This window comes from Solanum lycopersicum, chromosome 12 (assembly GCF_036512215.1).
Source record: "Solanum lycopersicum chromosome 12, SLM_r2.1".
Classification (NCBI taxonomy): domain Eukaryota; kingdom Viridiplantae; phylum Streptophyta; class Magnoliopsida; order Solanales; family Solanaceae; genus Solanum; species Solanum lycopersicum.
The window spans coordinates 10,501,704-10,573,792 of NC_090811.1; the positions used below are offsets into that span (position 1 = coordinate 10,501,704).

The following is a 72,089-nucleotide window of genomic DNA, read 5'->3' on the forward strand; positions in this document are numbered from 1 at the left end:
TCATGAGTCTACTTGGGAGGTTGAACTACATCAGTAGGTTTATTGCTCAACTCACAACCACATGTGAGCCCATTTTCAAACTTTTGAAGAAGGATGCTTCTGTCAAATGGACAGAAGATTGTAAACGAGCTTTTGAAAAAAATCAAGGAGTATTTGTCCAACCCTCCCGTGTTGGTACCGCCTGAACCTGACAGGCCTCTCTTTCTATATCTTTCAGTAACAGATAATTCCTTTGGGTGTATTCTCGGTCAACATGATGCTACAGGAAGGAAGGAGCAGGCTATCTACTACTCGAGCAAGAAATTCACTAGTTATGAGGTCAATTACACCCTTTTGGAAAGGACGTGTTGCGCCCTAACTTGGGTAGCTCAAAAGTTAAGGAATTACTTATTGTCCTACACAACTTACCTCATATCAAGGATGAATCCTTTAAAGTACATATTTCAGAAGCCAATGCCAACTGGCAGACTCTCGAAATGGAAAATTTTGCTCACTGAATTTGACATTATATATGTCACTCGCGCTGCAATGAAAGCCCAAGCTTTGGCAGACCACTTGGCAGAGAACCCAGTCAATGGTGATTACGAACCATTGGACACATATTTTCCAGATGAAGAGATTAACTCAATTGAGGAAGTAGGTTCAAATGGAAATCAAGCCTGGCAATTGTACTTTGATGGAGCAACCAACACAAAAGGCACAGGGATTGGGGCAATTTTAATATCGCCCACAGGGCAACATTACCCTGCAATAGCTCAACTTCGCTTCTTTTGTACAAATAACACGACTGAATATGAAGCTTGCATCATGGGTCTAAATATGGCAATAGATTTGGGTGTGCAAGAATTAATTGTGTTGGGAGATTCTGATTTGCTTATCCGACAAGCTCAAGGCGAATGGAAAACTCGATACCTCAAGCTTTTTCCATATAGACAATGTGTGAAAGATCTTAGCAAAAGGTTCAGGTACATCGAGTTTAGATACATTCCCAGGTTTCATAATGATTTGGCCGATGCCTTGGCTACTTTGGCCTCAATGCTTCCCTATCCTGGAAACACATACATCACCCCATTAGAGATTCAAGTTCGGGACGAACATGGCTATTGTAATACAGTGGAAGCAGAACTTGATGGTGAGCCATGGTACTCAGACATCAAGAATTTTTTTAAGACAGGGAGATGCCCCGAACATGCCAACAAAAGCCAAAAAAGATTTATTAGACGTCTGGCTAATGGTTTCTTTTTGAGCGGGGATGTTTTGTATAAACGAACTCCGTATTTGAATTCATTGAGACGTTTGGATGCTGAAGAAGCCGAGAAAATTATTAATGAAGTGCACGTTGGGATATGTGGACCACACATGAATGAATATGTCCTTGCAAAAAAGATACTCCGGGCGGGGTATTATTGGCTTACCATGGAAAAAGATTGCTTTCACTTTGTGAAAAAATGTCATCAATGTCAAGTCCATGGAGATCTCATTCATTCACCTCATTCAGAGTTGCACCCCATGGCTGCTCCTTGGCCCTTTGTTGCATGGGGAACGGATGTAATCGGACCAATCGAGCCAAAAGCCTCTAATGGACATCGATTCATTTTGGTTGCAATTGATTACTTCACCAAATGGGTGGAGGCGATAACTTTCAAAGCAGTCACTAAGAAGGCGGTCGTGGATTTTGTTCATTCAAACATTATTTGTCGATTTGGTATCCCAAGAGCTATCATCACAGATAATGCTGCAAACCTCAATAGTAATCTGATGAAGGAGGTATGCGAGCAGTTCAAAATTGTGCACCACAATTCTACTCCATACCAACCAAAAGCCAACGGAGCTGTAGAGGTAGCCAACAAGAATATCAAAAAGATTCTCAGAAGGATGGTTCAAGGAACTAGACAATGGCATGAGAAACTGCCTTTTGCACTATTAGGATATCGCACAACAGTGCGTACCTCGATTGGTGCAACTCCTTATTTGCTAGTATATGGAACTGAGGCTGTGATTCCAGCACAAGTTGAAATTCTATCTCTTCAAATTATTGTTGAGGCTGAAATTGAAGATACCGAATGGGTCAAAACCCGACTAGAGCAACTCGCATTAATAGATGAGAAACGATTGACAGTTGTCTGTTTCAGTCAACTTTATCAGCAAAGGATGGTTTGTGCATACAACAAAAAGGTGCACCCAAGACACTTTGAAGTAGTTCAACTGGTCTTAAAGCGCGTTCTCCCGCACCAAGAAGAAGCCAAGGGAAAGTTTGCCCAAAATTGGCAAGGTCCAGATCTTATCAAGGAAGTATTGTCCAAAGGAGCCCTGCACCTTACTGATGTGGAAGGAAAAACCATGGGCATAATTGTTAATGTAGATTCAGTCAAAAGATACTACATCTAATGCATTCTAAGGTTCTGCGACAAGTTTGGGGTTGAAAGAACAGAGGAAAAAAAAAGAATCTCTCATTGAAAATTCTGAACTACGTTTGACCTGATTCCGAAAGGATACGTAGTCAACCCTTTAGGGGTTCAGTCATATAAAAAAAACAGTTATCCAGTATTTACAGAAAACAGGGGCATTATTTTAGTTTTTTTATGAAGAATAATGTCAGATTGTAATTCTGTTTATTTTGGCAACCGACTTTTTCGACAAATCTGAAAATGATATTAATCATCAAAGGCAACATCGAGAAAAAAAAACTTATGAGTGAAAACCCTTGGGGGTACCATAAGTAAGTAAGTGTCAAAAAAAAGAGAGAGAGAGAGAGAGTCTTATCGGTGAAAACCTTCACAGGCATCATAAGATGGAAAAAATAATAATAAAATCTTCTAGGTGAAAATCCTACGGTCACCTTAAGATAAAGGGAGAGAACATCATGAATGAAATCTGCAAAGATGATCATTTCTGGACACCTCTGCATAAAGGGTATATAGATCAATTGACGATGACTCAGATTTTGAGAACTAAAAAGAAAAAACTCAAACGAATCAGGGGGAAGTCCAAGTGCATGTCATGGTTCAATCAAAGTCGACATATGCCTCCAGATAAGTTCTCTTTCTCATTTTTAAAAGAATATCCTTCATTAAGTTTATAGTCTTTTTGATCCAATCTTTCCTACACTTAAGTTGATATTTTTATTTATTTATTTATTTTTCTCTTCTCTTTTGATATAATCTCTTGACAAAATAAAGTAACGAGTGCAAAGCTTACTACGGTTTCCCAAAAGTAAAACTGAGTATTTGAGTTGACAAGCCATTGACCAAGGATTAAAAACACCTCAGATCTTCACTGAAAATTCGTAAAGGTCATCATTCTTTGGGACATCACTCACAACATGATATTTGGTAGTACCAAAAGATCAAGGCCCCTAGTTAACAAAGAGGAAATTTTAAAGGTTGCTTAACCAAGGAGTTGTAGTAGAGTTGGAGAAATTGATCGTGAGTATGGTCAAGTCGCTGGAGAAACAAGGCCACAAACCAACCACCATTTTAAACTAACAATTTTCTCTTTCATTTGCTCAACACAAAAAGAAAAAATGCAGGGTAACAAGTCAAAAAGGAAACATCACAAAAAGAAAGATCTCCAAAGTCTTCAAATGTTTGGTGTTTCATCTCATTCTACTCGCATTTTGCCTATCAATGCGAGAATTTCGTGCAATACGCACCAATCTGAATTTCGTGCAACAAGCACACGTCCTTTATTCATGGGCAATACGCACCATCTTTTGTTCATGTGCAATACGCACCTGTCTGGATTTCTTGCAATACACACCAATCTGAATTCCGTGCAACAAGCACACTTCCTTTATTCATGGACAATACGCACCATCCTTTGTTCATGTGCAATACGCACCTGTCTGAATTTCGTGCAATATGCACCAATCTCAATTTCGTGCAACAAGCACACATCCTTTATTCATGGGCAATACGCACCATTCTTTGTTCATCTACAATACGCACCAGTCTGAATTCCGTACAATACACATCAATCCGAATTTATGTGCAGTGCGCACCAGTCCTTATTCACATGCAATACACACATCCTTTATTCATGGGCAGTACGCACCATATTCATGTCTGGAGCAATACGCACCAACATTCATAGGTTATACACACCCTATTCACATTTTGGGGATACATCCAATCCTAGGACAATGCGTCTTATTTGGAACTCTCAGGGCAACACGCTTCACTTAACATATTCATTCTAGGGTTATACTTCCTAGTTCAAGATTCTCATATGTTTTCTTCTTTTCTAAAGGAAACATATTCTTCATGGGTTCTTCATTTTGTGATCTTGAGTTTTTGAGTTTCAATAACCCACTCAAGTTAAAACATGCACTTAAGAATGATCCACCAGCCGCCAAGATAGCATGAAGACCGATCTCAAAGATAATGCACAGAGCACGTGAAAGATCTAGACAAGATCCCAAGAAGATACATCAATTGGGGATCTTGTAGCATTTATAATGTAGAGAGACACAGTTCTCTAACTTTTTTCTTTGTAACTATAGGCAGTAGATGATGACAAGCAATATGAAGCAATCTTTTGGCCGTCTTTTATGATAGTTTCGACTATCAAAGTTTCTCGAACTACACTGATCTGATTTCCTTTTAATCAAGGATATGTAGGCAACCTCTGAAGCAAGGTTCGGTCATCTTTTTCAAAATGGCTTCATCAGAGTTTGAAACAGTAAAAAACTACCCACTTCGTTCACTTTCTTTGCTTGAAAACTCTTCATGTTTCCAAGCAAAGAGGGGCATGCTATGAACACCTAATTTTTGACATGTCTATTTTACTCCTATAATATTTTTAGTAAGAATTTTTTTTTAATTTGAATTTTTGGTATTTGTCTTTATTATTTTATTGTTTCAAATGACCCAATTTTGTTTAAATTGGGCCGATTTAAATCAATTCTGATGGCCCAATTGATCTTGACCCGGTCCATAGAAATGGTCAAAATTGAATCTCAACCATTCATGATATTTTGATTCAAGGGCTATTATTGGACCCAAACGAAAATACGAAACTCCAAAAATAGCATTTTTTTAATTATTTTAGATTATTTTTTTTCCTTTCTTCTTCCCCTTACTACCATGCCGTCGGCCGGCCACCACTATCACCACCACCGCCCGGTGGCCACCACTTTTTTGGCCGAAATTTTTTTAAAAAATTTATTATCTTTTCCTTTCACCCTCCTCTACCTAAATGTACAAACCTTTCATCCATATCTATAGCCAAACTCCGTAGATCTAAGGAAAACCAAATGTGAATTTTTACTTTTTTCCTTAGATTTATAAAGTTTCGGTCATTCCCATCCCAAACCCTTTACATAAATGTGTAGAGCTCTTCAAGGGCTATCATTTGATATAAATTTTAAGTTCAAAATTCGTCAAAAAAATTTCCGGCAAAGTTTTTCCGGCGATCTTCATTTACCCGGAAGTTATGTCAATCTTTTCCCCTTCTCAATCTTTATCCAATTTTATCATTATCTTTTTTCGTTTGACCATATAAGTCGTTTGATATCGGATTTGTTTTATTAATGTTCTTTAAGTTTATCATGTTGATGATTTGCTTGAAGTATTATTATTATTTTTTTTTATTTCATTTTTTATGTTTATTATTTATTTATTTATTTTACTTTTTTCTGCATTATTTTGTTGTGTTTGATCTTTAAAATTGTTTAGATTTCTAGATTTTGTGTTAGTGGGCCAATTTGTTTGGCTCTTGATGAAATGAGTCAATATTTGGGCCTATTTTAGATTTTGTCAGATGGTCCATCAGCTATTATTCAAACAATGAATAAAAGAAATGGGTCATCTAAATGACATTTGGGCCTATTAATTTCTGATGACCCATATAACTATATTCAATTAATGAATAAAGTAAATGGGTCATCTAAAAAGGCAAATGAATTATTCAATTAATCTGATTTTCCTTAAAACAAAACTTTAAAAAAAAAAAGAATTTCATTGGCCATCTTGGGTGGCACCTTGGGAAAACAAAGAGTTTAATGCATGCATTGACTCTTAAATTTTCAAGAAAGGTGGGATGTTAATGTGGATCACCTATTTAAACCCCCTTCTTTTTTCCAAAAGGAAAGAAAGAGGAGGAAGTAGAAGAAAAAGAAGATATAGAAAGAAAATTGCAAAAAAAAAACAACTTAAAAAAAAATTTCTTCTTAAAAAGAAAAAAAAAAGTCTTGGGAATTCAATTGAATTTGGTTCTATATTTGCTTGTTATCAACTCTAGGTATTTCTTTTTTTTACATTTCAATGTAATCATGAATTAATCTTTACGTTATTTTTATGTTTTTTTTTTTGAAAAACTATTGATATTTTTTGCTAAGCTTATTATGATTTTCGTATGATTATGTTTATCCTTATGTTACTTAGTTTGTGTATTTTTATTAGTTTCTTATTATATAGTGTTTCTCATATGATTGTGTTTATTATGATGTACATATATGTTATTAACCATATCTAGTTTAAATTTTAGCTTTAGTAATTAAACAAAAGGTAAATAAATAAAATAAAACAATCGCAATTTTTTTTTAGGTTTTTGGTAACTTTCTTCTTTGAAGAATGAACTTAAGAAAAAGTAAAAATAAGAGAATGTAAAACTAGTCATTTTTGCAATAAAAGAAAAATATAAATCTGGTTATTTCTGCAAAAAATGTAAATCTGGTTATTTCTGCAAAGAAAATAAAATCTGGTTATTTCTGCAAAAAATGTAAATCTGGCTATTTCTGCAAAAAAATGTAAATCTGGTTATTTTTGCAAAGAAAATAAAATCTGGTTATTTTTGCAAAAATGAAAATATGGTTCTGCAAAAAAAATCTGGTTATTTCTGCAAAAAAAAAATGAAATAAATGTAAATATCTTTATTTATTTATTTCTTTTAAAAAAAAATTTTAAAAAAATCTCTTAAATAAACATTTGAATTGATTATTAAAAGTAAAAATACAAATTTGAATAACTTGACTTAATAATCCAACAATTAGAAAATTTGTTATTTTGCAATAATCTATCAAATAAGTCAAGGTAATCATTTTATATAAAAAAAAACAATTTTTTTACCAAATTGGTTATTTCTTAAATTTTTATCAGTATATATATATAATAAATAAATAAATTAAAACTAGTATATCATTAGTTTAAAAGAGTGTTTAATTATAATTTTGTAAGAGTTTTTTTTTCTTCTTTTGTTGTCATTGTCTAGTAGTAATTTTTTTTTCTTTTGGTAAAACCATAAATATAAATGCTAGAAATTTTTTAATAATAATAAATAAATAAATACTAATCATTTCTTGGTTTATATGTTGCGCCATTTCTTTTATTCATTCTTATTATTATTTTTTTAATAAAATTGAGTAATTAATTATTGTATTTTTTTAAAAAAAAAACTTCAAATACCATCATGTGTTCGGTTGCGATCGTTGGTGTGTATTTTTTTTTTTTAAAAAAAGAAGGGTCTTGTGTGCGGTTACGCTCTTAGGCGAATCAGTTTTTTTTGTTTTTTTTTTTAAAAAAAAGTAATTAATACACTTTTCCCCTTTTATCCAAATTAAATAAATAAACTATTTTAGCCAAATATAAGTTAATAAAGTGACCGTGCTAGAACCACGGGACTCGGGGGGTGCGTCATACCTTCCCTCCGGTCAATAGAATTCCTTACCCAATCTCTGTTTTTCGTAGACTAAAACAAAAAAAATTATTTTAAATTAAGAACTAACTAGTGACTTGGAACACCTAAAAAACTCAATTTCAAGTGGCTACTCTAAAAAAAAAAAAATTTAAAAAACCGTCATATCCTCAACAATTGTAATAAATAAATAAATAAATAAAAGAGGTGTGACAACCGTTTGGAAGGGAGGTTTTCTCTCATTTTTCAGCATCGAATTTTTCCCTCCTCTTGCATACATTTCTTACAAAACAAAATCGATCGGTCGTGTCTGTGTGTGTGATTCGTTGCTGTCATTTTGAGTTCATTGAAATTATTGAAGTTTGAGGTACCACTACTTCTTTAATGGTTAATCCGTTTTATGTTGGGAGGAATTAATCTGTAACCTTGGATATTTGAGAGGATTAAATTTCTTAATGATACAAAGTGTGTTCTATGGACTCAGATAGTTCTTTTTGTTCTTCTTTTCATCTTTTTTTGGTTTGCTAATCTGAAGACAAGAGATAACAAGCTTAAGAAATTTAAATATTGATGGTATTTTCTGTGGTAAGAAAATTACTTCTATTTTCTGTGTTCTTTTTAATGGAAAGAAGAAGAAAAAGAAATTTATTTTATCATATGATAAAAGAGATTTGAGATGAGTTACTACTATTTAACATGTTTGAGTATATTTTCTATAGTAAGTTTTTCTTGGATGGGTAAGATTAATCTTATTTTCTTCCCAAGTGCATTCAAGCATAAATGCTAAGATGAGCACTTTAATGAACATATTTAAAATGTGGGGAGTTATTTACTTGTGATAAAGACAAAATTAAACCTACTATTTAATTTAAATTTGAAAGTACAAGATATGAAATTTCATGACATTCTTGTATTATGTTAGATTCACGAAATTCTTGGAGTATAATGGATATTATGGTCGTTGAGTCTCTTTTTACTAGTATATGACTAGTATAAAGTCACAAAATTATATTACTCTTTCAAAATAATTGTATTCTTTGATAAAAAGATGTCAATTAAAATATTAAGATTTTTTCATGAAAAGATATGTCTATTTGTATAGACATGAATATTGGTGTGAAGTGACTTGTTATGTTTGTGTTGTAAAATAAACGTTTGGGTCATTTTGCCTTATTGGACCTAAGAGACTATGTTCGTGGGTAATTCTATGACAAATTGAATGTTATGGAAAGGTCCTTCTGCAAAGGACATATGGCAAGATATTGACTCTAAAACAATGTCTCTATTTGACAATGTTATAACAAGTAAAGAACAAAATATTTGTAGAAAAATGTTACCTCACGGAAGATCTGTTCAAACCAAGTATTTCTGTTTGTTCTTACTTGCTTGAATCAAATTGTTCGTGACATGAAAATTTGAGACATGTTAATAAAAAAACTGATCAACTTAGAAGTTGTCTAACTTCTAGTGCAATAAATCAAAATGTCAACTATGTTTCACCGAAAGGAATTTTAATCTCTTATAATTGATTTAAAACTGACATTTGTGATATGAAGTTAACACCATCTCGTGGTGAAAAAAAATATTTCATAGATTTTATTGACAATTGCATTATATACTGTTATGTCTATTTGCTCATTGATAAGGATGAAACAATAGAAACATATAGGCAATATAAAACTGAAGTTGAAAATCAGTTGGATAATAAGATTGTCATGATTGAAAGTGAAAGATGTGGAGGATATGAATATTCTTTTGCATAAGTATATGTGAAAAATTAAATCATCCATTAAATTACTATTCGTACTTACCTCAATCTAATGAAATTGTTGACAAAGAAAAAAACCTGAATTTTGAAGGAAATGTTATAAGTTCAGGTTTACCTCAAAATTTATGAGCGCTGGGGGGGGGGGGCTATCATTATAGTAAAAGTGAACAACTAAAAAAATTGTATTTTCAGTAAGAGAGAAACAAAAGGTTTTATTAGTTAATAAAAGGAGCAACAAATAGAAAATTGTTGTTTGTTAAGAAAGGGAGCAACAAAAATTTTTGTTTATTCAGATTTTGTTGTAATATGACAAAAATTTTCTTGTTGTAATATGATATATTTTTATGGGAAAAGGGTCAAATATGCCCCTAAACTATTTGAAAAAGTTTAGATATACCCTCTATTTAAAGTTTGGTCCATTTATACCCTCGCCATCCAACTTTTGGTCTACATATGCCCTTTTGGGCGTTAGTTGGCCAACTCGGAATATCCAACTCATTTTACTTTTATTTAAATGCCAAATGGATATTCCACGTCATTTTTATGTATTATCCCTTGACATTTATATTCAAGGGAAAAGGGTCAAATATGCCCCTAAACTATTTGAAAGGTCTAGATATACCCCCGTTTAAAGTTTGGTCCATTTATACCCTCGCGTCCAACTTTTGGTCTATATATGCTCTTATGGGTGTTAGTTGGACAACTCAAAATATCCAACTCAATTTACTTTTCTTTAAATGCCAAATGGGATTTCACATCATTTATATATATTATTACTTGACATTTATATTAAAAGAGAAAGGGGTCACTTATGCCCTAACTATCCGACCCAATTTTAAAACACATATACGATCGTCTTTTAAATGGTTCAATTATGCCCCTAATCCGACTCATATATGTGTGAATTATTTTGTTATTTACATCATCATCGCCTGCTGCAGCTTGCAGTTGTGTCTGTAACGTTGTTGCGGTGAATTCCTCTACTCTAGCCCTTGCCTGCCAGATTTGCGCCTCCAGCTCTGCGTTGCACCTAAACGCTTTTCAAACCTTGACTTCCTTTTCCTTTAGTTGTCGTGCCATTGATTCCTCGGCAGTTCCAATCAGAGCACGATAGTGTTCGCCATTTAAATGGTTCAATTATGCCCTAATCCTACCCATATAGGGTATTTAAAAAAAAGGGTCAGGTTGTATAGATTACTTAAAAGACGGGTCATATATGTGTTTTAAAATTAGGTCGGATAGTTAGGGGCATAAAAGACCCCTTTCTCTTTTAATATAAATGTCAAGTAATAATATATAAAAATGATGTGGAAAATCCATTTGACATTTAAAGAAAAGTAAAATGAGTTGGATATCTCGAATTGAACAACTAACATCCATAAGGGCATATGTAGACCAAAAGTTTGGACGCGAGGGTATAAATTGGTCAAACTTTAAACGGGGGTATATCTAGACCTTTTGAATAGTTTAGGGGCATATTTGACCATTTTCCCTTGAATATAAATGTCAAGTGATAATAATAATAATAATGACGTGGAAAATCCATTTGGCATTTAAATAAAAGAAAAATGACTTGGATATTCCGAGTTGGCCAACTAACGCTCTAAAGGGCATATGTAGACCAAAAGTTGGACGGCAAGGGTATAAATGGACCAATCTTTAAACGGAGGGTATATCTAAACCTTTTCAAATAGTTTAGGGGCATATTTGACCCTTCTCCCTATTTTTATTAAAGACGACCAAAAATAAAAATGTAATTTCATTCTAACAAATATTTATTCAAAAATATATAATTTTAGAAACATCTTTCTATGTATAAAGTGAATGATGATCAAAAGTAAAAATGTAATTTCATGCAAGCAAAAATCTAAGAATGATAACAAGAAAATTAAATAGTTCTTAAACCATCTTTAGTTATTATTATTAGTATTACCTCATTTTTGTTATTTCTTCATTTTTGAGTTATTGTGATATCTATTTATCATATGAAATAAATAAATAATGATTACGCTTACCTCTTAATAATTATATATCAAGTATAATATTAGGTGGAATAAATCAAAATTAAAATTAACATTTATATGTATATTTAAAATTTGTATATTGAATCTTTTTAATTTTGTGATCTTAAATATGCTATAAAAAAATTAAAATACAAAATTTATTTTCTTTTTTGAAATAAAATAAAAAATAAATACATATAAAACAAAAAAGGAGGGAGTCATATAATAAAAATGAATATATATATATATATATATATATATATATATATATATATATATATATATATATATATATATATAAATTAAGATATTGAAAGGATAACACTTGATAGTTCCACAAAATTAGGCTCTGACACTAAACTGTTGGTTTTAATTCCTGTTTTGAAATTTAATTTAAATATTTCAGTTTTTTATTTTTATTTTTTAATTGGAATTATGTTTTTATTTTTATTTTAGCAATATGTTTGTAATTAAAAAAATCGAAATTTTATGGTGGTTAGTATAAGTTCACACATATTTTGAAATTTAATTATTATTATTATTATTATTATTACTATTATTATTATTAGTAAGAATAGTGTCTAATTAAAAAGATTTTAAAATTTAGTGAATTATTAGCCACTTTTCCATCGGCAATACAACAAAAGATAAGTTAATAAATTCTTTAGAATTCCATATTGGTAAGTAATTAAGTACGTATATATGGGAGGTATATTTTAATCTTTAAGAAAACAATTTTCTACTTCCGCTTCAACTTTTTTAAAAGCAATTTGTCAAACACTACAATTACTTTTCACAAAAATTAAAATTAATTAATTTTAACCTCCCAACAGCAATGCCAAGAGGCTCTAATCACTGTATTAAAATGAAATTTACATATTTATAAACTATATAAAAAATAATATAAGTTACAATAATTAATAATTTTAAATATTAAAAAAATTTATAAAAAAAAATAATCAAAACTACATTTATTTTAGTATCGAAATACAAAAATATCATATAGATTAAGATGAAAAAAGTACATGTATAAATTTTTTAATATTGTCTACCAAACGACTCATAAATATATATTGTTGTATATGATATGACAATGTAGGGGGTTATGTGTGAATTGTGAAGAGAAGAAATAAAGAAAAAGAAAAGAAAAAAAGCTTGGAAGAATTCGAAAACCCTAAACCCTGCAGCCTCTCTATATGATACCCAAAGTTTAATTTCTCCTCCATTTTACAGATCGCACAAACTCCAAATTGGATAAAAAATGGCTTCTTTGTGTGCATCAAGATCAGCCATTTTCAAACCGAAGAAGCTCCTCACAATTTCGGCTACACCATTATGCCTAAGATCAACAATCTTCTTCTACAACACCGAATCTCTCAACAATCATGAACGAATTCCAAAAGGTAACAGTCCTAAACCCCAAGAAAAACTAGAAGATCTCATTTGCAGAATGATGTCTACTCGTGCCTGGACTACACGTTTACAGAATTCCATTAGAAATATTGTTCCTTCATTTGATCATGAACTTGTTTACAATGTGTTACATAGTGCGAAAAATTCTGAACATGCGTTGCAGTTCTTTAGGTGGGTTGAAAGATCTGGTCTTTTTAGGCATGATAGAGAAACCCATTTTAAAATTATTCAAATTCTTGGTAGAGCTGAAAAGCTTAATCATGCTAGGTGTATACTTCTTGACATGCCGAATAAGGGTGTTGATTGGGATGAGGATTTGTGGGTTTTGATGATTGATAGTTATGGTAAAGCTGGGATTGTTCAAGAGAGTGTTAAGTTGTTTCAGAAAATGGAAGAGTTAGGTGTTGAAAGGACTGTTAAATCGTATAATGCTTTGTTTAATGTGATAACTCGTCGAGGACGATATATGATGGCCAAGAGGTACTTTAATAGGATGGTTAATCAGGGCATTGAACCTACTGGACATACGTATAATCTTTTGATTTGGGGATTCTTTTTATCGTCAAAGGTGGATACTGCAATTAGGTTTTTTGAGGATATGAAGGGTAAGGGGATTATGCCCGATGTAGTAACTTATAATACTATGATTAATGGGTATAACTGCGTGAAGAAAATAGAAGAAGCAGAGAAGTACTTTGTGGAAATGAAAGCAAGAAATATAGAGCCGAATGTCATCAGTTATACAACACTTATTAAAGGATATAGTGCGGTTGAGCGAATAGATGATGCATTGAAATTGTTTGAAGAGATGAAGAGTTTTGGTATTAAACCAAATGCTATTACTTATTCGACCTTGTTACCAGGGCTTTGTGATGCTCAGAAAATGTCTGAAGCTGGAACGATTTTGAAAGAGATGGAAGAGAGGTATATTGCACCCAAGGATAACTCTATCTTCATAAGGTTAATCTCTGGACAGTGTGAGGCAGGTGATTTAGATGCTGCAGCTGATGTTCTGAAAACTATGATTAGGTTAAGTGTTCCCACAGAGGCTGGACATTATGGTGTACTAATCGAGAATTTCTGCAAGGCTGGTATCTATGATCGAGCTGTCAAATTTCTGGATAAGCTTATTGAGAAAGAAATCGTCCTGCGACCGCAGAGTAGTTCGTCTATGGAAACAAGTGCATATAACCTGATTATTGATTACCTATGCAATAATGGCCAGACAGGCAAGGCTGAAACTCTTTTTAGACAGTTGATGAAAACTGGGATTCAAGATCCTATTGCCTTTAACAATCTTGTCTGTGGGCACTCAAGAGAAGGGGTTCCTGATTCAGCCTTTGAACTGTTGAAGATTATGGGCAGAAGAAAGGTTCTTTCTGACAGTATTGCTCACAAATCACTTGTTGAGAGCTATCTGAAGAAAGGGGAGCCTGCTGATGCTAAAGCTGCTTTGGACAATATGCTTGAACATGGACATGACCCGGACTCATTGTTGTATAGATCAGTGATGGAGAGCCTGATGGGTGATGGAAGGGTTCAAACAGCAAGTCGAGTGATGAAAATCATGTTGGAGAAGGGAGTGAAAGAACACATGGATTTGATTTCTACCATCTTGGAAGCCCTCCTCATGAGGGGCCATGTTGAGGAGGCCTTCGGAAGAATTGAATTGTTGTTGCACAACAGTCTTTCACCTGATCTCGATGGTCTCTTATCAGTTTTATGTGAGAAAGGAAAAACTACTGCAGCTCTGAAGCTGTTAGATTTCATTTTAGAGCGAAATTGTAACATAGACTTTTCAAGTTATGATAAGGTGCTGGATTCTCTCTTAGCTGCTGGGAAGACACTTAATGCCTATTCTATTTTGTGCAAGATGATGGAAAATGGAGGAGTGAAAGATCACAAGAGTTGTGAAGAGTTAATTAAGAGCCTCAATGATGAGGGAAACACAAAGCAAGCAGATATTCTTAGAAGAATGATACTCGGAAAGGAAACAACACTTGACAGCAAGAAAGGGAAGAAAAAGACACCCATTGCTACCTGATTCCTGTAATTTTACTGGTTACAGGTTAGAATTTCCGAATCACATTTATGAAAGATGATGACAGGAATTTTGTTTTTGAAGCAGAATAATATGAGAAGCCTATTGTCATTTTCCTTTTTCAAGCTTTTGCATTTTGAAGTCAGATATTATATCTTTATGTAGGAATTTTATCTTTTAGATATGCTAATGCTTATAACCATAAGTTATCTGGAAAGTACATAGGGAATGTGGTTTGAGGTCTAACGACATCTACAATTGGATGAGTGTTTAACTTTTCATGAGTGGCCTTTGTTCGATTTATTCTTTTATCTCTAGCTTTAGTGAATAACATAAAAAAATTTTGGTTGTGCTATCTTCCAATATTTATACTAAATGAGGTGTTTGTATCATTTTCAATTATACGGAAGTTGATGTTATGGTGAAAGAACAATATTTTTGCATTACCCCTGTTTTTGTCCAGTGAGCTGCTGTGCTCGAGAGAAATTGTAAAGATCTAGTTATTTTTGCTTTTCCGTGTCAGTGAAAAAAGGATTTGAGTGGATTTCATATACAGTTGGTATACATTTATGCCATTCTTTTGAATGACTAGTCCATCCACACTATACATCTAGATAATGACTTCTGTTGTACAAAAAATAAAAGATAGAATTATGCCCTGTTACCAATTTCACTTCATGCATTTAAGCTTCCATTAGCTTCCTTTCCATCATTATTAATGGTGCTTTCCTATGTTTAAAGTCCATGCCCTTTGTTTATTTATTCCCTTTCTTTCTTATATATGATGATTTTCCTTGTATTTTCAATCACTATTCTCTTGCCATCCCTGTTGAACATCAATTTCTTTGCTCTTATTGTATACTTACTTTTTATCTTGTGGCATTTTAAATCTGATTCATCCTATTGTCTCCTTCCATGTCTAATGATGGTAAGTATCTATGTTTAATAAGATTGCGCTAAGATGCTTTGCTAAATAGAAAAGAAGAGGACAAAGAAAAGATTCAGCAAAAGTAAAAAGACATCCTGTTGATGGTTTAATCTCTTTTTACTGGCTAACTGCATATACCTGTTAGATAGCAGCAAATGAACTGAACCTGAATGGACAACCCTGCAGCACGGTTTGTTTATGAAACGAGCCAAGTTATTTATTTGACATATGTGCCATTTTTTGTTCTGAAGTTTGTTCACATTTAGGTTATCTATTGCGCCACTCTACTTAGCTCAAACTAAAGGCTCCAAAATTGTTTGCTGTTGTTGCAGATTTGACACCTAGATGATCATGGGCAGGTTCTCTCTATAGCTAAAAGAAAAACACTCTGGCCCTGTCATTTAGCTTCAGGAACTAGGGCTTGTGGGTGTCTTTTTTTTTTGCGCTTGTCTACTCAAAAAAATTTCCAGAACATTGTGTTTACTGTAATTTTCATCCTTTATTTCATTCCAGTTAGTTATGCTAACGTTGGAACAATCCTGGATGGTCCAAGGGAGAACTTTATGAATGCTGACAGGTGATACGCTTTCACTCATCGATAGTCCAGGTGGATTATGCAAAAATATATTATCAATGGTTATGTGTGGCTTAGTTAAATGTGTCACACTGGCTTGTATAACGTGTTCGAAGTATGATAGAATGCTTGGATCCACCTGAAAGAGTATCGATGCGACTCTTCATTTATTTATAACTGATATGCAAAAAAGCAGAAAACATAGTGTGAACACTTGTTTTTGTTTCATCCAAAAATAAATCATTCTGTAACTGCTTTTACCTAGCAATGGCACTTTAAAGGTGGAGACTGTTATCTCATACTTGGGTGGATGAGAGAATTCCCATTGTCTTGATGTGATTTATAGCTTGATTGGCCAAGGTTCAGAAATTAGTTTATTTTGAGAAGTGCTTTTCAAAAGAATACTTTTGGTGAGAAGTAGTTTGTGTTTGACTAATAAATTTAAAAAGCATTTTTCATCAGCAATTCTTGTTTGTCAAGTACTTCAAAGTACCTGTAAATTTAAGACTATCTGTTGAAACAAACAAACGTTAAGTAGTTGCAATTGAGTAGCTCTGATGTTGAAAACAATTTAGTTGTCAAAAGTTGTAATAATTCTAGTTTGAGCTTTAAAAAGGATTCCTGGACCTTGCAAATTTGTTTTGACATCACTACAATTAAGTTTTTTGTGGAGCTACTCTTTGTTTCATGGGTTTTATTGTAAGACATCTTAAACTACAACAATGAGGATAGAATGTATAGAAACCTCATCACTACTTCATAGAAGTAGAAAGACTATCTTAAAAAGACCTTCGGCTCAAAGTGCAACAAATTCAAGTACAAAGAAAGTGTTGAAAAAGTATGGCAAATAACAAAAGAACATACAACTCCCATTTAACGTCAAGCCTTCAATCAACCTACTTTTCAAACATATAACTCCTCAAGACACTCCCCATCCAAATTGGCAACCATATTACCCTCACAAAAGGAACACCTCGTTTTGTGGCACCACTAGTATCATCTCCCGCACCTCTACTAATTGTTCCACATGCACCTTTACATGTACCACCCTTTCTACATCTGCAAAAAGTTTAACAAGAGTTTTTCCTAGATAAACAATTCCCAAATCCTTTGATGTTGACATGAATGATGAGGCTACAACAAATAGATGGTGGCGTGAACCCTAACATGGGGTATGGAGTGGCAATGTAGCACCTAGGGATAGGGTACTATCTAGAGGCTTGGTCAGAGCCAAGGTTATAGATGGAAAGGGTGCGGAGATAGAGGTGACCAAAATCGAATTTTGAGAGTACCATTACAGTCAATCTTCCAAAATTCAAAGGTAGTAGTGATTTGATTAGTTCCTTGAGTGGAAGTTACAAAGTCAGAGGATCTTCTTCACCAATAACATCTTAGTTGCTTTGAAGGTAAAACAAATCCCTTACTCAATTTGACTGCTATGACTTGCATACTTGGCAAGAGCTGGTAGAGATTATGATCATGCATGGAGTCGAGGTAGTGAAACCTAACTATTATCAGGATGTTCTTAAGAAGTTGTACCTGCTTCAGCACGACACCAAAAAAATTGAGGAGTACCATTGAAAACTTGAGGATGAAAACCAAGATGAAGAGCATTTGAGCTATACGGTGATAAGATTAGTAGCCAACTTGACACATGAAATCTCCAACACTATCGGGGCATGGAAGAAGCTTTTGATGATGCTTCTAAGGTTGATGAAGTCTTGAAAGCAAAGGGAGATTATTACCCAAGCTAGACTAGATTATAAAGCAAAATAGCACGATAAAGCTAAAAGAGGTAATCATTCAAAACCTAAGTTTCCTTATCCTATTAATATTCAATGTTATAAATATCAAGATAGAGAACACATTGCAAGTGAATGTCCCAATAGGAGGTCAAGTGTTGCACTACGTGATAAGTATCATTCTGATGATAAGGAGGAGTGTGATGTGGAGAGTGAGGAACATGACCCTAAGATTTAGTATGATGGAGAATCCATGTAGGGTGATTAAAAAAAGTTGGAGGCAAATGAGAATGTTGCTTGTCGCATGAGAAGGGGAGAGAATGTGAGTATTTCTTGCATTGTGAAGCGAATCATGTGGGGCACTTTCTAAAGAGAAACTTGATGAAAGAGAGAATATATTCCATGCTTGATGCAAGATCATAGAAAGGTATGTTCCTTGATCATTGATAATGAAAGTTGTACAAATATGGTGAGAAATGTGGGAACAAAAGCTTGGTAACAACTAATGTGGTAGTCACACTTGTTGAAATTAATAGCCACAAATGTAAAAGTTGACAATCACGAATGTGAAAGTTGACCGCCACATTTCTAGAAGTTGGTAGTCAAAGTTTGGTAGCAATGATTTATGAAAATTGGCTGCCACATTTATGTCACTAATGATGTAATCAAGAGATTCAAAGTTCTATAAATAGAGTAGAAATTGAACACATGAAGATACACCAAAATAGAGAAGCAATAGAGAGTAATCCACAAGCTATTTCTTAATCTGTGAGAAACTAGTGTGGTAGTAATATTATAGTGATTTGTAAGAAATAAAAGAGTGGTGAGTAGTAGTCTTTTGACACTCAACCAAGTTTTCATCAATATTATTATATTACTTATTCATGTATCATATTTATCCTATTTTAATATTTGGTGTCATTGTTACTCTCTTCCTATTGCTATTTAGTGTGGACATTATCATTTTGTCTAGCAACATTATATTAGAGATATGGTAAATAATAGTCTTTCATCCTTTCGATACCCCCGCCTCACAAGAGAAAATTATGAAAATTGTTGTTTACGCCAAAGAGATAGAGTTGATGATTTTGGAGGATTTTTGGGATCCCAAGAGAGCCCGATTGTCTGGTCAATTTTCTAGTGCCTTATTTGGAGGCAGAGCTTCACATAGAGGTAGTATCTCTTATTAGCGTCGTGGGATGGTTCATGCTATTATGCTAGCATGTGAGAGTGCGCAGTCACCTAAGATCTTGTGGTTCCGACCGAGGTGGCCATGGTAGTTCGTCTGGTTTGCAGTAACAGTTATCTATGCCGAGGTCTTTTTTTTTAACTTGTGGGGATCCGAGTCATCTGATGTAACAATTTCCTCTTCAGATTATTTCAAAACCCCAATGTTCTTCTTCAGCTACTCCAGCTAGAGATTTAGTGCCTCCAGTTAGGGCTTGAGGCAGAGGTCAGACCGGTAGAGGTGGCAAGACTATGGTAGAGGTATTCTAGCTACGTATGGTGGAGGTACAAGTTCTACTCATACTGCAGGCGGACGTGAGGCCCAATGATATTCTTTTCCATGAAGGCCTAAGGCCGATACTTCTGATGTTTGTGATGATAGGTATCATCCCAGTTTGCTATCAACCGATTATAGGTATCATCCCAGTTTACTATCAACCTGGGTATGTTTTGTTTGATATGAGGTCTACTTCTCATATATATCTACTTATTTTGCTGCTAGGTTTGATATGATGTCTGATTGCATGCATATGCTTATTCATGTTTCTACACCAGTGGCAGTGGGTGAAACCTAAGTGGTGGATCCAGTGTATCAATCTTGTCTTATTTCTTTGGTCGGGTATGATACTTGGGTAAAGTTGATCTTTTTTGGTAATGGTAGACTTTGATATTATTTTGGGTATGAATTTGCTCTTTCTGCATCATGGTAATCTTGATAGTTATGCTAAGATTGTGACTTTAGGGATGCATAGTGTTTAGAGAATTGAGTGGACATGTGTTAGTGGTTCTTACCCTTGTAAAATTTATCTCCTTCATTCGAGCTTAGTGATTGGTTGATAGAGGTTGTTTGTCCTATTTGTCTTTTATTCGGGATACTAGTGTTGAGCCACCTTCCATATATTTTGTGCCCGTGATTCGAGAGTTTCCAGATATGTTTCCCACTAACATTCTAGTTTTTTTTTTAAAAAAAATAGTATATTTATTTTGTTATTGACTTAAAGTCATGCGCCAAATCCATCTCTATTCCTCCTTATTCTATGACTCCAGCCAAGTTGAAGGAATTAAAGGATCAACTACATAATTTATTGAGTAAAAGGTTTATTCGCCATAGTGTCTCTTTATTAGGTGCTTCTGTGTTTTTGTGAGGAATAAATATGGATTAATGAGGATGTGTATTGATTATCAACGATTGAACAAAGTGACCATGTAGAAAAAGTATCATATTCCTCGTATTGATGACTTGTTTAATCATCTTTAGGGTACATCTCTATTTATAAAGATTGATTTGACTTCTGGCTATCACGAGCTAAAGATTAGGACATCAGATATCCCTAAGACAACATTCAGGCACTATGAGTTTCTTGTGATGTCTTTCAATTTGACTAACGGCCCTGCAACATTCATGGAGTTGATGAAGGCAGTATTCTGACCTTATCTGGATTCCTTTGTGATAGTGTTCATTGACAACATCTTGGTCTGACGAGCATGAGGATAACTTTCAAAAGCTCCTTGTTGACTTCGACTCATATTTTTACTTTACCTGAGAAGGGTGTAGAGTTTACTATTTATTACGAACTTTCTGGAGTAGGGTCAAATGGTGTTCTGATGCAGAAAAGAAAGGTAATCGCATATGTTTCTAGGATATTGAAGACCTATGAGAAGAAATACCCTACTCATAATTTGGAGTTGGTTGTCGTATTATTTGTGCTTAAGCTTTGGAGACATTATATGTATGGGGTTCATTATGAGTTCTTCATGGACCAACAAAGTCTTGTGTATATCTTCATTCAACAGGATCTGAACTTGAGGTAGCACAAATAGCTTGAGCTATTGAAGGACTACGATATCACTATCTTGTATCATTCAAGTAAGGCTAATGTGGTGGCTGGCGCTTTGAGTAGGAAGACTTCTAGCATGGGAATTCTTCCCACTATTAGTGTGAAGGAGAGACTATTGGCTAAAGATTCTTAGAGATTATCCAATAGTCTATTCCAATTACATTTCTAAGGAGGCAGGTGGTTTGATTGCTTTTATTCTTAGTTGAGCAGATTCGTAAGCGTCTATTTGATGATGAGAAGTTATGTCTCATTCAAAACAAGGTGATGAGAGGGGAAGACAAGGAGGTTGTACTTGATTTTGATGGTTTCTTGAGGATTGGGGAAAGATCTGCATGCCTAAGGTGAGCGAGTTGATTAGACTGATTCTTGAAGAGGCCCACTATTCCAAATAAATAATTCATCTAGGTGCAATGAAGATGAATAATGATCTGAGCCACCACTATTAGTGATATGGGATGAAGAGAGATATTGTATATTTGTTTTGAAGTGTTTGATTGCCAATAACTCTAGTGTGAGCACCATCAACCTGGAGGTATATCTCAGAGGAGGCTTATTCCTATTTGGAAGTGGAAACATATCACTATAGACTTTGTTATGGGACTACCTGCCACTGTGGGCGGTTATTACTTCATTTGGGTGGTTGTTGATAGGTTGATCAGGTCCACCCATTTCATTCCAGTTCGAGTGTCCGCAGTTAGCCGAGCTTTATGTCAGTCGAATTATGCGATTGCATGGGCTCAATTTTTATTATCTCTAATCGAGGTTCGTTGTTCACTTCCCATTTCTAGAAGGAATTGCAACATGGTTTGGGTTCTCGGCTAGATATGAGTGCAACTTTTCATCCTTAGACATATGGTCAGTCCGAGCAGATGTTTCAAGTGTTGGCGGACATGCTTCGAGCTTGTGTAATTGATTTTGGTGCTAGATGGGATCGATATTTTCCCTTAGCAGAGTTTTCCTACAACAACAATTACCACTCGATGGCCTCATTTAAGGCCTTGTATGGCAGATGTTGTAGAACTTTGAATGAATGGTTCGATTCAGCTGAGATGTATTCATTGGATACAGACTTTCTTAGAGATGCTATGGAGCAGCTTCATGTGATCTAGGGTAGACTTTTAACATCCTAGAGTAGATAAAAGAATTATATGGATCGGAGAGTTCAAGCCTTAGTTTCATAGGAGGTGATCATGCTTGGCTCCAAGTATCACCTATGAAGGGTGTTATAGGGTTTGAAAAAATGGCAAGCTTAGCCCTAAATTCATCGAACCTAATGATATTTTGAGTTGTGTGGGAAAGGTGGCCTATAAGTTAGCCCTCAGTCTAGCTTGTCAGTTGTGCACCCCATTTTTCATGTCTCCATGCTTCAGAAGTATGTGCCAGATAAGTCCCGTGTAGTTCCTCTTGATTTAGTTGAGTTGGGTCCAAACTTATCTTTTATGGAGGAGCCTATAGCCATTTTGGATAGGCAAGTTTGGAACCATAGGCCTAAAGAGATTGCTTTAGTGAAGATTCAGTGAAAGATTATTCAATCCGTGAGACGACTTGGGAGACAGAGTCAAATATGCATGTCAGATACCCTTAAATTTCTTAAGCTTTAGGTACTTTCTTTTGTTTTAGGTTTGAGGAAAACCGTAATTTTTAGTGGTGAATAATATAATTACTCGGTCGGTTTTTTTTTTGAAAAGTTTTATGAATTGACCCATTTGTCCTTCCCAAACTGCTGAAGCCCAGGTCTGGCACTATGGTGGCGCCTTGCCCCAAAAGCCCCAGCAAAAATACGTGATTTTTAGTGGTGATTAATTATTCGGACAGTCTTTTTTGAAAAGTTTTATGAATTGACCCATTTGCCCTTCCCAAACTGCTGAAGCCCAGGTCTAGCATTATGGTGGCGCGTTGCTCCAAAAGCCCCAACAAAAAATCCTAAATTTTACAACTTCAAATCCAAGAACAACAATTATTTTTCAAACCCTATAAATAAAACATTATGCCTCTTTTGAAGGTGGCCATCATACTTTTTAGCATAAGAGGCAAGGAATAGAATTCACCATTAGGGTTCTTTTTCTTCTTTTCTTAGACATTAGTAGTTAAAGACCCTTGCTTTGGACTATGACTACGAACGATTGTTAAACATTGATTTCTTTGGATTAAGTTGGTTATTTTTATAAAGTATTCTTGTATTCTTGGTTTGATGTTTTGATGCTAGGCCACTATTAGAACAAATACGTTGTTTACTTTTGAACTCGAAAGAAGAATAGAGAGATAGAACATGGACACAAGGAGCATGATCTTTTCTTGTATATCACTTGAATTGATTTGTGTTTAGGATTGGCACCCACAAAATACCATGCTTGCTTATGAAACCGGATGAAACATAAATGTTCAACTATTGATTATGTCTGTCCTACTCAACGATGTAGTTACACACTCAACTGGAGTAGATAATTAGAGATAGAAAGATTGTAATGATAAAATTAACCTTGTAAATCAATAGTTTGATGACCATCTGAAATACGAAAAAGATTTGTGAAGAATGAATTCCTAAATTAAGCTACGCCTTGAAGTTGCCCCCATCATTGTAAGATAATTGTATTATTCAATTCTTATATTGTTAGTTTACAAATATAAATCAAACTATTCTAGCACCCTTGAATAAATAATTATAGTAGTATAATTTAGTAAGATAGTTAATTGTCAAGTCATTTAAGTTTGATAATCCGGCTATAAAAGAGCCGCTATATTACTTGTGCAACCACGTACACTTGCTTGTGCAATTGAAAGCAACAATCCACAACCATTTGGTCGTCACATAGGATCCTTTTCAAACCTAAAATGTTGTCCTCGACAAATTCAACCTTCTCAAGTGTCAAATGGTAAAATTGTTCACATACTGTAAAGGCTGATAAAACAAGCATCAATAGAACGAGTAGCTGAAGACAGATATCATATATAAGAGAAAAAAGAATAAAGATGAACAATCAAAATGTTTCATATCACCTTCAAATTCAGAAGTCAATATGGCTTAAGTCATATTTTACTTGTAATTCATTGTTCATTTCTCGGAAAATAGCAATATCAATCATGTTCAAGCAAAGCTTATTGAAGAACTATCATTGATAAAGAATAAAAGAAGCAAAAAAAATAAAAAGGAAAAAAGACGAAAGTGCTGAAAATCATTGTACCACAAAGATATGATTTTCTTTGTTCACAACAAAGTTATCAAAGACTGGTCTATGTACTGGTTTAACTGTACCCTATTCGTTTTTTGGGGAAAAAAACCTTGCAACTAAGCTAAAACACATGAAGAACATGTACTATTATGAGATAGAACTTGATCTGAAGCTGCAGAGTTGCAATGGAGGCCATCTCTGTATTATGCAACTTAATTCAGCCATCCATGTTCACACACGTTTACACTAAGAGCAGGCATTTTCCTCAAGCCTAAGAATTTTAGACTACAAAGGGTAAGAATATCCTCGTAGATACTTTGAATCCACACCTGATTCACGTACCAGCGCCAGACGTCCTGTTCGTGCTACCTGGTAGAGTAATCAGGTCAGGAAGCTCAGCCTCGAAAAACACAACCATAATGGAAATTGCAAAGGAAAATTAAACTTTTCGTTTGAACTCATGAACATAGAGCTTTTGGAAAATATACAGAACATGGTGGTACAATATGCGCTGTTTTAGCCACTACATGAACTTAGTCATACCTGCTCATGTGGTAGGCTAAATAAGGAATACAGTATCCTCTTCCTTTTGGGTTGTGAACTGAAATCTACTCATTAGTATAACATTAAACTCAAATTACTGCATTTCCCTTTCTTGAGCTAATAGCTTTTAGCATCTGCATAACCACACCATAAAATGACCTGATTATCTCTTACATCTCCATCCTCCCCCTTCCCTCGTGCTTCCCACTATCCTTTTTCCTTTTTTTGTTTTGTTCCCTTTCTGGTGCTTATTCAATGTCTTACTACCTTATTTTTGCTCAATTTAATGCAAAAATTCATATTCCACATTGGCATCAAAATCTCCTAAAGAAGAATGTACATATTATGCAATACATTTAGGTCAACAGCATCTCTTCAGAAAGGTTCATACTTATAGACTTCATTTCATAAACAATGCATAATTTGATCCCTGTTCTCTTAATCTCATGAAACAAACAAATGACTGAAACGATAGACTTTTCATGAACAACGCATAATTTGATCCCCGTTCTCTTAATCTCATGAACCAAACAAATGACTGAAACACTGTAATAAAGCCTAGCCATCATAGTGACCCTTATCCCTCTGTATCACAATTACCCATTACAGTCCATCCTTATCACAATCCCTGGACTTCGGAGCCCTTCTTACAACCTCATTCTTACGCTAGCAGCAGCACTGCCTATTACTGGATAATAACTTTGATATCAAATAACAGGAGTGCAATAGGTAACTGACCTCACAAATACCATAAGGCTCTAGTAGCCGCTGCAAAGCAACCATCTTATGCAAATCTCCTGTAAGCTGGACAAAGCAAAGAAAACAATAGCTCATTAAAATGGCCTAGCGAAGCTTCATCCATATTAGATAAAAGTAAAGGGCTGCCAGGTTGGTCTATTAATAACAATTGAAGTGCAGATAGATAAAGCTCATACAAACTTTTTTCTTCTTCAGGACAACGCTCAAAGAGTGTTACACCATACAAACATAAAGAACCAAAAAACTGATTTATCATGATCCATGGTAATCTGAGTGAGCAAAATGGAATGGTGAATGATTGCATGTTCATAAAGCAATAGCTTGTCCATGCCAATTTCTTCAATGAAGGGAAAAACCTTATGCAAGTGATGCGAGCATCAGCTATAATGATGTATTTCCATTTACAAATAAGGTTGGGAAATGGAGGATGAAGCAGGAGCACTAGAAAATACAAACTTCAATATATCACAAATTTAATACACAATGTTTCTTGCATTAACCCAAAATAGGCATATAGTACACCCAGTACCAAAGACAGCCTGTAAACGAAGTCCAGAGAACACATTCAAAATACTAGTGCAAAGGGATCTTCACCTCAAGAGTTATAGTATGGTCAGACACATCAACAGCTTTTGCTCTGAAGATGCTGGCAATATCCAGAACATTACGGCGTGCTGCAGCATTAACAGCAATCTTTATCAACATTAATTCTCTCTCAGCAAATGGGAGGTGAGTAAAATCCCGAACCTGAACAGATGCAACAAATCCATTCATCATTTTCTGCTCATTCACAAATAGGAAAGCAAATTAACACTGTACTTTTAGATCAATAGGGTTCCTACAAGTTGTTGAATGTATGGGGACAGCAGCATTGTGTTTAATACAGTAAAACAGCACTTGGTTCTTGGCTTGAAAAACAGTTATCTTTCTTTGGTCGGTTTTTGTTTGGACAACAAATGTTTGGATCTGATTTTTCTTTAAGAGAAATAAAAGGATTAAGGATTTTAAAAACACCCGCAGAAAAATGAATATGCATGCTTTTTAGAAAAATTGAAACAATATATCAGAATTTGCACTTTAACCCGATGAAGTAGGTCCGATCAGGACCAAAAGATTGTTTTACGTCCCTGGAGTTAGTTACAAAACCGAGAAACAACTTCAAGCATATTCATTTTCAAAGATAGACAAATTAGTCCCTCGTTAGACATGAATGATTTGAAAATTCAAGGGACATCGCATGTTAAGGTGCATACACTGTATTTCTATATGTAATTTTCTGTTTAGCCCTGATCTACACAAAAAGAAGTAGAAGGAATAAAGGTCACCCATTTCACAGATTCTGAAATGATGCTCATTAAAAACCACACCTCATAAAAATCACTCACTGTAGTTTCAAATACTAATAGGAGTAACGTACAATGCAAAATCTAAAGCATAAACAGGCTCTTAAAGTTATATATGTAAGATGACATACACATCAATAGTCCAATAATCCATCAACAATTCAATACTTATCTTTTAGAAGGTAACAGAACTGTATACAAATAACCAGCACAAAAATGTGCCGGAAACCAAAATGAGAGTTATATCAGAGGATCCGAAAACTAAAGACTAAGAACTCCCTACCCTTCTTATAAGAAACCTAGAATGTCAATAATTATAACTGGATCATCTATATATTCTGACTTGCACCAAAACAAAATTGAAGAATACATTTCATTTTGAATCTTTGCAAGGGGTTGCTTGTATCTTCAATGACTCTGAGTTCTTTTTCTTCTATATTGTCCATCAAATTGTTGTTGGGGAAATTTCCCATCTGTCTTTCTTTTGTGTTGCATTTTACCCTCTTTTTTCATTTCGTCAAGACTTTAAATGTTTTCCTAGAATTGCCCAACTGATACCTCTTGAGGTTGATAAACAAATTCCATAACTGGCTGGTCATTTGCAATGTAGAAACAGATGGTTAATTGTCTCTGCATTTTTTCCACATAAATAGCATCTCGAACAAAGTTGGAATCCTCTTATGTTTGGTTCATCCCGTAGAGAGAACAACTTCCCAAACCAACCAAGTGAAAACTGACACTTGGTACGATAGCTTTACTTTCCATGTAAGTTCCCAGAGCAAATAACTGAGTTGTGATCCCTCTGATTCATGTATTTCTATGCAGACTCACCACGTAATACCCTTTATTATGACTTCTCCATTTGAGAGTGTCTTGCCTTCCTGCAGTCCCTTGCACTGTTCCAAGGTGCTAAAAAGGTTTGATAATCTGTTCATTTCTAAAACATGCATCATCCTTATAAAAGTAAGGTACCACCCTTGTGTGGACCATACTTCATCCAGTGTAGACCCTGTCGTCAAGTTATATTTGTCAGGATATAGCTGTTTGAGGCTTCCAATACCCAACCAATCATCCTCCCAGAAAAATATTCTTCCTTCACATTGAAGCTCAACTTTTCTCAGAAAACAAGCCACAGGTTTCTTATGGATCTCCAGAGACTGGTATCATAAGGGTTATTCACCCCTCTTGTCTTCCAGAAAGCCACTTTAATATAATTTGACAGTGCTTTGTGAAATTTCGTCCATCTAAGCCATTTGCTTCCAATCCCCATCTTAAGCAATATTCCCAACAAAAGACTTTCAGTTGACATGGTCATAGACTTTCCCAATGTATAACTTGCAAATGATGCCTGGTTTCCCTTTCTTCTTTCTGAAGTCTGTACTTCATAAGCGGTCAGTACACCGAAGATAATTTTGCCTTCCCCCTTTATGAATCTACCAATTTATACATAACTTTCTAAGTCTTTCAGTGAAGATCTTGGAGATCAACTTGTAAATACCTCTAAGGTCCCTCATATGTCAAGTTCTATTCCTTTTTAGGAATCAAAGCCACATAAGTGGCATTGGAACTTTTTTCAAACACCTCTTGAGAGTGAAAATTCTACACAGTTGCCATTAAATCGTGTTTATTACTCTCCAACATTTGATTAAAAAGAACCATAGTATATCCATCTGGTTTAGGAGTTTTATCTGTTACACATAACTTAAGACATTCCAGGTTTCCTTCTCCTCAATAGGCTTCTGTAATTCTTCTTGTTCCTCTGTAGTGACTGAAGGGCAACTTTCATGTTACAACATGGTCTCCATCTGCAGTGTCAAGCGTATAACTTCTCACAAAATGTAATGATCTCCCTTTTGGTATCAGTTGTCTCCACAATAGTCTCCCCCTCCACCACCAACAGGTCAATATAGTTGTTCCTCATATGAACATTGACTATCCTTTGGAGGAACTTCGTATTTCTATGCCATTGCTTTGGCTGCGTTTTCTGGATCTTTGCTTCCAAGTTATTTCTTCATCTTTAGCATAATCTTCAAATTCCATAGCAGGTCTGCTTTTCTGGTAACTCTTCCTCATTCAAGCATCTTTGTTGCTGTATTTATCCAGTTCTGTAATTTGGTTCAGAATCAAAATTTTCCCCATCTCCAAATTCATACATGTGCTTGAGCTCCATTCTTTCAATTTGTCTTTCAAAGCTTTAAGTTTAGTGGCTAAGATATAACTTGGCCTTTCTTCTATAACAAAAGATGTCCACCAAAATATGACTCTATCACTAAAAAGTTCAGTTTCCAACCACCAATTTTCAAACTGAAAGTAAGATTTGGTGTTCTCCCCTATGGAGCATCTCTTGTATTGCTGAACATATCATTCCATTCTACAGAAGAAGAAGAACCAATCAATAGGGAAGATGTTTCCAAACTAGTTTCCTGGTCCATATATAGATTCCCCTACCAGTTAAAGATCAAACATCTCTCGTCTTCAATAAAGTTATAGAATCCATTCATGTACCTAGTGCTTCTGCTACAATTCCTCTTTCCAGAGGTGGATCTAACAATATTGAAATCATCACCTATCACCCAAGGCCTTGTAAAATGTGAATAAGCCCCTTGCACTGTTACAATTCGGAGCATAAACCCCTGTCATATGCCATTTGAAGTCCTCAATTTTATCTAAAATTGCATGTCAAGATTATAGGACCCATTGCCCTCCTATATCTTGCTGTCCCACATCATTAGAGTGCCTCACCTAGTTCCACTAACCTCTAATTGTTCATACTTCACTCCCATATTTCCCACGTTGTTTAATTGTTCCCAAATATTTTTCTAGTTTTGTTTCCAGAAAGCAGGAGACATTTGCTTTCCATTAGGATCAAACTATTAACCATTCTCTTTGCCCTGAGAATTGAGATTTAACCCCCTCAGGTTCCAAGATATTATTTTGAGAATCATTATTTCCCAATTAAATAATATAAGGATTGGAAATTCTAATAATATAAGGATTGGAAATTCTAGCCCTGTAATCACTTCAGAATTTCTATTGGGAAGTTCAAACTATTTATCTTGGGCTTTATCAGTTGAATTGTGGCGCAAGGGTCAAGGTGGATCACTTAATGAACAAGACTAATGTGGTAGATGTAAAGGCAAAGCTAGTGAGAAAGATGCAAAAGTCAAAGCACATTGGGAGAAAGTAGATGCTCAATTATGTAGTCTCCTATGGCATTCAATTGATTCCAAATTGATGCCCTTGTTTTGCCCATTCCAAAAGTGTTATACAGTTTGGGAAAAGGCACGTGCTTTATACACTAATGACATCTCTCGATTCTATGATGTGATATCTCGATTGACCAACTTAAAGAAACAAGAATCCAATATGTCTACTTACTTGGGACAGATACAGGCAGTCATGGAGGAATTCGACACGTTGATGCCAGTAACTACGGATGTGGAAAAACAACAAGAACATAGACAAACATTGTTTGTAGTTCTTACTCTTGTTGGACTTCCTCCTGATAATGATTCTGTGCATAATGAAATTTTTACTAGCCCTACAGTTCCTACAATCGATGAATCATTCTCTCGCTTCCTTCGTCTTGCGGCACATCCTAGTCGCAAAGTCGTTTCATCACCCACTGTTGACTCCTCTATTCTCGCATCTCAAAACTTTGAAAAGCTTACATATCAGTTTACGGAGAATCAGCGAGGGGGAGGACATTTTGGGAAACCTCGATCCAAGTGTAGTCATTGTCATAAGTCTGGACACACTCGTGACATATGTCATATTTTACATGGTCCACCATCCAATTATGATCCTCTTGTTCTAAAGGAATATAATGAGTTCCTTCGAAATCGCGCAAGTAATCAGTCATCTCCACCAGTAGCATATAGTGCTCAACCTAATCAACCATCCAATAATGCTCATATTGCTCAGATAGAATATGATGAGTTCCTTCAGTATCGTGCAAATAAGCAAACGTCTCCACAAGTAGTTTCGGTTGCACAACCTGATGTGTCTGTCACGGGCAATTCTTTCGCTTGTGTCGCAATCTAGTACTGTTGGAACATGGGTCGTGGGACTCTGGGGCTTCTGATCATATTTCTGGTAATAAATCACTTCTATCCGATATTGTTTATTCGCAATCTCTTCCAGCTATTACTTTAGCCAATAGGATCCAGACAAAACCAAAAGGGGTTGGAAAAGCCAAACCCCTATCTTCTGTCACCCTAGACTCTGTTCTTTATGTTCCTGGTTCTCCTTTTAATCTAGCATTTGTTAGTCGTTTGACGAAATCCCTACATTGTAGCATAACTTTTTTCGATGGTTTTTTCCTCATACAGGACCGTAGTACGGGACAGATGATTGGAACAGGACATGAATCACAAAACCTTTACTATCTTACTTCTTCAAATTCCTTGACATCAAGCTCCGTTACAGATTCCGCAGATCTAATTCACAAACGTCTGGGACATCCGAGTCTATCCAAACTGCAAAAGATGGTGCCTAGTTTGTCTAGTTTATCTACATTAGATTGTCAGTCGTGTCAACTTGGGAAACACACTCATGCCACATTTTCTCGTAGTACTGAGGGTCGTTCAGAGTATATTTTTTCATTAGTTCATTCTGATATTTTGGGTCCTAGTAGAGTCAGTTCCACCTTAGGATTTCGTTATTTTGTTAGTTTCATTGATGATTATTCAAGATATACTTGGTTTTTTTAATGAAAGATTGTTCTGACTTCTGAGTTATTTTCTATTTTTAGAAGTTTCTTTGCTGAAATACAAAATCAGTTTGGTGTTTCTATTCATACTTTCCGTAGTGATAATGCCTTAGAATACTTATCATCCCAATTTCAGCAATTTATGTCTGACCATGGAATCATTCACCAAACATCTTGTCCATACACTCCTCAACAAAATGGTGTCGCAGAAAGAAAGAAAGAATAGGCATCTCATAGAAACTGCTCACACTCTCCTCATTGAATCCCATGTTCCGCTGCGTTTTTGGGGCGATGCAGTCCTTTCAGCTTGTTATTTAATTAACAGAATGCCCTCTTCGTCTATTCAGAATCAAGTTCCAAATTCCATATTGTTTCCTCAGTCACATCTCTATCCTATTCCCCCATGTGTCTTTGGGAGCACATGCTTTGTTCATAATTTTAGCCCCAAGGAAAGATAAATTAGCTCCTCGTGCCCTCAAATATGTCTTTCCTGGTTACTTTAGAGTTCAAAAAGGATATCGTTGTTATTCACATGATCTTCATCGATACGTTATGTCCGCTAATGTTACATTTTTTGAGTCTCGGCCTTACTATACACCTTCTGATCATACTGATGTCTCTATGGTCTTACCCATACCTCAGGTTTTACCTATGCCAACATTTGAGGGATCTACAATTACGTCTACATCTCCAGTTGCAATGCCACCACTACTAACTTATCATCGTCGTCCACGTCCAATCTTAGTCCCAGATGATTCATGTCATGCGCCAGACCCTGCTCTACTGCGGACTTGCCTCTACCTAGCCCACCGCTTGCACTTCAAAAAGGTATATGATCTACTCGAAATACTAACCCGCATTATACCTTCTTAAGTTATCATTGTCTATCATCACCACATTATGCTTTTGTGTCGTCTTTATCCTCTGTTTCCATTCCACTACAGGAAGCACTTTCTCATTCTGGATGGAGGCAGGCTATGGTTGATGAGATGTCTGCTTTACATAAGAGTGGTACTTGGGAGTTTGTCTCCCTTCCTGCAGGTAAATCTACTATTGATTGTCGTTGGGTTTATGCAGTCAAAATTGGTCCAGATGGTCAGGTTGATCGACTTAAGGCTCGCCTTATCGCCAAAGGATATACTCAGATATTTGGACAAGATTATAGTGATACTTTCGCTCATGTGGCTAAAATAGCATATGTTCGTCTTTCTCTATCTATGGCTGCCGTTCGTCATTAGCATATGCGGCCCCTTAAAGTTGTTCGCATATTTCATTTAAACACCTCATTTAAGGCTAGTACCTATTGAACACTTAAATCTTAACAAATCTATACCTATTTAACACAAAATGGTAATTAATAAAAGCACAAACATGCGTGCATCTCAAACGCATATACATGAAAAATAGACCAATACAATATTGACACGTGGCAATTGAATCAAAAAAATTATAAACTCTATTCAAATAATTCCAGAAGAATTTTTAGAAAACAAAATATTATGTTAAAGTTGACCCACCCCCACCCTACCCCACTCCACCCTCCACCCTCCTTCTTTCTTTCTTTTTTCCGGCGAATGTATTTTCCTTTTACTACGCCTCAGCCACCAGTAAACATTGCCTCAACCCTTCTTCTTCTCCGTCGGATCTTGCTTTCCTTTCTACTGGGTTGCTGCACTTCAACCACATGTAAATCATTCCGTTTCTTGAATTTTATCTCTTTCATCGGTGTCGATATTATATCATTGATCCATATCTAAGTTAACCCCTCATTCACCTATCATTCTAATAGCGTTAATTATGATTTAAAACCTTTCGCCCATTGTCTAATAATCATTTATTACACTTACAAAAAAAAATCAGCCTCGCTGAAATATTTTTTCAACGAAAATAATAAATTTTCGTCGGATTATTTGAAAAAAAAAAGAAAAGAAATCAATATCATAAAAGAATTGGAGAATTGGAAAGGTTAAGAGAGAGGTGGAGGGGGTGGGTGTTGGTAAAGAATGAATAGTTGCAGGGAAGATGGGGGAGAAGACAGAAATGTTACTTGGTTTTTTTAATTAATTAATTATTATTAGTATTTAATAATTAGGGTGTAAGTTGAAAAGAAAAAGAAAAAATATATTTTTAAATTCCTTCACGCGCTTTAAGAGTGTGAAATACACTATTTTTGACATGTCAGTTTTTTGTCTAATAGGAATCACTTTTGAATATGTAAGGTGTTCAATAGGTACTAACCTTAGTTGAGGAGTCTAAATGAAATATGCGGACAACTTTAAGGGGCCGTAGAAAACTTTAGCCAAGAATGCTTTTTTGCATGGCGATCTTGAGGAAGAAGTCTATATGGAGCAACCACCTGGTTTTGTTGCTCAGGGGAGTCTAGTAGCCTTGTATGTCGATTGCGTAGGTCACTTTATGGTCTGAAACAGTCTCCTCGAGCTTAGTTAGGAAAGTTCAGCACAGTAATTCAGGAGTTTGACATGACTCGTAGTGGAGCTGATCACTCTGTGTTTTATCGACATTCTGCACCAGGTCGATGTATCTATTTGATTGTTTATGTTGATGATATTATCACCGGTAATGATCAAGATGGTATAACCGATTTAAAGCAACATCTTTTTAAGCACTTTCAAACTAAAGATCTTGGCAGATTGAAGTATTTTCTAGGTACTGAGGTTGCTCAATCTAGATCAGGCATTGTTATCTCTCAACGCAAGTATGCCTTAGAAATTCTTGAGGAGACAGGAATGATGGGATGTTGACCTATTGACTCCGATGGATCCGAATGTTAAACTTCTTCCGGAACAGGGGGAGCCACTTAGTAATCCTGAAAGGTATAGACGACTTGTCAGAAAGTTGAATTATCTCACAGTGACTAGACCAAAATCTCTTTTCCCGTGAGTGTTGTAAGTCAGTTTATGACTTCCCCTTGTGATAGTCATTGGGGAAGCAATTGTTCGTATTCTTTGATATATAAAGTAAGCCCCCGGCAAAGGACTACTCTTTGAGGATCAAGGTCATGAGCATATCATTGGATATACAGACGCTGATTGGGCAGGATCACCCTCTGACAAACGTTCGACATCCGAATATTGTGTTTTAGTTGGAGGTAATTTGGTGTCGTGGAAGAGTAAGAAACAAAATGTGGTTGCTCGATCTAGTGCAAAATCAGAATATCAAGCAATGGCCGACAACAACTTGTGAGTTAGTTTGGCTCAAACAGTTACTGGGAGAACTAAAATGTAGCAAAATTGATCAAATGGAACTTGTGTGTGATAATCAAGTGGCTCTTCATATCACATCAAATTCAGTGTTACATGAAAGGACTAAGCACATTGAGATTGACTGTAACTTTGTCAGAGAAAAGATACTCTGAGGAGATATTGTTACAAAATTTGTGAAGTCAAATGATCAGTTTGCAGATATGTTCACCAAGTCTCTCACACGTTCTCGTATTAATTACATTTGTAACAAGCTAGGTGCATATGATTTGTATACACCAGCTTGAGGGGGAGTGTTAGAATAGGAATAAGTATTTCTTACTTAAAATAGGAATTATAGTAGGAATAAGAATAGGAATTATAGTTGGAAAAGGTTTCCAATGTAGTGTCTATATTCTATAAATAGGGTCTTCATGTAACAATTTAGATACAAATAATATTTTCTCCAATATTTCTCACAAAGACAGGCTACAATGGTTAAGGGCCGAAAATGGAAAATTCACAGTAAAATCAGCGTACAGAGACCTTGATAGGCCAGTTGCAATGCTCTTACCATGGCCTGGAAGATGATATGGAAAATTAAAATACCTCACAAGGTGGCTTGTTTCACCTGGTTTGTAGCCACGCAAGCAGTACTAACTCGGGACAATCTAATGAAAAGGGGAAGGCAATCATGTTCCATGTGCTTTTTTCTGAAAAAGAAACTGAGTTAACAAACCATCTCTTCATCCATTGGAGAGTGACAGAGAAACTTTGGCAAGTGTTTTTAACTTGAGGGTTTGGTTCATGCCAAGGCATACATCATAAGCCTAACAGGCTGGAATAGAGAAGGAAATATGTCAGGCCACAAGGAGAGATAAAAGATAGTCTCTGGTTGCATCTGGTGGACAATATGGAAGGAAAGGAACCAGAGACGTTTTGAAAACAAGAGCATCCCTTTCCCGAGCTTGAAATTGAATTGCCTTGCAAACTTTTATTTTTGGTGTAACTATGTCCTCCCTAGAAAGGTGGAGGACATTGCTCACTTTTTCGATGGTTTGTGAGGGGTATAGGTGATAGATATATTTGGTTTTGCTGTAATTACTACTGAAATACAGAATTGGTGTATTTTGTCTAAAATGTTAACTTCCTCAAAAAAAAAATCTCCATCAGCATTGAGTCCATTTTATTGTGGCTAACTATATTTTAATGACCTTGTATGAGTAGCTGGGCTTAAGTAAGTAAACTGGGTCTGTTTGTAATAATATCAATTCATTTCGTTCTTTATTCATTATTGTCTGGTGGACTAATCCAGAGCCAGACTCTAACAGAAGTGGGGGCCTCAAAAGCCAGGTACCTCTGTTCATGTATTAGGTTTCTATTTGAAATTTGACACTTGTTTTGAATCGCAATTTTTAAATTACAGTCGTTTTCCTTTCTCTCTTTCATATAGGGCCTTACTGTCAATTCTTCCTTTGTCACCACTGCTTCATCTCCACCGGCAAACACCTCGGTGATTCGCACCAGAGAGGTATAATAAAGATAAGACCTTTATCTACTGTCTTCACCTCCTTTTGGAACTCCTCTACATCTCCTTGAGTTTCTATTCTCTCTCATTTTAGATGGTTTTTACTGTCTTCACCTCCTTTGGAACTCCTCTACATCTCCTTGAGTTTCTATACTCTCTCATTTTAGATGGTTTTAATGAGGTATCCTCATCTGTTTCCAGCCATCCTCTACAGTGATTACCGCTGACTTTGAAGAAATTTACCCATAGCTCTATCTAATAAATGTTCGTTGACTAAATAAGCAGCAGCCGACAGTCATCACCATTCAGATGAACCTTCACCCGCTTCCACTACCACTCCCCCTACAAGATGTGTTCCACCATATATTTACTTGGAAACTCAAACTGAAAACAACAGCCACCCATCTCATACATGTTGTTTACCACCAAAGACATTCTTTCAAGTACTTTTTGACAAGGAGAAACCCGCAGCCGCTACCCTTTGGATGCGCACAGGGTAAAACCCCCGCTCCTATGCAATAACTCACAACCACATAGGAGTGGTAACCCGCACTAGGCAAGCCCGGTGCGACAAGCTCGACCCAGAAGGCAAACACTTTGCTTTCACTGACAAGGGGTTTCAAACTTGAGACCTCCAACATGGAAGTCCCAAGCCCAAACCACTGGGCCACCCCGAAGTAGACATTCTTTCAAGTACTAGCAAACCACTTTCAGATATCTGCTACCATTGGTTTATCCTTCAAATATTTGCTTAAGCTGCCCACCACACACCTTTCCAGAAATCCATTCACAAGATCCTCAGCTCCTCCAGATATGTTGCGCGTGTTGATTTGAGCTTCAGCAGATTCCTTTGTCGGCCATTTACTAGCTCTGACCAAATCTGCATAAAGAATCTTTCGCTAATAAAGGCCCCTTCGTATTGTTTTATGAAGTTCTCATTCTTAAATGCAATGCTACTCTACCCTGCATTGAACGTAACCTCTGGAATAATAATAACCTATCTATTTTCTCCTTGTCCAGTCAATATTATGTTCCCTCAGCAACAGAAGCTTAACTGTTTCTCACTTAGCTTCCATCTTCTAATGTGTGGACCAGAATCCTTTGATGCCACCCGTACAACGAAAACCAGTCACTCCATGGTCCTACTGAAAGTAGTTCTATGCATCAAATATCAACTTCAGCTCTGGGAATGAGACTGGTAAGATCACATGATTTAAAACCTACAGCAAAAATACATCATATTTTTACCCATATTAGGCTACTACTGCTTTAGATTAATCATACTAAATGATTAGTAGAAAACTACTAAAACTTCCGGAAACTTTCGGAGATCGCTGGAGAAAAGGAAAATTCCTCCTGACCTCCAGAAACTTGCCTGAGAGAATTTCTCGCTTGAATTTTAAACACCTACAGTATCCCCAAAATTGCATTTTCATGCAGAAGTAAATAAAATTTACTTTTTAAAAGCAATTGGGAGATACCAAGTGTTTCTGATCTCTTTGGTAAACTCGAAGATTTCTCAGGCCTAAAGGAGGAGGAGGATTCTCTCACTTGGATAGGCGGCACCAAGTCTGTTTTCTCTGTCAAAACAGCTTACAACTACTTAATGGATTTGGAGCAGTTCAATGACCCTGGCCATGGAAAGAGATATGGAAAGCAAGAGCTCCTTTCAAAGTGGTTTGCTTTACTTGGCTAGTTGTTTGGAAAGCCTGTCTCGCTCATGATAAACTTCAAAGTAGGGGTTTTCATCTGTGTTCTAGGTGTTTTCTATGCCATCAGGAAGCTGAAACCAGTGGGCAGCTTTTCTTGCATTGTTCAATTACCAGACAACTATGGCAACCTGTTGCAGCATTAGCTCAAATTGTTTGGGTGATTCCCCGAGTACGTTTGAACTTTGACCTAATATGTAGTTGGAACAATATACAAGGAGAAACCTGTCACAAAGAGTGGTGGAAGATTGTTCTAGATTGCATATGGTGGACAATTTGGAAAGAAAGAAATGCAAGATGTTTTGAAGGCAGGTGCAAGTTCAATCCAGAAGATCAAGAGCTCCTGCATTTCTTTTCTTTATTTTTGGTGTAAAGAAAAGTTAGTCGATGATGTTGAATCATTACTAGACTTTATGCCTCTTTGGAAGTTCTGTTTGAGGCTGTATCTGTAGATATGATATACCAGGCCTTCTTTTAGCTAGCGTTTGGCCATAGATTTTCAAATATTATTGGCAAATATTATTTGAGTGAGAATTTGGGTGAAATTTCACCATGTGTTTGGCCATAGGATTTGGGAAATATATTTCACCTGTTTAGAAAAATATGATTTGTACACACAAGTTTTAAAAACTATCAAAACTAACAAAAAGTTTGTATTACAAGTCAATTGGATGTTCGTTACAACAATAACAAGTAGTGTCCATGACACTAAAGCAATGTGGTAATTTGGAGTGAGTGCAACAAGAATTATTCCATACATCGTGAAGTAGACAAAGCACATGACTTTGTTACCTAGAGCCAATTTTTAATAATTTTCATCAACAATCATATCATTATTTAATATTCACTAAATATTTCATCATTATTTTGGTATTCACGTAAAAAATTATGTAATACAACGCAAGCAACTACTAGAGAGGGTGTTTTTGTAAAAGATAAAAGATTGGGGTAAAATTTTAATTTTCAAAATATCCCAAATAATGAGATTTGGCCCAAATACTAGAAAAAACTAGTATTTGAAAATTTGGGATATTTGCCAAATAATGGCAAATTGTATGGACAAACATTATTTGCCAAATTATTCCCAAATATTATTTGTAAATTTTATGGCAAACGGGCCCTTAGGGTGCTGATGAAAATAACATGTTACTAATTTCAAAAAAAAAAAAAAAACAGTAAAGTGGTGCAAGATATCTCCTTTGAGGTAAAATGCTCCACTTGTTCAATGAAAGGTGTGGACAAAAGTCTAAAGCAAAAGGGAATCCTTTTAAGATGCACCCAAGGGTGTGGCCACGTGATTAGTGAAGTTGGTTGAGAACTATTGAGGTCTCAAGTTCAAATCCTAGCGGAAGCAAAAACACTAGATGATTTCTTTCCATCTCTCAAGCCTTAGTGGATAGATTTACTTGGTACCTGTACTAGTGGGATGTAACAAGTACCCCGTTGAATTAATGAGGTGCCTACAAGTTGGCCCGGACACCACTGTTACCAAATATAAAAGAGAATCCTTCGAGGATTGACAATTTCTTTTCTTGAGTAGTACGCCCAGAAAATAGGAACTGGCTAACACATTGGTATGCAAAGTTGAAAGAGTCCCTTCGAGGACATCCGATAAAATTGGAACGATACAAAGAAGATTAGCATGGCCCACTGCGCAAGGATGACACGCACAAATCGAGAAATAATCCAAACTTTTTAGTTGTTAGCTTCTCAAAAAAAATTGAAAGAGTGAATAGGTTAAAATCCTCCAAAACTACCATCAGTGTGAGATTCATACCTAAACTACTGGGTGTTCAGAACCCGCTGAACTACTATGAAACTCATACTAAAATCCCCCCACCACCGAAAGAATATGACAGGCTACGTGAACATCATGCTCCAAAAGCTCTTCCAAGGAGTTTCACGTGGCAGCACACATGGAAAAAAAATTGAGTGAATGGTTAAAATTCCCTAAACTACCATCGATTTATTAGTTTCATGCATAAACTATTGAGTGTTTGCAGAACCCCCCTGAACCCATTGTGCAAGGTGTACTCCTTTTTAAGACTTTTTTCATCTTCCACACGGCTCTCAGGAAGTTATCCTAAATATTTTGCTACTGGGGGATTTTTAATTAAAAGAAAGTTATAGTCCAGGGTAACAGGAACATCCAATGGTATAGGTGTTAAACTCACAAAATGGTGATAAGGCTAGGTTTTTAAAAATATATTTACTCACGTTAAAAAGTGTCCAACTAATAATTAATGAGCAGTTCAATACTTGAAGAACAACTTCTGAAAAGTGCACCGAAAAGGGAAAAAAGAAAAAGAAAAAACATTGTAGTACTTAGCCAGATGAACATACTACTCTATAAAGTTCATCCTTAATTTAGAAAGCTTTTTATCTGATAGTTAACATGTTCGGTCACAATAATGTGAACTAAAATAAAAAGTGACCAAAACATCATCATACTTGCAATAAGTCATTCCCAGCCTCGCAAGAAAATTATACAATTGAAGTGAACACAATTTTATGACTGAAAATGTACAAAATCATCCATCGGATTTGATATCGAGCCAGCACTTCTGATAGATGACTACTTACCTCGTGAATATCAACCAACTTATACAGTTGCTGCACCAACTTGCTAACTGACTCATCTGTACCAGGAACAACTGTTGTAATACGAGAAAGCCCCTCAACTTCAGCATGTCCAACAGCTAAACTCTGGAGAGGAAATTGGAAAACAATTAATTACGAAGAACACCATAATGAGGAGCCAAAAGGATATGAAAACTTAGCTTCTGTTCCAAAAAAATATATATTTGAACCTACTTGGATGTTATACCCTCGTCGAGCAAAAACTCCGGTGACTATGTTGAGAACTCCAGGAGAGTCATTCACAAGCATTGACAAAGTGTGTGAGCGGAGCCCACTCGTCTGGAAGAATTAAGCCAAGGACTAAAGTGAATATCATTTGTAGGCACGTTTCAAATGAATAGACTATCAGTCGAGACATAGAAAACATGAAGACGTGTAACTCAAGAATGAAAAGACTAGCAAAATCTGTTCTCAATCTGAAACATCCTTAGAATTGCAGAACATTTATGGGCCATGTCACTATGGAAATTACTCGAGCAAACATTAAGACAGACAACTGAGACAAAAACTAAAATGCAATCAGTGAAAATTAAGGAGGCAAAGCTGCAGCTTTTTAAAATAAGCAAAGACAAATTCAAGTTGACACTAGGTTTTTGTTAAGAGGGCACAAACCAAGTTTCACATATTGTGCATACAATCTTTTAAGGGAGAGATTTAAATGGCCAGGCTGGTAGTAGCGAGGATACTGAACATGGTGGTTACTGTTATGGCACTAGGAATAACTAAGGGAAGGCTACATTTGAATTTGCATTCTAACCTAATTACTTGTAAGACGGGGGAACCATAGTCAAACAGACTTTATCCTTTAAGAAGACGAGATAGAAGTATATGCAAGGATTGTAAGGTTATTCCGCGAGGAGTGATGACCACCCAACATAGGCTAATAGTCTTTAGATATAATGCTTAGGAGTAGATTGAGAAAGGTAACAGATTAAGTTTCAGATATTGTGCTTACAATCTTCATCGGAGGAGATATTAATGGACATGTAGTTAGAGATAGCAGCGACTTTGAATAAGTCCATAGAAGTTATGGTTACGGTACTAGGAACGACGAAGGGAACACTATATTAGAATTTGCTTAAGCTTATGATGTAGTGGTAGCTAAACAGTTTAAGAAGAGAGATTCTCACATAATTATCTATAAGAATTGGGGTAACCATAAACTGAATTTATCTTTACAAGAAAATGTGAATAGAAGTATTTGCAAGGATCGTACGGTTATTACATGAGAAGCAATGACCACCTAACGTAGGCTAATAGTCCTAGACGTGAAGATTAGGAGTAGAGTGAGAAAGGTGATGACTTACAAACAACTGCAAATTAGGTGGTGGGCACTAAAGGGCGTTAAATAATAATTGTTTCAAGAAAAATACGGGAGAGGGGAGCTTGGAACATCAAGGGAGACAGACATTATACGAAAGAAAAAGTCAAGTTGCATTAGAAAGTAACAACTGAAATGCTAGGTGCGTTTAAAGGTCTAGGAACTCAACCACATGAATCCTGGTGGAGGTATGAGAGGTACAAATAGTTATTAAAGCTAAAAGTGAGTGTTAGAGGATGTTTCCAAAGGCAAAGGACGGAGAATCCTTAATGAATATAAGAGACCTACGAAGGAAATAATAGTAAATCCCGAAGGGAAGTTTTAGGTGGCTTGTATCAAAATCTAGGAACACAAGAAGGGGAGAAAGAAATGTTTAAACTAGCACGACTAAGAGAGAAAAAGGATAAGGATTTAAACCAAGTGAAGTGTATTAAGGATGATTCTCAACAAGAGTTTCGGGATTGAGGTACTTTTATGATAATTGCTAAACTCGAATCACGAGAATAACATTTTAGACCAACACACATTTGTGAACATTGGAGACTTTAGCTATACTGGTAGAATTAAGCCGACAGAAGTAAACAATGTCACGAAGAATTTGAGGATTGAAAAAGCTTCTGGCCCTTAGAAGAAACTTGAATGAGTAGAAAATTCCCAAAATGATTGAACTTTTCAAGTTACTGGATAGTTTCCAAGGAACACAAACAGGTGAGGATTATTTATGGTGGCATTGGCACATCAAAGATAGATATAGGGTGAAGGAAGGATATAAACAGGCAAGTCTTAGAGATAATCAAGACTTCAAATGGCCTTAGAAGCAAATCTGGAGAATCAAAGTGCAACACAAAGTAGCATGCTTTACCCTGCTGCTAGAAACAGTTTTGACATTGGACAATGTGGCCAAGAGAGTTATATGCTCCCTGTGTGGTAAGGATACAGAGACAATGAGACACCTCCTCCTACACTGCAATTTCACTGACCAACTATAGCAGATTTTCCTTAATCTCAGAGGCGTTCTTGGAGTATGCATACTAAGATTGATGAGACTCTTTTAAGTTGGGAGGGGGATGGAGTTGGGACTATAGATAAAGATGGAGGGTGATCCCTGCATGCATATGGTGGACTATATGGAGAGAGAAATGATATATGCTCTGAAAATAGGAACAACAACCTGCAAGAAGTCAAGCTTAAATGTATTTTATTATTCTGTTTTTGGTGTACAAATGTCTACTCCAATTAGACTGGGTCAATCATATATGCTTTAGGGTCCATCTAGATTTTGTTCAGCTTAGTAAAGATCATTACTCTTTTTCTTCTTCTTTTTTTTTTTGTAAATATGGTTTTTCAGTACTACCTATGTATCGACTTAAATACTGATGTTACTAGTGTAAAAAAAAAAAGCTTCTGGCCCTGCTAGTATTCCATAGAGGTTTGGAAGTGTCTTGGAGAGGTCATGAATAGAATGGATCACCAAGCTATTGAATGTCAAACTAAGAAGTGGTAGGATGCCTAATGAGTGGTGGAAGAGTACCCTGACTTTGATGTATAAGAACAATGGAGACATTCAAAGTTGTGCAGACTATCATGAAATTCATCTCATGGCATACAATGGAACTCTAAGAAAGAGTGATAGAAGCAGATTTTATTTAGAATTTTTATAAATATAATTTTTAATTTATGAATATATTATATGTTGAATTTATTTGACTAAATCTTATGTTTATTTAATTTTGATTTCTCCTAAATGTCCATTTCACTGTTATTACATATTTTTAATCAAATAGTCTTTTAATCACTTGAAAGTCTATATTTGTATATCAGTTAGATGAAAATTTTATTTTTAAGAGTAACTAAAGCTTGCAAAGGAAGTATCAAAAAAATGGAGGGTATTTTTGTAAACAAACAACTTATTCTTAGAAATTATGCCATGCATATTATTTGAATATGACAAACCAAAAAAACAATCAAAAATAATCTAAACATAACTAATCTCATCATAACTTATCCCAGCATAACTTGCCTTCAAACCAAACGACCCCTAGGGTTTAGGATAGTAGAAGTAATACTAAATATATGCATTGCGGGTTTAGTCAACATGAGAAGAGAGAAGTTGAGGTGAGACTAGACGGGATTCCAGTGCCAAAACACAAACAATTTAGATATCAAGGCTCACTGTGTCAAGAGAATGGAATGATAGATGAAGGTGTTACTCATAGGATAAATCTCAGATTTGAAATGAAGAGGTGCTACTGGGATCCATCTTAATCACAGTGGTGGAGAAGATGATAAATCCGAGTTGTTCCTTCCTTTGATTCTTTTATTATAGAAGATAAAGCGATAAGCCTTCCATATAATATACAAGGATAATGTAAATATAAAGGCATGTTGCTTTGATTTTCTATGAAACGGTGTTATCAAAGGCGCGCTTTAAGCAGGCTTAAGCCCTGAAGCGAGGCTCAAAATGTGTTGAGGGCTTCGCCTCGCTTTATGTGCGCTTCAGTGTCGTCATCAAGGTTCTAAGGCAAGTTTTTCCTTGCCAATGAATCAAAAATGAACCTTTTATGAAGAAGTGAAACTAAATAATTGATATTTCAGTCAACCATAATTTTTTTTCAATTTCTTTGGGCATATATTTGTCATACATGTTTATAATTATTAGTCTTGGGCTAAACATATATATTTGTATTCTTTTCTCCCTTTGCGCCTTTTTTCATTGAAACCCATGGACCTTAGAGTTTTTTTGCGCTTTTCGCCTTTAATAACACTGCTATGAAAAATTCAACAAAAAAGCCTTCCTGCAAAAATGCACAATTAGGTTCATATCCTTTAAAGGTTATAGCAAAACAATCATGTGATTTTACACGATCTACAATCGAGCAAGATTGTCAAATGCCATCAACTCAGGACAATTCCCTAGAAATGTTGAATGAAAAAAGTACGTATACATCAAAACCCTCACAAATATGTAAAAAGATTCATCTAGAAAGGAACAAAGGCACCTTTGAGGAATAGTTAACCATTTCTTACATCTTCATCATTGAGAACACCCCAGTGAGCATCAAGAACTTGATTGACTCCAGAGTTGCCATCTGTCTCGACAGGATAAACATCTCCCTTCATTTAGCAAAAAAAAAAGTGCATACAAGTGAGAAATCCAGGCTATTGTTGGAAGAGGGGAGGAGAAGAAAGACATTAAAGGGTGTGCATTGACTATATGTACCATCTCAGGTTTTAATAAGATGCATTTGGTGGAATTGATTTTTTCTAAAGACAATTCTTTAGGGGTCGTTTGGTGTAATGGATAAGAGGAATTAATCATGTGATAACTTTTTAGTGGTCTTTAATTCATTGTTTGGCTTCAAAAATAGGGATAACTTATCTCAGGATTAACAATTAATCCTGGGATAAGTTATCTCTCGCTTAGGTGGTATAGTAATTCCAAGATAATTTTTTTTCTTTTTAAGAAAGGCAAGTTATCCTGGGATAAGGTGTGTAATTTAACAAAATACCCCCTTAAACTCTATTTTATACACCACTTCTACCTTCAAACATATTAACATAATTTTTAACAACATTTGTAATAACATTCACTACTTTAATTATATGTTGTTGTTATGATAAATATATTTTTCTATTAAAAATTAACATTTTATAAATACAATTTTTATTTATGAATATATTATAAGTTGAATATATTTGCGTAATTATTATGTTTATTTATATTTTGTTTCTCTTAAAATGTTCACTCCACTACTAAATTACATATTTTTTATTAAATAGTTTATTACTTACTTCAAAATTATATTTCATCTATAATTAATATACATAACTTTAATAATAAATTTTATTTTACTTTAATAAACTTAAAATGAAAATTTTATTTTTAAGCTAAATAAGATGAAAGTTTCATTTTCAAACTAACTAAGATGAAAGTTTTATTTTTAAGCAAAATAAGATGAAAATCTTATTTTTAAACTAAATAAGATGAACATTTTATTTTTAAGTTAAATAAGATGAAAGTTTTAATTTTTAAGTTAAATAAGATGAAAGTTTAATTTTTAAAAAATACGGCACAATCATGGAAATGCACACAAAAAAAAATATTTAAGCTAAATCAGATGAAAATTTTATTTTTAAGAATGAATAACTAATGTTTGAAAAGAAAATGTAAAAGAAAATTAAATAAGGTGAGGGTATTTTTGTAAACAAACAACTTATCCTCAAAAAATATACAATGAATATGACAAACCAAACAAGCAATAAAAATTAATCCCAACATAACTTATCCTAGTATAATTTATCCCAGCATAACTAGTATTCAAACCAAACGACTCCTTAGTTTATACTTCTGGTACAAAGGACTTTGATGCAAGAAAGTTTACTTATGAAAAAGTAATATCTATACAAAAACATTTCACAAAACTATGTTAAATAAATAAAAACAGATACTATGTTCTTTTTATGTTATTGAGCAAATTTGTTTTCATACTCATGACTATTGCATGACTTCCTTTTTTAAGCTTATCACAAACATAAACTGATTTCTGATAATTTAAACAAAATGACCCGTATATAGTTTCAACTGTGAGTAGAAGAACTCCGGCCTTGCCGAAAGTTACCAACTAGCAATTGGCTGTGAGTGAGGAGAATTGTTGGTTCATGAAAAAACAAATTATATATTGCTACAAAGAAACAAGCAAAGTCCACTGAAATTGCATACCTCAGCCATAGACATAGATTCTCCATTAGAAGTCTTCTTGGTTGTCCCTGCAACAGTATTAGCAGACATTGCAACTTCAAGATCTGGGTATGATGCTGCTGAAAACCGCCAAAAAGGAGCAGATTCCCCCATCTTTTCCCTTCTCAAGGCAATCTAAATTTTAACCAATCAGGTGAACATTGATTCCTTGGAAAACAAATTTAAATAGCAAATAAAAAAAAATATGCTACTCAAAACTTATTAAGATTTCCTTCCAGGTACCTTCCCAGTACGCGCAATTTCTCTAATTCCAAATTTACTTAAGTTCCTCTGAACAGCCACCATCTTCCCTGGATCTCCAGTTACCTGTATCAATGATGACAAGCAGCTCAAATGCGGATTTGACTTTGGCTCAAATTTGTAACTATTTCAGCCATGACATGCAGGAGATTTAGTGCTACTTGCAACTACTAAGCATTGAGAGAACCACAATCTGTCCGTTCAAAAGTATTGCTAGCAAAACACGTCAATGCTTATTGAGATGAAAGACGAAATCTTGCTAAAACTGCAGGCCATTCTGCAGTTCACTCAGCCATGACTAAACACCATTGACATAAAATGAGAACTAAAAAAATCTTTTGGGCAAAGGGAAAGCACGGTTGCGTGTTTGAAGACTAGTTTTCATGATTTTTCTTTTCCCCAATTCTAACTCCAAATAACTAGAAAACATATCTCAACTTTTCTTCTTTAGTAAAATACTACTATCTTGAGATATAAACTATATTAACGCATTGTTTTTTCGTACTTTGTTGAGTGATATATACAACACAATTTTCATAGACATTGGCCCTCTGAGCTTGCCCTGAAATTTACTTATTTTTCATAAGAGGTGAAAGTCTCCATACTCAGAAGTATGTGGTGGATGTACTTAGAAAAGCACTACGCATCATTGAGATAAATTCATGTTGACCACATGAAGACACCTGAAATCATGGCACAAGATGATGGAAAAGCATCAGAAAATCAAAGGACCCAACTTTGATTTCTCATACATGCCTAAGCCTTGGTGGCAGAGTTATCCAATTTTATGTATTGAAGATCCAGGTAATGATTGAATGGCTGAGGTGCAAACTGCACCCAGACATCAGTATTATTGGAAATGGGGATGGAAATAGTAGATATAACAGGAGACTAATGTATGATCTAATAAATCAATACTAGATTCTATTTGCTTCATAAGAATAGAGCTTACTGCTATCAAATGGAAGTGCTTCACAAGAATTAGGACTAACCTTGATTATCAGAATTCATTTGGAAAGAAAAATGAAATTGTCTGTACTGCGAGCTATGATCTATTTCTTTTTGACAAAGAGATATGACCTATTTATTGAAAATACAACAGAAGATAAATCTTATTTTGGACATAAGACTTTTATCTTATTGTTTTCCTTTTTTCACTGAATATCGATTTTATCAAGTGTTCTTTGGTTAGAGATCAGATTTTATCAACTAACTTGCTGTAGTCTTTTCGTTAGTTACACATAAAGCTTAATTTATTATACGGGTTCCGACTTCTGACTATTTAGAGTTCCTACTCTATATTAAGACCTTTTCATACTTTGTTTCGAATACACTTGAATAATAGGCAAATTGATATTGGTAAAAATATCCCTCTCTATTCTCTTTTTTAGAAAAGAATCTACCTCTGTATTCTCTCTTACTATTTTCTCTATTTTTTTGTCCCCCCCCCCCCCCCCTCTCAATTCTCTCTTTTTTTCTTCTCTCACTTATCCTTCTTTTTCTCTATTTTCTCCGGTCTCCCTTCTAGCCCTGCATTAATTATTCCCTAACAGAGTTTCATTACTGAAACCATTTTACATATCTATGTACTAGACATATGTCTAACATTTGATATCCAGTTCACAAGCATCAAGTTCAAGATAGAAAAAGATGGATTCTGATCTATGTCATCAAACATCACCTCAATAGTCAGTGAATGATCAGAGATATCCACAATTTTTGCCCTGAAAATGTCCACCAACCACATAACCTGGTAATGACCAAAAGATTTGGATCAATCATCACATAATAGTAGAACCTTAAAATGGTAAATGGTACTCAGCTGACATATTAGAACCAATAGTTTAAGAACCTCTGCGCGGAATTTTGGATCTGCGCTGATTTTGATAAGCATTAGTTCACGTTCAACTTGTGGCTCCTTGGATAGATCTTCAACCTGACCATCATTTTTTAAAGAATAAAACAAAAACACCAAATAAAATAAGAAAGTAGGGGGACAGAAAAAAGAAAAGTGTTCATGTTACACCACCTAAAGCTTGAGACTTCAGTATAGGCTCTTTAAATAATAATAATATAAGCTCTTTTACAACAACGCCACAGTCCCAAACAAGTTGGGTGTCGGCTATATGAATCCTCACTGACCACGTACTCCCTATAAGCTCTTAAGCTCAGCTAATTGAATTGTGAACTAGTTCAAGTACCAAAGACCGTATTTATAACCATAGCTGAAACCATTTCCATGAATTTGAGTATTGAATATCTTTCAGCCATTAAACAACATTTTTCAGAATAGCATTGGCACGTCCATTCAATTGACACAAATCTACAGACCAGAGAAATGTAGACTCAAACATTGATGCCATCACTTCAATTAAGATACCATATGAGACAAACAATTCAACAAACTAGTAAACATGCAATATGCATTACCAAAGGGGTGGATTTTGCTGATACAAACACTGGTAATACCATACTCTAACCTCAATTGAAGCATGCAAAGATGTTAATTTGATCCAAGACATTAGTAAGATTCACCAAACAAGTTGTATAAATGCATATCCACTTCATGTATGACAAGGGAACCTGCCATCACTATCCTCCAGGTACCCACAAGGTAAACCCCGCTCCACTATAGTAGCTCGCAAACCACTTAAGAGAGGTAAACTACACTGGGCAAGTCCTTTGCCACGAGCTCGAGAAAGCTTGAGTGGGTTTCGAACCTGAGACCCCCAATTTGAGATTTCCCTGTTCAACCAACTTGACCACCCTTGCAGGTTAATGCATATCCACTTCATATTCCACAATAAGTTTCATTATTTTGTTACAACCTAAGCCCATACTATTGGGCCATGCACCAGACTACTCCTAAATGGTCGACATCACTAGTTCTAGTTCAAGGAACCAAGACCCTGAGTACTTAATCAAACAGCTTATAAATCGAAATACCGCATGAAGCTAAGTGTTATCACCTTGATCACATTTACGAGCTTTTGTAACTGTTCCATAACTTGCTGTAACACCCTTTCAGTTCCAGAAACCACTATAGTAAAAAGAGCCTTGTCCTTGTTTAGACCAACAGCAAGAGACTCAATATTATACCCTCTTCGAGCAAAGACACCCGCAATACGATTGATCATTCCACTTTCATCACCAACAAACACTTGAATAGTATGACGCCTAACACTGTAATCACATTTACACCAGCAATTCAGTATTCTTACACTGACTTTGACCTTTTAAAAAGTCACTGGAGTTTAAGGCATATAAGTTATAGTAGACGAAAATATTACACTTGTAATTAAAAATTATTTTTTTTAATAACAGAAACCTTGTATTGAGGTCAAAACAATTTTTTGAGAGATTGTTGAAAGCAGAAAAATTTGACAACGAAACCTTTCTTATGTATAGTTTTCAATCTTTACGAATTGAATTTGAGCAAAGAAAACGTACTTTGTTACGGTGGATGAATCGGAAGTTGTAACAGAGTGGTCTTCATTTGCATGTTTTTCATCAGCTTTAATGGCAGAAACTAGAATTGTTTTGGGATTTGAAAGGGTGAAATTTGGTTTCGAAGTTGAAAATCGAACAACGTGGGGAAAACCCAGATGGGAAATAGAGGAATAGAGAGAAATGGAAGGTCTATTGAGGGTGGAGTGAGATGAAACAGCCGCCATTAGCAATAACGTTTAGAGAGCTTGGAAGAAGAATGCTTTCGTAATGCAAAAGATGATTTCAATTTGGCAAAAAGGGCAAGAGTAACTTATTTCTTTTTTTCCCAAAAAAAAAACACTATAACCTCCCTATTATTAATTTGGAATAATTATTGATTTATTTTATTCCCGAATATTAATAATTTTGAGATTATTTATCTTATTTTATTCTTTTAATAATGAATAAGTTATCTGAGCTAGGATATCTTATTTTGTTTCTAATTATGAAAATAAGTGTCTTATATATAGATGGTAGGATATCTTATTTTTGTTTCTAATAATGAAAATAAGTTGTCTTATATATAAATGGCAAGATATCTTATTTTATTTATTTATTTTTATAACAAACGACCTTTTATAATTTAAAATATTAGAATTATATCCATTCATTCACTGATCTTCTTATAATTTAAAAATTAAGTTAGTAATAGTGTTTATCTAAATATTTCATAATTGTTATAATGAGGTGTTGTAATATATGTATATTGTCATTTGGCGTTTGCGTTTTGCTTTTGGATCTTATTTAGTTATTACATAAATATAAAGTATGTAACATTCGTTTGATATTTTTATATATAAAAAAGGAATGTATTATTTCATCAAATAAATAAAATGAGTGTGAAAGAAAAGGGCGAAAACTGATAGTATTTCATTGATAACTATTGGGCACTATTTAAATACACTTTATTCTATTTGTATTCGAAATTTATGGTACAACATTAATAATAATTCCACAAATACTTTACTATTTTAATCTTATACATAATATTCTCCTATCATTTTTCTTGGCATAGTTGAGTCATTCTGGACTTAAATTAGATACCTTGGGCTATTACGCAATATTTGAGTATCATTATTTTTTAGGGGTGATTTTATAAAAAGTGTATCGCTTTAATGAATGTCATTATTATTATAGGTAGAATATTATTATAGAGAAGTCAAATCTAACATTAAAAACTAGTTCAAGAGAAAATCATATTGTTATATAGAGAAATGTTATTATAAAGATTGATCATTATAACGAGGTTTGACTATATAATACTCGAAAAAAAGGTTAAAAATGTCCTCAACATATTGTAAATGGCAAAATTCTCTTCTACCACCTATTAGATAAAAAAAATGCCCTTAATATTTTTTTTAGGTATAAATATCCTTTATTAAAATCAAAATTATACATAATCGGTGAGTTATTCAATGAAACAAGTAACTTCATCTAATTGATCCACATAGATTTTTAGATTCAGCCCAAAAAAATGTCATGCCCCGAGCTTACACCCTGGACATGGTCGACATTTGAGAATCGTTGTTGGCCCCAAGCGAACCCTTTGCCTGACTCAACTCTCACCTGAAGACTTACTCAATATTAGATGAATATTAGATGAACTCAAAAGTAAAAACTTTAACTCAATGTCGCAAAATAATAAATTCATGAATGTATAATGTATATCTATGAAGCCTCTAATACTATGAAGCCTCTAATACTATGAAGCCTAACAAAACTGAAATAATATAAATAAATAAGGGATCCACCGAAAGCAAGAAAGCTACGAAAGTTAACTCGAACTACGATGGTATCAACAAAGCGCCTGTTAATGACTTTGATCTCATGTATCTGCTTATGAACGATGCAGACTAAATTGCATCGATACAATAAATGTACAAGCATGTAAGGAGAATAGTGAACATAACATAAAAGCTTGAACTTGGAAAGAAGGAAACATACTCACCTCAATTTTTTCAACTCAGCCTCAACTTATGGATACTCAACTCAATGTCGTATAAAACAACAATAAAGATGCAGACTATATAAAGCATTTAAAATAGTAAATAACAACTAAATGTATCATATATTTATAAAAAAAGAGAACCCTAGGCCCACCTACATAGCGTCACATAAGCAAGGATTTCCTTTTAAATTTATTTATTTTCAAAATTAACCTTCCTCTTTCATGAAAAGATGCGACTTTTATGAAAAGTTATGACTTTAAAAAAGAGTTGTTACTTTTATCAAAAGTTGTGACTTTAATGAAAAGTTGAGACTTTTATGAAAAGTTACGACTCTAACAAAGAGTTGCGACTCTATGAAAAATTGTAACTTTTATGAAACGTTGTGCACTTTCCTATGGGTTGCAACTTTTCTAAATAGTTATAACATTTCTGATAAGGCACAATAAATAGTTGTTCACACTACCCTTTATTGTCTATACCTCTCATTTTAAAACAACAAAATTCTGATCTTTTTCTTCTACTTCTGTAAAACTAAATATTCGTGTACTTTATTTCTGTTGAGTGACTTATTGACACCATTGTTTTGTATCAATAAGTTGGTGAATAAAATCATTCCATCTTGAGAGGTTGTAATTCTTTAAACTTCTGGTATTAGAGAGAAATAGTTTTCTTAAGGGGACATTGTGCATTTAGTGGACTCGATTTTTTTTCTTTCTATTTCATTTTATTTTTACATATCATGATATGCTTTTTACACTCATTAATTTATTTTTATGATATTAATTATTGTTTTTGAGTATATGTTGTAAACTCTATTTTTATGTTTTTGCAAAGTTATTGTTTCCGGTTATATCAAACATATATGCATATAGTACGTATATTCATTGTGCAAAAAATAATTATCGGACTCAGTTTAAAATTTTTTGTTTCGATATTCTATATTAAATTTTATAACTTAAAATTGCTATACATAAGCTTACATATTGTCTATTTTTACATAAATATGAAACTTCTCACTTATCAATTGAAGAAATTCATTATGCAAGTTCAAACATTATAATTGCTTTCATGTTCAAGCGTAATTTCTTTTTTGAATATGTTAACAAAATTTTGAATTTTCTCCTAAGACATATATCACAATTGTATATTTACGCAACTTAAATGTTTCTTTATATTATGAAATGTTTTTGTATATATATTCTTATTTTCTTCTTTATTTTCCTTTTAATGGTTAAAGATCCAACATTTATTATTTTGTGAATAATTTATTCATTAGAGGTTCTTGAGTTATGTAATAATGACAAATAATCAAATTCATGTTGGAATATTGCTAATATTTTTTTAAAAACTTATTTTTTCATTACTTTTAATGTATGGATATTAATAAAAATTTAATTGCATATTCAATGCAATTATTATTTATTATTGCACAAAGCGCGGAAAAATTACCTAGTTTAAAAATACAATAATAAGTCATTTTGTATGTAAAGATACACAATAACTCAATTTGGGAGATTCTTTAACTAGCAACCATCACTATGAGCTATGTGATGATACAATGTCTCGCTTATGCTACCAGAACTGTCCAAGATCTTGCCGGAGTATAAGATATCCTCAATTAAGTGGATTCACTAAGCTATGCTTAAAAAGTAATCATCTAAAAAGTATGACCCTCTCTACCCACGTTGACTACATGGTTTATGGGGACTTTGAGTTGTATAAACCCATCCCTATATTAGTGCTCAATACTACTCCCGAAAATATAACTCAGCTCATATGTTTAAAAACATTCCCTCATATTATTAGTCAAAACATCTCTTAAAAGAGATTATACTCAAAAACTCCTCATGAACTCATTTGAAAATCGATGTTTCCTCTCATTTTAAATGTATTAACATCTACTCTCGAGAATACTTAGTTCCCATATATTAATTTTGAAAAATGAAACTCAACTCTCCTCATCCTCAAACTTTAGTACTCAAGTCTTAAAACAAGTTTTAAAAGATTATAAAATGCTTTTCAAAATAACTCTCAACACTTACTGCTAACTCTACCTTGAATTTTAATTATTAATTCAAGTGTTGTGATTCATGTTATGAAGGATCTCTAGATGTTTAAATGTAGTTTAGAGTAGCTACAATCAATAGGGAGTGATGGTACACTTTAAAAGGACTCAAATGGAGCAAACGACGAAAATAGGATGGGGCAAACGACCCTGGCGTGGAGTGCCCAAATAGATAGAATAACAGCAAATAACATCTTTCTAGCCTTTGTATTCGTGGAACTCAATATAATTTAGAAAGTTTGATGTCTATCTTTTAGCAACTGAATGGAAAATGGTTTAAGAATATAAAAGGACTTTAGAATCGGATGTGCTCGCCTAGCGAGAAAGGCCTAAACTTCAAAGACTGGGTTTTGGCGCACTGCTGGCGCGCCGCCCCAGACCTCCTGGCACACATCGGGTGCGCCGCCCCATCCCCTCCCCAGAACTTTCTGATGAATTTTTCTTCTCGTTTTCTGACCCTAACTTGCGCAGAATTGATTGTTTTCCTCCCCTTTTCCTTAGATTCAATTACCCAATATAAGTACACAAGAATCTACTCACTTTTCCTCCAAAACAACTCTCAACAATTGAAATTTTCACCTCAAGCTTCATAAACAAAGCATGAAGACCAAAACCTTAAGAACACCTATCAAGAATTCAAATCAATCAACCTCAAGAATACAATTACAGATGGAATTTACATGATTGGCGTGTGGGTGAACGAACCTAACACTATGAAAGCTTACATACCTTATGATTGGCATGTGGGTGAATGAACCTAACACTATGAGAGCTTACATACCTTAATTTGGCGAAACAAATCCTCGATTCATAGAAGCATTGGTCATTCTTCCTTTTCTCCCCTTTTCCTCTTCTTAATCTCCTCTAAAAACCCTAAGCGTATTTTTTAATTGTAAAATTGACTCAAATCAAGTTTGACTCAATATATTACTGAAAACGTTTTAAGCTAATGGGATAAGGAAACACCAAAATATCTCTCACTAATTTGGGTGACTTTTTTTAACTAGACAGACTGACTTCAAACGGGTATATCTCCCTCATCCGAACTCAAAATTTAGCAAACTTGATGGCATTGAAAAGAAGATCTCAAGACCTTTCATTTGATATCTTATGGGTCACCTAACTCATCGTGTACTGAAAATTTATGATTGATATGCTCAAGTTATATCTTTCTAAAGAAGTATAAGCAATCGTTGTCAACTAAATGCTCAACTTGTAGGTTGGGGCCGATCCCACGAGGAAATGGTTTAAACTTAAACTTAACTCACTATTATTTTTATTTATTCAAACTATAATAAAAGTAATCAGGGGGTTATGTATCTAAAGTAATAGATTGTTGATTCACTAACAAGTAAGCAAAATTCAAACTTTGATTTATCAATATGAGAGAAATTAGGGTATATGTGTTTCCAACAAGCTCTTAACGCAATATTCCTAATAATAGTAATTTTTTCTAGTGTGCTCCATGTAAAGTTGGTAAGTTAGGTATACCTAAGTGATTGGTTCTCCAGCTAGAGAATTTTATCACGCACCTTGGTCCGGCTATGGGTCTATGCTTTATAATTAACCCTTACCTTTACCTCAGATTAATCATCATATCAATGTATGACTTAGTTTTCACCCTCACTCCAATTGATACTGGACTATTAGATAGCATCCACTAAATCTATGTTGTTTAATTCCTTTCTCATTTATTACCTCCTTGGTCCGACAAGTAAGAACGAGGCGTGTTATAACACATGCACACGTTAAAAAGATATCTAAACGAAAGGACTAACGATACATGCATTAACATCAAGAATTACTTAATTATTATTCATACTTTGTTAATTGCTTATAGTTTCCATAACCCTAGTTATGGATTTAGCTACTCATGCTTGAAAGATTACAATTCATAATTGATAAAAAGAATTCATGAACTTATAAGAAGAATTGATGAAACCCAAAATTCTCAATTGAATTTCAAAGAAAAAATTGTATAAAATGAATTCCGAAAATCAAATTGCTAAAACACAAAAAACTAAAAGTTTACAATAATGTCTAATCCCCAAAACAAGGTATATAACTCCTATTTATAGAAAAAATCCTAAGTTAAACAAGAAAAAAAATAAGGAAATAAATTGTCAAGACGAAATTTTGATTGATGCTTTAACATACGGACTATGGGGTCGACTTACGGTCCATCGATCGTTCCGAGGCTCAACACTTGGACATATTCATTGGTAATGGAACCTTCAACTCCCACATCACTATCGATGGTTGTGCATGATGAGTCATGGTTCGACCTACGGTCCGTCGTTTGCTCCGTTGTTTCATACTTGGTCAGACTTTCATGATGTTCCACTTACGATGCATCACCTATGGTCCGTGGACTGGTCTGCGGTCCATCTGGCATTCAGTGGACTGAGTACTGGAAATTTTAATTCCCAGACCATGACCTAAGGCTGCCCATCCACGGATTGTCGTTGGACCTACGGTCCATGGGTGGCTCTGTTGGTGGTCACTTCTGCACTTTTCAGCTCACATTTTCATCAACCACATCCAAGCCTATTTCTCGCAAACATTATACGCAAACATTAGTTCTAATACAAAATAGCCCAAGACACACACAAACTCTAAGTGAAACGCATCAAAAATATTATAAACTCACAGTATATCAACACTCTCAACTTAAACTTGTGTTTTGTCCTCAAGTGACACACAAAACTCTAAATGACACTTATATAGAAGTAGACATACAAACTCAAGCAATCACATGGCTTCTCAATCAATTCCACCACATTAGTGCAAATTTTTTAATCTAGACTCAACAAGATAACGCATGTAGATCGAAACATGACATAGATCGACCAATAAACACCACAACATACATTTTTCACTCACTAAGGTATCCATTCTCCAACAATGTAAGTAGTGCCCTCACTTCAAAAGAAATCTTTTTTTCACACCATATATGAATTTCAAATTTAAGGATTCATTCAACACTCACACTCAAAAGTGACTTCAAGTACAGTTAATGCTTAATATCATAGGCTTGCCCTTATTTTCACTACATAGACTTTCCAAACTAATCGCTAGGATCACTATAGGACTTTCTTAGATTGTAACGGAGGCTCAAGGTCAGGTCCGGTATATTTGGATACTTTTTTCCTGTCCTCCTTGACATTACATTGGCTTTTTACCTTTTTCTCAACCAATTCTTGACATCTTTAACTTTACTATTCTTTTCATTAACTCTCTTTCGCAAAAATGTGACTTTTGACATTATAACTCTAAATTTTCACTTTCTTTTTTTTTCACTTTTTTTTTCTTTGTTTCTTTCGGTACTCTTGTCATTCATCTTTTTGCTTCTTTTGAATAAAGTCACATCGTTTTCTATCTTTTCTTTTTTTTCTTCAACACAAACTCTTTTCATACCCTTTTATTTTGGTTTTCTTTTTCATAGTCACCCTCAATTTATGTATTTGCATGAGTTGAGGTTCACAATATCCGATGTTGGATCAGGGCCAAGATCAAGGTAACTTTTTGAATTAGCCACTCTCAACTTAGGCTTTTGGCTTAATTCAAGGTGCACATGTCCAAGGAGGGACCGGGGCCAAGACAATTATTTTAGGAAAGATAAGTAGGTGTATTGAAAAAAATTGGTCTACATTAGGCTCAACCATTTGGATCAAGGGGAACATTTTTTTCTTTTGGTTGAATTTCTTTTTTTAGGCTTGAGTGGACTTATTTGAACAAGGGCCTATGATCAATTTCCAACTTCTAGCCTAGATTATCTTAACAGGACCAACGGAGCAAGTTGTAGATTGACACATACCATATGAAACATTCAAACTTTTCGCACATACACTTGGCACATTGTTCCATTATTATATTACTGAACGAGATCAAGTTTTATCTTAAGTTATGTTATCCTAACGGTTCCTTATCAAGTCATATGAATATCCAACACATTCAACTCATTCAACCTATAGATCTAACATATTTCAAAAAAAAACATGGACCAGTATCAATTTCATGTTTTTTATGCCGTCATGTTGTCATTCTTCTACTTACTTTCACACATGCAATCCAAAACATTCCGATTTAACATCAAAGTAAAATATTCCCTAGGGGGAAAAGAACACAGACAAGAAAACGCAAAGGAGGATTATGAGTTAGGTTACTCAGACTTCACCCTATCATTCAAAATTCATTTACCCCACTCCCAACAAAAGAAGGTGCAATTGCCCTTAATGCACAAAAATGAAAAGTTAAGGCTATGGTGAAGCAAATCTATGGCGCAAATGCGTCAAACACCCTTCAAAAAGTGGGTGGGACTGTTTCCCAAAACCCCCTGGTTCAACACTGGAGAGGTCATCAGTAGTGCCCTCACCAACTACAGGAGCACTACTAGAAGTTTCGAAATGCCATATGGGCCATTATATACCTTATAGGGCCCCCGTTGTCTCCTCTCTTCATAGGTATGGACTCCCTCTAGGCCACCTCAAACTATTGATGCTCGTTTTTCTTTAATCTTTAAGCCTCATCAGCATCGTAAGTATGGTAGGAGTGGTGGCGCTTCCCATTAGCACAGAAGAACCTGGTGGTTGCATAGTATCACCAAATAAAGCAATCATCACCACTTAATCCTCTAATACCGCAGAGGCAAACCCTGGAATAGAACTAATCTACGAACATCACCAACATAACATAGGTTAAAATATGAACCATAGGTTGAGTCTTGTGGATCATTAGCACATAAAATTGGTTTAAGTATAGAATTATGTAGTGGACTACGGTCCATCGTTTGATCGACAGATCATTCTGCACATCCGTGGTTCCCCATCTGCAACCCAACTATATGAACCCCTAACCTACAGAGGGACCCATGGGTCGTCGTTCCATCGACGAATCGTAGGTACCCACTGTGGGTCAAAAGTTCAACTATTGTCTGAATTTTTTTCAAGTTTTTGTCGGGGTCTGAATTTTGTTCTAAAATTATTTCATGGGTCTTTTTGTATTCTTTAGGTATTAAATAAGCTTCCACACGTACCATGGATCCAAAACAATCTCTGATCTATGCATGAGGTGGCAAGTCCAAATCAATCACCCCTTCAAAACATTTGTTGGATGCGAACAATGATACGGAGTATGTCCCATGTGCCGCTCAAATTACACATCCCTAAAATATATAAGTGATCATTGTCAAATAAAGAATCCAACTTGTAGGTTGGGGTCGATCCATAAATAATATGGTTCAGACTTAAAATTAACTCACTATTATTTCCATTTAGTCAAACTATCTCTTAGAAAAGTACATGGGGGATTTTTGTACCCAAAATATTAGATTGTTGATTTAATTATAAGTAAGCTAGATTCAAACATTCAGTTATCAATATAAAAGAGAAACTAGGTTACATGTGTTCCCCACAAGCTTTTAACGTAATAATCCTAATAATACTAATTTTTTCCTAGTGTGTTACATGAAAAGTTGGTAAGTAAGGTAATTCTAAGTGATTGGTCCTCCAAATAGGGAATTCACCACGCACCTTGGTTCGGCTACAGATGTATGCTTTACTAACACTTATATTTACCTCAAATTAATCACCATATCAACGTGTGGCTTACTTTTTATCCTCACTCAATTGACACTAGACTATTCGATAGCATCCACTAAATCTCTATTATTTAATCCTTTTCTCATTCATTACCTCCTTGGTTCGACATTGAAGAACGAGGCGAGTTCTAATGTGTCCACTCGTTAAAAAAACTTCCAGACGAAAGGATTAACAAAACATGCATAAATAGTATTCAAGAATTACTTAATTATAATTCATACTCTGTTAATTGCTCATGGTTTCTATAACCCTAGTTATGGATTTAGCTACTCATGCTTGAAGTAATTCATAATTGGGTAAAAATAATTCATGAACTTACAAGAAAAATTGATGAAACCCGAAATCTTCAATTGAATTTCAAAGAGAAAATTTATAAAATAAATTCTGGAAATCAAATTGTTAAGATTTTGCAAAAAAATTGCAAAACAACAAAATCTAGATGTTTAAAATAATGTCTAACCCCAAAAATGAGGTTTATAACTCCTATTAATAGAAAACAAATTCTAAATTAAATGGTAAACAAAATAAGAAAATAAACTGTCAGGACGCGGTCTTGATCGACGCTTTGACCAACGAATCGTGGGTCGACCTACGATCTAGGTCCCCTCCGTGGCTCAACACTTGAATACATTTATCAGATACTGGAACCTTCAAATCTCAGATTACCATCAACGATTATGCAAGACGGGTCATGGTTCGACCTATGGTACATCGTCTACTCTATATGGTTTCACACTTGGTCAAACTTTCTTGATGTTCCATCAACAATGCATCACCTATGGTCCGTGGACTGGACTATAGTCCGTCTTTGCATTCCATGGACTGGGTACTGGAACTTTAACTCCTAGACCAGTATCTAAGACTACCCATCCACGACCCGCATTGGACCTACAATCCGTGGAAGGCTCTGTTGGTGGTTATTTCTGCACTTTTCAGTCCACATCTTCATCAACGGCGTCCAAGCATATTTCTTGCAAACATTATATGCAAAACGTTAATTCTAATACAAAATAGACCAAGACACACATAAATTCTAAGTGAAACGCAACTCACGCTATATCAATGACCATTTAAAGTTGATCCAAAACTCACAACTTAAGTATAACTTGCAAAATTATCAAATTAGCTCTTCCACATTAGTTCTTACTAAATTTAACTATTTCTAAGGTGGAATATTACCATATCTCCCCTTTGGAAACATTCATCATCGAATGAGATTTCTCTAAGTAGATTAAGGGTGGCAACATCTGACAACCAGCTCAAACACCCAAAATTTCAACTTAAAAGTACCAAGAAAACAATCAGTACCTTGATTTGAAGCTTCTCTAGAAGTAAAGAGATGTGGGTATCTCTTCTTTATGTCCTCCTCAGCCTTCTAATTAGCTTCCTCAACAAACTTATTCCTATATATGACCTTGACTGATGCTACAAGCTGGGTTCTCAACTTGCGTAACTGACGATCCAGAATCTGAGCGGGTTCCTCATAAGATAGGATATCCTTAATACTACCAATATCTCCAATAGGTATAATAAGCGAATGATTGCCCATACACTTATTTAATATTGAAATGTGAAATACTAGATGAAATGCTGTTAAATCTAGCGGCAACTCCAACTTATTGTCAATCGTCTTAGATATTCTATAAGGACCAATATATCAGGGACTAAGCTCCCCTTCTTGCCAAACCTTACAACACCCTTCATAGGTGAAACCTTCAAATACACTCAATCGTCTACCTCAAACTCCTAGTCTCTTCTCCTAACATCAGTGTATGATTTCTAATGACTCTGCACGATTTTCAACCTTTCTCGAATAATCTTCACTTTCTCCATAGCTTAATGAACCAAGTCTGGTCCTATCAACCCAAACTTACCAGCCTCAAACAATCTAATAGGAAATTTTCATCTTCTTCTATAAAGAGGCTCATAAGGAGCCATTTGGATGCTAGAGTGATAACTATTGTTGTAAGCAAACTAATGAGAGGTAACTGATCATCCTAATTACAGTTAAAATCAATCAGACACACCCTTAACATATCATCTAATGTTTGAATTGTGTATTTTTCTTGACCATCAGTATGAGGATGGAAAGTATTACTCAAATTTACCTTCGAACCCAAACCTTGCTGTAAAGACTTCCAAAATTGTGCAGTGAATTGCATACCTCTAACTGAAATGATGGACACCGTAATTCTGTGAAGCCTAAATACCTCTTGGATATATAACTTGGCATAATCTTCTACTAAGAAGGTAGTTTTTACCTGTAAAAAATAGGTTGATTTAGTCATCTGATCTAAAATCACTCAAATCAAATCATGCTGCTTGTTAAACTGTGGTAAACTAGTAATAAAATCCATATTGATAATCTCCCTTTTTCATTATGAAAGATCTATGTTCTAAGCATACCACCGGACCTCTGGTGCTCCATTTTGACTTGTTGGAAATTCGAGCACTTAGCAATGAATTCTGGAATACTCCTCTACATACTACTCCACCAATAGACTTCTAAGTCACGATACATCTTTGTGGAATCAGGGTGGATAGAATATGTGGAGCTATGAGCTTCCTCCATGATCCTCCCTTGGAGTTAAACCACATTTGGTACACACAATCTATCTTGATACCTTAATACACAATCTCCCCATTATTCAAAAGTCATCACTTTTTGCTTATGAACATTGACCTTCAATTCAAGCAAGACAGGGTCTTAGTCTTGTTTCTCTTTCACTTCGGACACTAGTGATGATTCAGCCTCATTCATCATCACCACTCCTTCTTTATTGAAATCCATTAACCAGACTCCCAATCTTGAAAGTCCGTGCACATCTTTAGTTAATTGTTTCTTTCCTTCCTCAACATGGGAATATTACCCATAGACAACCTGCTCAAAGCATTAACAACAACTTTAGCCTTACTAGGTGATAGAGAATATTTATGTCATAATCCTTGAGTAACTCCGACCACATTCTCAGTATGAGATTTAATTTATTTCTAACTACATACATACTGAAGATTCTTGTGATCAGTGAACACATCAACATGAACATTATAAATATAGTGACATCATATTTTCAAAAAAAAATACCGTAATAGTCAATTCTAGACCATGGGTTGGGTAATTCCTCTTGTGAATCTTAAGTTGCCTGGTGGCATAAGCTATAACCTTGGCACTCTGCATCAATACACATCCCAGTCCAACTCCGGATGCATTAGAATACACCATGAAACCTTGCATACCTTATGGTAAGGTCAACACTAGGCAGTAGTCAACTTGGTTTTCTACTCCTAAAAGTTTTTCTCACAAGCTTTAGACCATTGAATATTGTTGTCTTTTGAGTCAACTTAGTCAAAGGGAATGAAATAGACGAAAACCCCTTGACAAACCTTCTAAAATAACCAGCCAATCCCAAGAAACTCCTGATATCAGTTGGAGATGTGGGTCTACACCAGTTGTGCACTGCCTCAATCTTCCGAATGTCAACTCGAATCTCTTCACCAGACACAATGTGGCCTAAGAATGCTACAGACTCAACCCAAAACTCACACTAAGAGAATTTGGCATACAATTATCTATCTTTGAGAGTTTGAAGAACTACTCTAATATGACTAGCATGATCCCCTTCATTCCTCGAATAAATCATGATGTCATCAACGAAAATGATAACAAACATATCAACATACAACTTAAGCATTCTTTCATAAGGTCCGTGAACGATGTAGGAGCATTAGTCAAATCAAAAGACATAACTAGAAACTCATAATGACCATAGTAAATCCCGAAAGTTGTCTTTGGAATATCACTTTCTCTTACTCTCAACTGATGATAACCAGATCTGAGGTCTATCTTATAAAAACTGGTAGCACCTTGATGTTGATCGAAAAGATCATTAACATTTGGAAGGGGATACTTATTCTTTATAGTAATTTTGTTCAATTATCAATACACATCCTAAGAGAATCATCTTTCTTCCTCAAAAATAAAACTAGAGCGCCCCAAGGTAAGATACTTGGTTGAATGAAACCTTTATCAAGAAGGTCTTTTGACTGTTATTTTAACTCTTTCAAATCAGTTGGAGCCATTCCATATGGCAGAATAGAGATAGGGCGAGTATTAGGAATAATATCTATACCAAAATTTATTTCTCTGCCAAGAAGGACTCCAGGAAAATCATCAAGAGAGATCTCCAAAAACTCACTCACAACTAGAATTGACTGAATAGGTAGTGTCTCAACATTAGAGTCATTAACTCGAACTAAGTGATAGACACACCCCTTGAAAACTAACTTTCTCGCCTTAAGGACCGAAAGTTCACCAATATTGCAAACATGAGGGACTATTAATGCTCCATGTAAAAACTCAAGGATCACTTTGAGCCTTCACCCAAAGAAAAGGGACTATTTTGATCCTTTCTTCTTTCGAAACTCTCCTCTATCCTTCAACTTATCTTCCTTAACTTGTTGCACATGAATCATTAGCCTTGCTATGTCCATGCCCCTTATCAACATTGCAACATTACCCTTTTTTCTTGACATACGAGACAACCTAGATACAAATAAGCTCATCATGCTCCTCATATCGGCAACCATCTCCGGAGCATGATGGAAAAGTTGAGTGAACTTAAGGTTATACTCATGCACACTCATGGGTTCCTGCTTAAGAGTGAGAAACTCCCTTACCTTCGTCTTCCTCAATTCAGGGAGAAAGAAATGCCCCATAGAGACATCTTCAAACACATCCCAACTTACAATCGGTGCTCCTTTAACTATACTCTTCTTTATTTGGTCAAACCATATCATCGAAACACCCTTTAATTGGTATGCAACTAGTTCCACACCTCAACACTACAATAAGCATCACCTTAAACACTTTCTGCAACTCATCCACAAAGTTTTTCGAATCCTCAGTGACACTTAAACCAGTGAAGTCTGGAGGATTCATCCCCAAGAACAAACGGATCCTGAATGTATCAGCATACATCCTATTTATTCCCTCTTTGTTTTTATCTTGGTTGGTCACAACTTGACTCAACATACAAATATCATTTCAGAACTCAACATTAGTGATCTCTTCTTGGGTTGCACTTTTGGTGCATTTGAGACCTTTTGATCCTAGGGATCAACATTCCTCTTAGTAGGGCAACCTCATACAACTCTTCATGGAAACCTGATCTGAAAGATACACCAAGCACGAAGTCGAAAGAAACTTTATATAGTCACAAAAAAGCAACAAAGAAGTAAGATAGTAACTAAGTGTCGTAGCCTTCTAATTATAAATGTGGCACACTTCACACTGATAACAAGGACTCTACAAACATGACTTCATAGACATCATAGGACTCTTGAACTTTGTGCTCTAATACCAAGTTTGTCATGCCCGAGCCTACACCCTGGACGTGGCTGACATTGGAGAACCATTACTAGCCCCAAGCGAATCCTTGTTCTGCCCAACTCTCAATGAAAGACTTACTCAATATTAGATAAACTCAAAAGTAAAACTTAACTCAGTGCCTCAAAATAATGAACTCATAAATGTATAAGAACATTCAATTGGCCAAAATAAGGTAACTCGAGTCTCAAACATCAACAATGGAAATGAAAAAGATTCATAAACTACTATTGTCTATCTATGAAATCTCTAATACTAAGAAGGATGTATGGACAAGACCCCCAATCATCCTAACAAAACTGAAATAATCAAAATAAATAAGTGATCCTCTAGAAGCAATGAGGTTCACCAAAGCTAACTCGAATTGCGATGGTATCAACGAAGCGCATGTTGATGACCTGGATCTCATGCAGGCCAAATGACATTAATACATTGAATAAACGAGCATGTAAGGGGAATACTGACCTCAACATAAAAGCTTGACCTTGAAAAAGAAGAAAACAAATGTAGTATAATTGTACATCTTTTGACTTACGTGACACACTTTATGACTCCATAAGGTTGAGGCGCGTAAGTGATGTTTGGATGCCGCGTAATCTAAAAAGATGTACAAAACTACCAAAAGAAATAGGTTAGAGGGGGTAATAGGACCTTAATTTAGTTAAGAAGTGTTTTTGTGATTTCAATCATAGTCTAGGGGATACTTGTGTCTTTTTCTTTTAAAAATTGTTGCAAACAATTATATTCATCGTTTAGTAGTCAACTCCCCTTCCCAAATTTTAAGGCCTCATTTGTTTGCACTTAATGGAGGTATGAATCTTAATCATTCAGATTCAGTCCATTAAGTATGTTTGGTTTTACGTCTGAATCTGAATCATTTATATTCAACCCATTAAGTTCATTTGTTTTATTTTTTAAAATGCCTCTTAATGAGTCTGAAGATGTCTGAATGAATCAGATCTTTAGGAGACTTTTAACAACATTTAGACACATTTAATAAGTTATCAAATAATAAATCATCGCTTCTCTGCTTTGTGCGTGCCTTTTTATCTCATAACTGAACTTTCTCTCTTTTCTCAATCAAACACCATTTTCCCCTCTTGAACTAGTAAGTTTCATAAGTTAGTTCAAGTATTTTTTAATATTAATAATTTTCTTGTATTGACGTGTGTCAAGAACACTTGTTACAATAATATTTTTGGAGTATTATTATTTATCAAGGTTTTTGAATGAAAAGATAGTACTCCAAATCATGATTATTAGAACTTTTAAAACTTTTTTTTAATCAAAAGTATCTTTGTTGAAATGAAATTTTATAATATTTTATTAATATAATGTTCAATTTCACATGCGCATTCAGATATTGAAAACAAACTACATTAATTATTTAGCTTTCAAATTTAGAGACCACATCTTAATATTCAGATGTGTATTCAAATCAAAACAACTAGATCTTAATACAAAATTTAATAAGTAGATGTGTATTCAGATTTAGAGCTCTTAATCTTAATAAAAACAAATGAGGTGTAAGAATATTTTAATTACTTTGTTTTAATTTTTAGTTAAAGATCTCATTTTAAATTTTCTAAAACATTTTGAGTTGGATGATACGGATTTCAATTTGAAAGGATATATAAAACTTTCAATTTCTCGTATTATGTGGCACAAATAAAATTTCAAAAGTTAATAAAATATTTATTTGATCATAAATTTTTATACATATATTTAAATTAGTTTACTAATTATTGTGATTTATAATATGTTCTTTTGCAATTTCTAAATATATAAATTGTTAAACATTACATAATTAAATGACGAAAATATACCAGGAAGATTATAATAAACTAACAATAAGCTATCAATAGTCACTTAAAAATTTAAAGACTATTGATAAAATCGTAGTTAAAAAATTTAATATACGTTGAAAGTTAAAATATTTAAATTGAAGTAAAAATTATTAAATTTTAATTCAAATTAAGTGATAAAGATATTAAATTAATCGAAGAAAAAAAAAGATAGATTTATTAAAATTAGAAACGATAAACACACAAATTGGAACGTACCAATATGTAAAATTCAAATGTTTTCTTAAAAAGGTTTGGTAACACAGTATTCATTACAAAACAGTGTTAGCATCACACTATCATGTGATTCACATGGATTAAATACGCCTTTTTCTCTTTAATTAGTTATCCATTTTTTTTCGTTTTTAATTATTTATTCACTTTTTTTAAAATAATTGTTTTTAGTTATTTCTTTATTTTGATAATTTTAAAAATAATTATTTTTTTACTTATTATATTCTCAATTAATTATTTTGAAAAGGAAAAACTCCTTTGAAAAACTAAAATTTTTAATTCATATATTTTATTATAATTAATAGGGATAAAATGATAAATTTAGAATATCTTTTTTAATAAGTATATCAATTAAAAAAGAACAAATAATTAGGAATAGAAAGAATATTAAATATCCACTTATTGTTTTTTATAAAAAACAATTTATAGGAAAAAAAAAATCCTTATCGAAGACCCCCTAAATGTTTGTTCAAAGAGGTTAGGTGAAACACTACTGATTACAAAACAGCGTTAGTATCATGTGATTCACATGGGATAAATATTAGAATATGGGTACCAAATTTTTGTCCAAATGCATACATATCCATATTATTTCAGACTAGTCACAACTTGTGGATCTGTTTCCTTTACACATCAATGGAGGAAAATAAAGTACCATTTCTTCCTTCAATTACGCCTTCTTCAAAGGCTTCTTTTGATGCCGACGAAGATGATATTAGATCGATCAATGGTGTTAAAAGCTTCGTAAAGGAATTCCATTACGAATCGAAAAAGCTATGGTACTTAGCAGGACCTGCCATTTTCACTTCCCTTTGTCAATACTCATTAGGTGCTGTTACTCAAATCTTTGCTGGTCATGTTGGAACTATTCAACTTGCTGCTGTTTCTATCCAAATCTCTGTTATTGCTGGATTTTCAGAAGGAATACTGGTACTATACTGATTTTAATTTTATTTCACGGTTATATCAATCAATTGCACTTACCTAATACTTTTTTTTTTTGATAGTTGGGAATGGGAAGTGCATTAGAGACTCTGTGTGGGCAAGCATATGGAGCTAAACAAAAAGATATGCTGGGGATTTATATGCAGAGATCATGGATAATACTGAACGTAACTGCGTTAGTTTTAATGTTTTTGAATATATTTGCAACACAAATTCTAAGATTCATTGGGCAACAAGAGAAGATAGCAGAATGGGCAGGGCAATTTTCGTTGTGGATGATACCAATGGTTTTTGCTTATGCATTTGAGTTTCCTATCATGAAATTTCTTCAAGCTCAAAGCAAAATTATGACTATGGCCGTTATAGCTGGAGTTTCATGTGCTATGCACGCGTTGTTAACCTGGATTTTTATGTTGAAATTGGGTTTGGGTTTGGCCGCTGGAGCAGTGATTCTGAATTGTTCATGGTGGCTTATGGTGACTGCAAAAATGGTGTATATTTTGTGGGGAAATTCATGTGGTGATGCTTGGTCTGGATTTTCATGGGAGGCATTCAAAAATTTGTGGGGATTTGTTAGATTATCTCTTGCATCTGGGGTTATGATATGGTTTGTTACTCTGATCAATTTTTATTTTAATTTAGCGTATGAAAATATAATATCGAAAATATTAAATTTTATTTTGTTTACTTTGCAGCTTGGAACTTTGGTATTTCATGTCCTTGATTCTAGCCGCAGGTTACGTTGAGGATGCAGAAATCGCTGTCGATGCTACTTCCATATGGTTTGTTATAAATTCACTCACCTACTCCCACTAATTTTACTTTGAACGTAGAGTATTGTACTTGTTAATAATAATAATAACTACTTTATGAGTATGTGCAATGAAAAGGAGTAAACTATCTAAGCAATAATGACACAAAGTGGGATAAAGTATTAGGGCGTGTTTGGTACAGAGGAAAATGAAACTTTTATGAGAATACTTTTTTCAAAAAATATTTTTTGTTCATTAATTAAATATGAAAAATTAAGTTAAAAATTTACTTGTTTTTCAAAAAGATATTTTTTAGAAAAATAATTTTTTTTTCTTACCAAATACACCTTTACTATTATAAAAATTACTATATATTAAATAAAATCTTCTTCTACGACCTAAAGGCTCTATCATTATGACTTTTTTTACTTTAAAGGTGGGTTATTAAAAGTGAAGTATTAAACCTACTATGAAATTAGTACTATTTAATTTATAAGTAAAATAGGTTATGAGCTATGAGATGTGGAAAAAGGAGATGGATGAAAAAGTAGAACAATAGAAAAGTATATGTTGTGGAAAGGGATTTTTATATTTATTTTGAGTTTTGGAAAGTCATTGTAGTTGGTTTCCACTTGTGACATTTTGCAAGAAAAGTCGAAAGCAAAATACAAAACATGATTCACCTACTCATATTAAAAAAATATATAGAATTATCACTTTGGTTAAGCACAAAAAATCAACAAAGGAAGACAAAAAAAAAAGGTAGTATTTTTGAAAAGTTGTTAAAATGGAAAATGTCCAAGCGGCTCCCGATCTATGTCAGAAATCTCAAATATATACTTGTACTTTATGAAGGTCCTATTACTTCCTCAAATTTATTTTATAAATAATTTTTTACCCTTTTCGATCTAAATGATACTATAATTGAAAAAAATGTCAACACGTGCTGGGCCTATAAGATAGTATCACGTAAGCCAAAAAGGGATAGAAAATTATTTATAAAATTAGTTCAAAGGGGTAATAGGACCTTAATATAGTATAAGTGTGTCTCTGAGATTTCAAGTATAGTTAAAGGGAGTATTTATGCATTCTCCCAAATCATTTCAATATAACTAAAACAAATTCAATATAATCTCATATATAATAAATAGTAACAATGAACGTGCATAGATACATAGAGATTACTAACACGATATGAATTGCAGTGCAAACATAATAGGATGGACGTTCATGTTGTGTATTGGATTCAATGCTGCGATAAGGTATGTAGTTTTGTTTAGTAAAGGAGTAATATAAAACCTAGGAGTAAAATGTGTAATTATTTTAATTTGTGTATGTAGTGTAAGGGTATCAAATGAACTAGGAGCAGGACATCCAAGAAGAGCAAAGCTTTCAGTATTAGTGGTGTCAATAACTTCACTTGTAATTGGTGCATTATTGACAATATTACTCTTACTAACACGAAGCCAATATCCACTTTTGTTCACAAATAATGTGAAAGTTCAAAAAATGGTATATGATCTTACTCCTGTATTGGGACTTACACTCTTCATCAACACTCTCCAACCTACACTCTCTGGTATGAGCTTACACTATTTCTTCATTATATAGTATATATATGTGTGTGGTAGAAATTGATACAACTTTAATATACATTGTTTTTTTCTGTAAGTAGGTACTCACTTCGTATCTATTTACATGTTGTCCTTTTTTAAAAAAAAAGATGTTACTTCCTCTCTCTCCAGTATTCTTAGTCACGTATAGAAAAATTAATTGTCAATTTAAATAATTAAGAAATAGCTAGTCACTTTTTTAATGTAGAAATAGCTAGTATTCTTAATAATTACATAATTACCGGTTTCAAAGAGTAGCCATTTTAAAGTTACAAGACTATTTTAATGTGAAAAATGTCATTTTTATAATTTTCAGAAAGTATAAATCATTTGTAATAGAGTTATTTTAATCAAATTGCACCTTATATTAAATTTTTCTTAAGGATTGTGCATGATCTTATCATGACAAGCAATAGTGGACGAAGGGTATTATTTTTCATTTCATATAATCAATACATAAATTAGACTATTCTTCATATTTTACCTTTGGAGAGTTATTAGTTTTGAAAGTATGCATTTGACGAATATATAGAAACTAAGTAATTAAATTCATATTCATTGATCAATATATTAATAAAAATACGTTACTTTATGTTCATTGATTGAAAACTTGACTTTAAGAGAATATTAAATAAATTTAAGAGATCTAAAATCTATAACGGTGACAACTAAATAAAGACGGAGGAATCATATATATATATATATATATGATTCCTCCGTCTTTATTTAGTTGTCACCGTTATAAATTTTAGATCTCTTAAATTTATTTAATATTCTCTTAAAGTATATATATAAAAGAGTAAATATGTTTTTAGTTAAATAATGTACATGTTGAAACACTCCTTTTACCTATTTTGAAATGGGTGAAATTAGACTTTACATCAAATGACATTTCTACTTACTTTATTGGTTGTCCAAATTATCTACTCACCTTTTCACATTATTGTACCATTTCACACTTTTGACTATGATTTCCAAAGGAATGAATAGTCATTTCTTTATATAATCAGTATATAAAATATAGCAGCACCAGCATGTGGATTTTGTAGTCAGTCGAAGAATAATTTTTTTTTTATAATAATAAATCAATTCTTTATGATATTCTATATAAATGGTATATGCT

General features: G+C 34.4%; 3 protein-coding genes and 1 non-coding gene across 5 annotated transcripts in view; 3 read left to right on the forward strand and 1 right to left on the reverse strand.

Annotated features, from left to right (window-relative positions):
* The first annotated feature begins 12,381 nt into the window (after window positions 1–12,381).
* LOC101265514 (large ribosomal subunit protein mL102 (rPPR5)) lies at window positions 12,382–16,610 on the forward strand. 2 transcript variants are annotated; one of them, XR_003244803.2, is made up of 3 exons: window positions 12,472–14,884; window positions 16,118–16,208; window positions 16,299–16,610. XR_003244803.2 is itself a non-coding variant. In XM_004251944.4 (2 exons), exon 1 carries the CDS (start codon window positions 12,665–12,667, stop codon window positions 14,858–14,860), a length of 2,196 nt encoding a protein of 731 aa, XP_004251992.1. In that variant the 5' UTR covers window positions 12,382–12,664; the 3' UTR covers window positions 14,861–14,884; window positions 16,118–16,610. The 2 variants fall into 2 exon arrangements, 1 of the variants encoding a protein (XP_004251992.1); XM_004251944.4 differs by having other exon boundaries at window positions 12,382–14,884; window positions 16,118–16,610.
* Window positions 16,611–24,326: 7,716 nt separating this feature from the next.
* Window positions 24,327–51,013, reverse strand: LOC101265999 (acetolactate synthase small subunit 1, chloroplastic). The gene is made up of 12 exons (XM_004251946.5): window positions 50,540–51,013; window positions 50,059–50,272; window positions 48,942–49,025; window positions 48,771–48,839; window positions 47,072–47,155; window positions 46,811–46,963; window positions 45,118–45,204; window positions 40,944–41,048; window positions 40,713–40,835; window positions 26,233–26,385; window positions 25,618–25,683; window positions 24,327–24,705 (listed from the first exon to the last, which is right to left on the reverse strand). The coding sequence occupies exons 1-12, from the start codon at window positions 50,761–50,763 to the stop codon at window positions 24,622–24,624; spliced, it is 1,446 nt and encodes a 481-aa protein (XP_004251994.1). The 5' UTR covers window positions 50,764–51,013; the 3' UTR covers window positions 24,327–24,621.
* Window positions 39,722–39,825, forward strand: LOC112939951 (U6 spliceosomal RNA). The gene has a single exon (XR_003244879.1). It is a non-coding gene; the product is annotated as a U6 spliceosomal RNA (small nuclear RNA).
* Window positions 51,014–68,072: 17,059 nt separating the features above from the next.
* LOC101266307 (protein DETOXIFICATION 30-like) overlaps window positions 68,073–72,089 on the forward strand; it is a 5,904-nt gene continuing 1,887 nt past the window's right edge. The window contains exons 1-5 of the mRNA XM_004251947.4: window positions 68,073–68,586; window positions 68,664–69,208; window positions 69,297–69,383; window positions 70,559–70,615; window positions 70,694–70,932. Coding sequence (XP_004251995.1) covers window positions 68,293–68,586; window positions 68,664–69,208; window positions 69,297–69,383; window positions 70,559–70,615; window positions 70,694–70,932 — 1,222 coding nt within the window. The 5' untranslated portion in view covers window positions 68,073–68,292. The remainder of the gene's footprint in view (window positions 68,587–68,663; window positions 69,209–69,296; window positions 69,384–70,558; window positions 70,616–70,693; window positions 70,933–72,089) is intronic.

Excerpts from the sequence above, each read along its gene's own strand:
- LOC101265514 (XM_004251944.4), top strand. The coding sequence starts at position 12,665 with ATGGCTTCTTTGTGTGCATCAAGATCAGCCATTTTCAAACCGAAGAAG.
- LOC101265999 (XM_004251946.5), bottom strand. The coding sequence starts at position 50,763 with ATGGCGGCTGTTTCATCTCACTCCACCCTCAATAGACCTTCCATTTCT. Across the intron at positions 40,836-40,943 it reads GACGAGGGTATAACATCCAA|AGTTTAGCTGTTGGACATGC; the intron begins GTAGGTTCAAAT and ends TTTCCTCTCCAG. Across the intron at positions 26,386-40,712 it reads AGTTGGTTGATATTCACGAG|GTTCGGGATTTTACTCACCT; the intron begins GTAAGTAGTCAT and ends GCATCTGTTCAG.